This window comes from Papio anubis, chromosome 6 (assembly GCF_008728515.1).
Source record: "Papio anubis isolate 15944 chromosome 6, Panubis1.0, whole genome shotgun sequence".
NCBI lineage: Eukaryota > Metazoa > Chordata > Mammalia > Primates > Cercopithecidae > Papio > Papio anubis.
Window position 1 is genome coordinate 154,050,396 of NC_044981.1, and position 70,651 is coordinate 154,121,046.

At 44.5% G+C, this 70,651-nt stretch overlaps 2 protein-coding genes, 1 non-coding gene and 1 pseudogene across 14 annotated transcripts in view; 2 read left to right on the top strand and 2 right to left on the bottom strand.

Annotated features, from left to right (window-relative positions):
* Nucleotides 1-2,204: 2,204 nt before the first annotated feature.
* LOC110743191 (coiled-coil domain-containing protein 162-like) lies at nt 2,205-28,525 on the top strand. Its single transcript, XM_021938022.2, has 8 exons — nt 2,205-3,166; nt 4,566-4,615; nt 4,934-5,110; nt 14,894-15,008; nt 16,078-16,243; nt 20,766-20,904; nt 25,926-26,079; nt 27,942-28,525. The coding sequence occupies exons 1-8, from the start codon at nt 3,107-3,109 to the stop codon at nt 28,044-28,046; spliced, it is 966 nt and encodes a 321-aa protein (XP_021793714.1). The 5' UTR covers nt 2,205-3,106; the 3' UTR covers nt 28,047-28,525.
* LOC116275598 lies at nt 11,984-12,087 on the bottom strand. Its single transcript, XR_004184713.1, has one exon. It is a non-coding gene; the product is annotated as a small nucleolar RNA U13 (small nucleolar RNA).
* Nucleotides 28,526-36,237: 7,712 nt separating the features above from the next.
* Nucleotides 36,238-70,651, top strand: part of LOC101018786 (coiled-coil domain-containing protein 162) — a 36,022-nt gene continuing 1,608 nt past the window's right edge. Inside the window, exons 1-12 of one of the 12 annotated variants that reach the window (XR_002521833.2) lie at nt 36,238-36,804; nt 48,852-48,961; nt 52,182-52,331; nt 53,209-53,262; nt 54,285-54,452; nt 57,089-57,241; nt 57,486-57,620; nt 58,587-58,739; nt 60,225-60,434; nt 64,706-64,826; nt 69,740-69,815; nt 70,097-70,222. Coding sequence is in view for 7 of the 12 variants with exons in the window: in XM_021938016.2 (XP_021793708.2) it covers nt 36,720-36,804; nt 48,852-48,961; nt 52,182-52,331; nt 53,209-53,262; nt 54,285-54,452; nt 57,089-57,241; nt 57,486-57,620; nt 58,587-58,739; nt 60,225-60,434; nt 64,706-64,826; nt 69,688-69,815 (1,467 nt within the window). In the remaining 5 variants the exon portion in view is untranslated. Of the gene's footprint in view, nt 36,805-42,295; nt 45,043-45,062; nt 45,641-46,402; nt 46,521-48,851; nt 48,962-52,181; nt 52,332-53,208; nt 53,263-54,284; nt 54,453-57,088; nt 57,242-57,485; nt 57,621-58,586; nt 58,740-60,224; nt 60,435-64,705; nt 64,827-69,687; nt 69,816-70,096; nt 70,223-70,651 lie in introns of those variants that run through there. The other 11 variants (XR_002521834.2, XR_002521830.2, XR_002521831.2 and 8 more) reach the window with 11 other exon arrangements.
* LOC108585637 lies at nt 47,037-47,877 on the bottom strand (annotated as a pseudogene).

Consider the following 70,651-nt stretch of genomic DNA (forward strand, 5'->3'; position numbering starts at 1 on the left):
CAGGGAGTTAATGACTTAATTCAGCAGCTTCTGTGGCCCAGGCAGGCAGGAAGCTAGGCGATAGAAATAGGTGGACTCGTCGAGTCCTCTCACAGCCCCATGTGATTGATGGGGGGGTGGTGTTACCTTCTTTTTCTGGGTGAGGAAACAGGTTTTGAGAGGTTAAGAAAAAGAGACAAGATGAGCAGCTCAGTGTCAGCATCAGGATCTGATTGCAGAGCGTGTGCTTTCTTCCCTCTCCCTTCACTCATGACCTTATAAGACCTCCCTGATCCCCTGAACTACAGATGCTCGTATTTCCAAGAGACTGGGATACCTCAAGGGTCTTCAGAAAAAAATCTGGTTGAAAACTTTAGATTTTTTTTACCTAGGATCTTTTTTCTTTTTCTCCTTATGTCTCCTGTGGTAATTCTGCTATGGGTAACTCCTTGTGTCTTTCATTGAAGAATGATCTTTGCTTCAAAGCTTTAACCTTTTTCTTTTAGTTAGTAGTTTAGAAAAATATAAATGAGTTCCATCCATCATGCCCTGCAGCTCCATAGCCAATGGAGCTGGAGTATTGGAAGACATGAATTTCCCTTTTATTTCCCCATTCCTCATTCCTTTCTTCCTCCTTCTCCTCTTTTTCTCCCTCTCCCTTCTCCCTCCCTTCTTTGTCATTATGTTGTGCATGGCAGCATATACAACACCCCTCCCTCTGCCTAGGTGCCCTGTGGGAAATTTTCAAATCTTATAGCCATGAAAACTATTATTGGTATTCCTTGAAAGACCTCTGTACACAGAGCACACTAGCCACTTTGTAGAATGGAGATTTTTTTCTCAGAGCATTTTAGACAACTGCACTCTCTTCTGAAAATAATCACACTTAACGCCTCACCTCTTATTTGTGCAAAATGTTATCTCTCCTCCTCTACTCCACTCTTTTCCCTTTCGTCTCCTCTCCTCCTCTTCTCTTCTTTCTACTCCCCTGTCACATGTACCCAGGTCTTTCCTTGCACTGGGGATCAGTTGTGGCTGTGAGATCATTTTACAGCAGTACTTCAGGACTTATTTTATTATTTATTTACTGCCCAACAAATTTTATACTTATTTTTTACTTATACAAATTTTTTACTTATTTACTGCCCAACACATTTTATTGACTTTGTTTTAAAATATTTTAGGAAATAAGTTCAAATCTGAGAAATCATGGTGGAATGGGCCCAACTAGAAGAAGACAGTCCAGAATTGTAAATGGTATAGACGGCTCACTGATAGCCCCAACTCCAAAAGTCCCAGCTACTCTCACTCATTCTCCAGAAAGATTTCAGGCTACCAAAAGGTACTGTACCTGGTGAGATGGAAGGAGGGATACTGCTTAGAATAACAAAAGTGTCCTCTTTTAAGTCAATTAATAAACAGTATTGGGGGGATTGAAGAAGTCTAAACTCTCGGAGTGACTAGCATCTTATATAAAGACCTTGTACAAATACTGAGAGGGCTCAACTCCTTCCAATATACTCCGGTCAATAAAGGGCAGTGAACAGCTCCTCAATTTAACCTCTTCTCTTTTTCCTCCCCCTTCTCTTTTCTCTTTCACTTCCATTCTTCTCTCTCTGTATATTTTTCAGACTCCAAAGAGTGTATATCACAAGGAAGGCCTTTCCAAATTCTCCAAATCTATTTAAATTGAGAAGCACAGAACTGTCCTCACTTTTTTGTTTGTTTGTTTTGGAGTCTCGCTCTGTTGCCAGGCTGGAGTGTGCAGTGGCGTGTTCTCGGCTCACTGCAACCTGCACCTCCCGGGTTCAAGTGATTCTCCTGCCTCAGCCTCCCAAGTAGCTGGGATAATAGGCAAGCACCACCGCGCCCAGCTAAATTTTTTGTATTTTTATTAGAGATGGGGTTTCACCATGTTGGCCAGGATGGTCTCATTCTCCTGACCTCATGATCCGCCAGCCTAGGCCTCCCAAAGTGCTGGGATTATGGGTATGAGCCACCACACCTGGCCTTTTTTTTTTTTTTAAGATGGAGTCTTGCTCTGTCACCCAGGCTGGAAGGCTGGAGTGCAGTGGCCTGATCTCAGTGCACTGCATCCTCCGCCTCCCGTGTTCAAACAATTCTCCTGCCTCAGCCTCCCGAGTAGCTGGGACTACAGGCATGCACCATCACACCTGGCTAATTTTTGTATTTTTAGTAGAGATGGCATTTCACCATCTTGGCCAGGCTGGTCTTGAACTCCTGACCTCAAGTAATCTGCCTGCCTCAGCCTCCCAAAGGGCTGGGATTACAGGCATGAGCCACTGTGCCCAGCCTGTCCTCACTGTTCTAACAAAGATTCTAACATTGCTTAGAATAATAGGATGGTGAATTATTGTCAGAGAAGCATGGCCTCTCCAGAGACATGTCTACAAATCAGAGATGCCCTATTCTGTGTGGATCTCTTTTCACCATGACAGAGAAAGAGAGACATTCATACTCTATAGTATGAATTACTTTGTAATACTCTGTATGATACTCTGTCCGAATATTCTGTAAATCATACTCCGTAGTATGATTAGTCTGAGTATTTTATCGGGGCCTACCAATGACACTCTAATTGAATTCTGGCAAATTTAGAATAAAAAATAATAACAGGCAAAGCAACTCTGCTACTCAAGATGCTGTTAGTCTGACACATGGCCAGAGTTCAAGTGTATTAAAGTCCACATTTCCAATGTGTAGATGGAAGATTTAAGACCAATATATCAAGTCAAGAGGACCTTGGGAGTTCACTTCAATCTAAATATTCCTACAGTCAAGGCTAGGAGAATGCAAAGGGAGACGGGTAGTACAAACACTGGGCTTAGGACTGAAAAAGGACTGCTGAAGCACGCTTCAGGCACATGGGGTCCCCAAGCAGGATGTGACACATCCGCATCCCTGGTGAATAATCAGAAACACCTGAAGCAGGCAAGAACCATGGAGACACAGCCACCTGCCCTCCTGCTGCAATGCCCGTTATACACATTGTCTTTCTGATTCATATCCACATACCTCCTGCCTTGGGCTCCCATGTTTCTGTTCACTTGTCAGGGCTCCAGAGGCCTTTGTGTCTATTCAACTGGAAAAGGTGGGGCTGCGGGACATGATGCTGAATGCCTTCCTCCTGAGGAAACAAACCATGGCTGACAGAATGAAGAGCCCTGTGAGTGTGTAGTGACAAATGCTGCCTAAAGCTCTGGTCCTCTTTTGTATTTAAGCAAATGAAAATTCTTCACTTGGAATCTGTTGATCTGATGCTTTCAACCTATTTGACTAGGACCATTAAAAATATATTGTAAAGAAGTGAAAAGGGAAGTTGAATAAGAAGTAGAAAGGAATCAGTTCCAGTGGATTACAGTCATGCTTTAAAAATGTATGCATTTTCCCAATGCTGCATTTTGTTTTGTCACTTTCTAAATGAACTAGTTTCAGCACCTGCACTGGAACGTTCGCCTACTCTTGAGTGACCCACAGGGGTTCGGGGATCAGACAAGGTAAACAATGGCTCTTACCCATCCGGTCACCTGGTAACCATCTGGCTATCTTGGTTTTTCAGACACTACCACAATGTTTGTGTTTAAAGGTTTTTATATGAGCCTAATCTGTTGAAAAATACTAAAACTAAAAACTTTAATCAGTAAAAAGTCTTCCTTCATTTTGCAAATATCATTTCATTATTAATTTTTTGATGAGAAAATCATTATGGTAATACATAGTTATTTAGGAGGAAAATGACAAGATTTATAATTCTAGGCTTTCTTCCCTACTTGTGACTTTAAAGGAAAGACTTAAATTTACCTAATCTAGTTCTACAGATGGGATATGATGAGGGCCAGCAATTACTGCTCAGCCATAATAGAAGCAAAGGGTCCCTTCTAATAAGCAATTCTCAAAAAATATTGACCAAGTGGAAAAAATATAATCATTCATGAACTGACCTTCAGGATTATTCAACACCTATCAGATCAGAAAGAGCTCAGGCAATATAATTACCTGTATTAATTGTGTCAGGGTCTGGGGACTACTTACTGGCTAATAAGTTAACCTGTTACTGTTCCATGGATGCTGACAGAAGGCACACAAGACTCTTTTGTCAGAGACAAAGAATTTTATTATGCACAGCAGAGTAGGCAATATGATCTTCATGTTTGTGTCAGTCCCACGGGGACAGTGTGGAGGAGCCTACGTGCAGGTAGTGGCTTGTGTCACAGTGAAAATCAGTGAGCTTGGGGAACCTACCGCTTTTATAATAAGCCTGCTCTTTTTCCTGGAGGGAGACATTACCTTATCGCTCAAGACTGCTCTCTGCAAACACAACCCTGAGAAATGGTTGTGAGGTAAAGTGTGATCAGAGCCTTGCATCCTTGGCATACTCAGCAAGATGGGTAGGAGCGGGAGAGAGACACAGAGGAGTGCCTCCCAACAAGCTTAACCTAGAAAGAATGTCTCAGCTCTGTAGCCTTTTCCTGCTTGAAATTTGCTTTAAGTTTGTACACATGTACTAGGGTGGGGAGTTCTTATAGCCAACTGTCTACTAAAAATATCATTCTCCTTTATCACAGGATGAAATTGGAAAAGTCAAGAGAGATGTTATAGTTGAATATTGTCAGAAGTAAGTATAGTACATGTGAATAACACATGCTGATTTCTCTGACTCTGAATGTAATAACTAGCAGTTTTATTGGGTAAAATCAAGTTAAACTGTCCTTTGACATGCATAAAAGCATCGGAAGTGAAGGATAGGGGTCGTTATGAAGGGGTTCATGCCTCTGCCTTCAGGCCATAGCCACCTGACCCAAATGGAAATTTCTTCTTGATAGAAGTACTCTTTCTCTTTGAAAAGTCCTCCAGGGATGTAGATCCTGGAGCTTCTGTGAGAGGTGGAAGAATTTGGATTCTCCTTCTGGACATCCTGTCTTCTGACTTTCAGGTTTAACCACCGCATGTCTCACTATGCTCTTCGGGGTCAGATCATGGCATACTGCAATAGCCTGAGAAATCTTCTGGAAGATTTTCCTACCATCAGGGACACCTTTTTCATGGTAGGGCAACCACAAGAGAAGAAGGGGTTGAGAGACTCCAAGGAGGGCCTCAAGGCTGACCCCAGGTGCGTAATTTCCTTCAGTGTTTATTACTCTCCTTCCCTGGCCCTACTTCTCCCTGGCGAGAGGCATGTTAAGTTTAATATTAAACCTTTCCTCCCTTTACTGCACTTGACCTTGATCTTCTTGTACAAAAGGGTAAAAGGAAGAGTTAATACTCCAAGAATAAGAGTATCTTTGTATTTGAACCCAGAAGGGGTTCCTTGTATATGGGCTGTTTGACTGCTTTTTCAATCTATGCAGTTTTGTTTTCCCTGGGGAGCCCAGAAATTTTTAATCAGTCACAACCCTTTACATAGCCAGCATCTAAAATAATCAAACAAATAAGTAAACTTGATCTTGAGCTGTCCTGGCTTCAAATATTCTGCTCAATGGAGTAGAAGAAATATTGAGAAAAAAAAAAATGATATACCAGTGCCTTGGATAAATCAGTGTCCTTCTGTTTATAATGTGTGTGTGTATATATATATATACACACACACATTATATTAGTGATATTAAGTGATAAGAGCAGAGCTGCTTCCATACATACCATGCATTATCCAGTTTTCCAAATTTTCTTAACTCAGCCTACCTAGAGTTCACCTACCTGGATGGAGGAGTTAGCGTATCTGTGCAGTCAGTAACCACACTTTCTTAAAAAAAAAAAAAGGAGCTGCTATATGGTTATGTAGCCTCCAAACAGAAGCAAAAACACCCTGTAGGGTGAGCTTACCTCATTCCTCACTCTTCCCCTTGTAGCATGGAACTTGAGTAACAGTAATACTTAATACATACGATCATAAACTGGATAGATGGAAGGGAATTGAAAGATCATTTGTATCAGACCACTTTCCCCCATTCATTCATGCAGGTTTTACTCAACCATCATTTATTCAATGCCTACTTAGCATTAGGCACTTTGCTATGTGCTAGATTTACAAAGGTAAATAAGTCATTGACTCTGGAAATAAATTCAGTCTAGTGGGGGAAAGCTCTATAAACAAACACGTAACTTCAAGAATAACATGTAAGAGGTATGCGAAGAGGTCTGTGAGGACACAAAAGAGGCAGTGTTTTATTCTACCCCAGGGTTACAGAGAGGAATTTAAAGACAAAGTGATAGGAAAGTTGGAGTTCACCAGGAAAATGGGGCTGATAGAACAGGTTAGAGAATGCAAGAAGTCCTTACGCCCTTGACTGACTGATGGCTAACTACCAAAATAGTGGCCAGTCCCACCTTGATACTTATGAGATGCCAAGTTTATGGATACCAGTGATTGGTTTCATGAGCTCAGCCATGCTTTCACTTGGGTAGATGTCAGTATTTGCCGAATGGAAAAATGCATCTGAGAGAAGAGTGGAGGCAAAGGTACTTCAGTAGACTATTTTGCTGAAGGGCTTGACTGGACACCTGTTGCCCAGTGAGGCCATAGTGTATCCTCTCATCACAGGAGAATCCTCTAAGACTTCTTAGTGCCATTTTGTCACCCATCCTCTAGCCAAGTTAACTATTTATTAGCCCAGTCTACAGTTCAGATTGAACTTTAAAAATAGTTTAGCCAGGTGCTGGAGCGCATTCCTGTGGTCCCACCTAGTTGGGAGGCTGAGGTGGGAGGATCAGTTGAGCCCAGAAATTCAGGGCTGTACCGCACTATGATCATGCCTGTGAATTGTGACTGCAGTCTAGCCTGGGCAACATAGGAGACACCATCTCTAAAAAATTCAATAAATAAGTTTTTAAAATTAAAAATAGTTTCCAGAAGTCTAACCATGAACTTGCCAACATTTGTGTTTTGGATAAAATGTATTCAGGGAGTCCATTTTTATTTCTGATCTGTTTCATTTGCAGCAACCAAGTAAGTTGATCCGGATATGGAGAGGAGGGAAAAATCTAACTTACAGGTCTTGCTCTATTCCTTTATTATTTCTTGTAGATGCTGTGTGTTTTCTAAAGATTAAGGGAAACAGTGAAGCCTAGACCCCTCAATCATCTTGTCAGTTAATGTGTGATAACTTCAGGGTAGGGTCTTGGGCCAGTAAAGTATGAGCAAAGTGAGTGCCCACTCAGAGCCTGAGTCACACAGTCAGCCAGCAGATGAGCTGCAACTGATATAGGCTCAGTGTTTCTCTCCTACACCCATCTCCTGCTTCCTAAACTCTCTAGATGTTAACATAACCCTTTTAATACACTCATGTAAAAGGGAGTGTAGAGAAAGGAAATTCTGTCTTATGTGAAAGTTTGGAAAAGTACTGTATAGGACTCTTCTAACTCCAAAGTCAGTGGTTCCATGCACTGAGGAACGACTAATGAAAATTAAATATCAGCCACAAGAGGATGTGGTGGAGAGAGACATGGACTGGGAGTCAGAATATTTGGACTTTGCCCAGCTCAGTCATATGTTGCCCTGAGGTCTTGGGCAAATCACTTGTCTTCAATTTCTGGGCCTCAATCTCTTCATCTGATGACTGAGGAAACTGAAGAAGCAGCTCTCTGAAGTTAAACATGTTATGATTCTTGGTGGTAAGTTATCTAGAGCATGATTCCAAGGAATAGGACTGCTGAAGAAATGCTTTATGGAAAGGGACCATTTTTAAGACTGCTGAGGACATGGCAAATAGGAATCTTCCCAAGCCAGAGTTAACTAGAGATGAAGGGACAGAGTTGAGGAGTGAGGACCATAGAGGAAAGAGGTCCTCATCTGATTCATAAAATAAGGGGTTGAGTTAGAATGAGGATAAGAAATAAGGTTTATTCTAAATGTCAGTTCAAACAATGCATTAATGGCCCTGCTAAGGATTCTGAGGCATCTCAAGTTTGTGAGAGTAATTGTAATTGATTGGCAATGTCTGCCATGCTCAAGGAAAGGCAGAAAAGTAATTTCCATGCTATGGGTTTGCCATCCTTGACTAGAAGAGCCCTACTTAATTCTGCAAAGGCCGTAATGTACTGTGTTTGGTTTAGCAAAGACACCCCTGTCCCGGTAGAAGAGGAGCCAAGGGGAGCCCTCTTCCTAAGCAGGAAGTCCCTTGAGGGTTCCATTCCCTTCATGGCCCTAGAGGAGACTGGAGTCTGGAGCCTAGGATGACACTCCAATCCACTCCAGGAGCAGCTGCATTTGCTGATGAACAGAGAGAGGATGCTAACATTAATTGAGCCCTTACTTTGTGACAAGTAGAGCCACTGTCATCTCATATAGTTACTTTGTGCAAATTAGAAGGCAGCACCCCTTCATCTGGGCAGCTGTAGTCTCATACCAGGGAAAAGCATCTAGTAAGTAAAGTACAGGTTGGATCTTGGCCATCGCTTGTTGCCTCAGGGTACAACCTGAACAACAGTATATGGCAGCCTTGGTATCAAGTGCTGGTCCTTCCCCAGCAACGGGAAATAGGTAATTACAGTAGACTGTGATAAAGAATAAAGTAAAATAAATGTTTAATGAAAGCACCCACCAAGAAATAGTATTATCTGAAGGATTGGGTTGATGGGAATGGGGAGCAAAAAAGGCTCCAGGGAAGAGGGGATGCTTAACCTGGGTCTTGAATGACAACTAGTGCTCCAGGGAGACAGGGAAAAGAAATTCAGCTCAAGCTGGGACAATTGCATGTATAAAGGAACAGAGGTGTGAGACAGCATGTGGACTTGTGTGGGACTCATATCCGGAGTTTGTGAGGGCAGCAATGGGAAGTAGAATGTATTGAGGGTTGAGGAAAGAGCCAGAAGTCTGTGTTTGTCCTTCAGGTCATTGGGAAAAGTGGAGCAAGATGATTGTCAGTGACATTATGTAGGAAGCTACTAAAATTGTAGAGACAAGAGATGTTTAGAAGGTGAAATCAGCTAGACCAGATGGCGGATATAATATGAAGCTGAGGGAGACGGAGGAATCTAAGATGTCACTCAGAATCTCTGGCTTGGGTGAATGAGAAGACAGCAGTGCCCTTATTGTTAATGGACACAGACTTTCAGTTTTAGAAGACGAAAAAAGTTCTGGAGATGGATGGTAGTGATAGTTGCACAACACTGTGAATGCACTCAGTTCCATGGAACTATACACTTAAAAATGGCTAAATGACTGAGAGGTGGGCCCTGGGGTGGCCAGCTGGGCTCGGAGCCGAGCAGGGTCAGGATGGACGAGGACGTGCAGACCACCCTGAAGATCCTCATCATTGGCGAGAGTGGGGTGGGCCAGTTAGCCTCCTCTTGAGGCTCACAGATGATACTTTCGATCCAGAACTTGCAGCAACAATAATATGATTAGCCAACAGTATGATTAGAACGTATGCCAAGTGAAACAAAGGGATCATTGTCACAGAAGTTGCCTCAAATTCCAGTTGTCTGGAAAGCAATGTAAAGTGGACCACCTGCCACAAAAAATATACTCAGTGAGCTACAAGCAAGTTTTGGGGACTTCCCAAAACCAGTGAAAACTTCAACTAAAAGTAGAATTTCAAAGTACTGTAATTTGGTTGGAAACCAACCCTCCAAATCAAACATGAACATCAATGTTTATACTGAACAGCCTCATGTGGTAGACACAAGATTTGTGTTATCGACTTGAATGTTACCAAGGGTTCACGATTTCCGGCATCCGTTGGTGTTCTTTCTTTCTCTTCCTTTCTTCCTTCCTTTCTTTCTCTCTCTCTCTCTCTCTCTCTCTCTCTCTCTTTACTTTGAGATGTAGTTTTGCTCTTGTTCCCAAGCTGGAGTGCAATGGTGTGATCTCGGCTCACTGCAACATATACCTCCTGGGTTCAAGCAATTCTTCTGCCTCAGCCTCCGGAATAGCTGAGATTACAGGCATGCACCACCATGCCTGGCTAATTTTTTTTTAATTTTTAGTAGAAACAGGGTTTCACCATGTTAGCCAGGCTGGTCTCGAACTCCTGACCTCAGATGATGCACCTGCCTCGGCCTCCCAAGGTGCTGGGACTACAGGTGTGAGGTACCATGCCCGGCCCCAATAGTGTTAATTTAAGGAAGTTCGATTGGCCAGGTGTGGTGACTCATGCCTGTAATCTCAACACGTTGGGAGGCCAAGGCAGGTGGATCACCTGAGGTCAGGAGTTCGAGACCAGCCTGGTCAACATGGTGAAACTCTGTCTCTACTAAAAATGCAAAATTAGCTGGGTGTGGTTGTGGGCACCTGTAATCCCAGCTGCCGAGATCATGCCACTGCACTGCAGCCTAGGTGACAGAGCAAAACTTGCCTTAAAAAAAAAAAAAAGAGAAAAGAAAGAAAGAAAGAAAAAAGAGAGTCGGATTAAGTAGAGCAAACCCAGCTGTGAGGCAAGGACCCGGTCAAGTAATCATGCAGTGCTTTTGTTTGGGTTCTCAGAGCAAGTCTTCCTCATCCCTCCCACTTTCTCCTGACCTCCCTGTAAACCTGAACTACCAGATACCTCAATTTTCTTCAAGGCCAGAGTGTTCTTAATGTTGCTAAATTGGTTGAGGAAGTGGGTTGAGCCACTCTTGCTCTGCATGTTTTCCTCAGGGTGCTCTTCAGGCAGTTCAGCAGCCACATGGCTTTGGCCTGCAGGAGTAACTGGCCCATTACCTAGGCCAGTTACATTTCAAGATATGTCCTCCAAAGAAGCCGATCAGACATAGTGGTTGTAACTCAGGTCGAATGTTTTGTCCACTTGCCAGGCATCCAGGAACGGGTTGGGGGACACACAGAGCCTCTTGTACCTCACGCACACCTACTCGAACTGGATCTGGCTTCCGTTTCCCTGTGTCACACGTAGATCCTGCTCCGCGCTGTCCAATTTACTGACCTCGCAAAGATGTCCGGTTCTGGCAGTGGGTTGCTGTGGGAGCCCACCAGAATCCAGGTGAAACTGGCCTGGGTGCGCCTCCTGGAGGCGGAGAGGTGGTAGGAATTGTTGGTGGTGAAACAGCCCCTGCACAAAGTGTCTCTCCGCCTTGGCCCGGCTCCCCACCGGTGCACTGCTCCTCCAGATCTTCCCCTTCGTCCTTGGGCAGGTGAAGGAAGCCGGTGCCCAGCGCGGCCATCAGCATCATGGGCGCCAGCAGGACGATCCAGTGGTGCGCATCCACCTGCCACCCTGGCCACTGGAAGAAGAGCGGTGCCTCCAGGCAGTCAGTGTGGCAGTGGCGCCTGCAGACCGGATCCCCGGGGATTCCACCTCTGGCAGAGGAGCGTCGTCCCCTCCAACACCGGGGATGGCTACGGCCCCTGCCCCTGCCCTATCGACGGTCGCCGCTCCGAGGGCTGCCCTGAAGCCCCGCCCGGCAGCAATTCCGGTTCCTGATCCGACTCCGGGACCTCCCCGGCCCCGAACCTTGTGGCGTCAAGCTACGCTCTGTCTGGGACCCCTGCGGCCTCTTGGAGCCTGGCCCCGGCCTCCCCTCTGACTCGGACCCCGGTTTCGGCTCTAACCTTGGCCAGACCCCAGCCTTGTTGCCCAGTCCCGCTTCCTGGGCGGCGACTCAGTCTCGGAGTCCAGCTGCGCCACGGCCTTAGAGGAGCTGAAGCCTGTTTCCGGGAAGCACAGGCGGCGCTCTCACTCGGCACAGCGGGTGAAGCAGCAGCTGCCGGCGGAGCTGCCACCTCTGCCCTACCCAACGGCTTCCTGGAGAAATTCTAGGGGAGCCTGTGTGAGTGCCCCTGGAGCGCAGGCGGCGTGGGGAGCAGGTGGTTGGCCCCGTTGCCCAACTAATCTGAAATGTATTGGTGGCGTGCCTGGCCTCTCAGGAGGTTCAGCAAATACAACGAACACTTCTTCAAGGCCATCAAATGCGTGCCTGTCCTAGGAGACTTGCAATGTATTGGGAGAATTTGGGTGTTTCTCCCCCCAACACATAAACGGCACAGAAATTCCACGTGTCCTGAGCTACAGATTTTACCTTTCTTGGAGTTCACCCAGTAGCAGTTTGAGGTCAGACAGGTAGTGTGATGACGTTGTACCAAGGTTCGAGAGTAGCACATCTCACACACATGTGTGAACACCCAATTGTCAGGCTCATGAACTACAAAAGAATTCTAAAGTCTTTTAAATAAACTTCCACTCCTGCTCTGAAAAAACAAACAAACAAACAAAGGCTAAAATGGTAAATTTTGTGTTATGTATATTTTACCACAATTTTTTTAATGGAGGGGAAAAGATGATTATATCATTAGGACAAAGAGATGTGGAGGGAGATGAGAAATCACAGCTCAGAAGCCTCAGCTGTGTCCACCAGCCTCTCAACAGGCTCAGGTGCTTCTTGTTGGGCATCCTCTGCACTATGGTACACTTCCATTAGCCATGCTGCTACCACAGTGTCATGGTTCCCAGCTGCCTCTGGAAGGTAAGAGCATGGAGGGCAGAGGATGTCTTCATTTTGTATCCCCGGTGTGCACCTCTGACTTTGACACTGGTTGAAAGGGAGGGTGTATGTGTATTAGGGGTGAGGGTTGGGGAAATAGGCCATCAGGAAGGAGAGGGAGTTCCAGCAGTGGCCTTTAATTTGATCATGAAATAGCAGACCGTGTCATCATCTGCTGGCAGGAATTTGGTATGGGGGCCTTAAAGAAGGCTTGAAATCATGAAACAAGAAAATGGGCACTAGAGCTGATCAAAGGAAAGGAAAGGAAAGGAAAGGAAAGGAAAAGGATTGTTCCGGGGTGACATAGCTCAGGCTGGAAACCATTTCCATCAGTAGAATTAGCAGTGTGATTTCCTCCAGCTGTGCTCAGCGGCATGCCGTCAGAAACAGCAAGCTGAGCAGTTGGAAGGACCCAGAACTGGGGCTTTGATAGGTAGATGGGTTGTGAGTGCAAAGCAGCAGAGAATTGAAGGTGCTGGGGAGAGAGTGCTTCGTGTGCTTGACTGTGAGATCCAGTCTGGGTAGGGAAGGGAGTGAGGTCAGAAAGGAGCTGACAGATGGAAAGGGAGACCAGAGGACTGGATGATGTCAAGGAACCTATTTTGGAATAAAGGAAGGGAAGTTTAGTGAGAGTGGATGACTCAGAAAACTGTAGGAATAAAATATGGGACTGGGAAAGTTAAGACTTTGGAGGTGATATGGTTTCAGAGGATAATGAAGTCTTGGGTGTGGCCCAGAAGTGGTCAGCTGAAGGGGAATGAAAGGGGACAGTGTTGAACAGGTTGGGGAACTGCCAGGCCAGATAATTGGCAGGCCATCCACAAGGGGCAGGGCAAGTCTCCTTGTGGGGCTGAGAACCAGGCTATGCTTCATGTACTGAGCACCTAAAGCTTTCTGCAGTCATCTCTGCTCTTCTCAGACGATGGCTGCTCACTGCAGGAAGGACTGGAAATGGCAGGAAATAACAGGTAAGAAGTAAAGGATAGCACTTGGTAGAGGGCCCAGTGGCTCCAAGGACACATGTGCTTCTCAGAGGCTAAGGAAGGAGATGCAGACCCTGCAACTTTTTAGTTTTGATATTCATTGTTACCTCTAGGCAGGAATGAGCACGGTGAACTGAATAATAGAGATGAGACTGGATTACGCTGGCTTTGGTCTGTTTCAGGACAGGAATTGTTTGACTTTGTGGTTGCTAAAAGACAGGCAATTCTCCAAACTAAGACCATACTTTATTCCTGAGCTGAGAATTAACTGATTAAAATCCTGAGACTTATGTTTATTGTAGCACTATTCACAACAACCAAGATATGGAATCAACCTAATAACCCACAAATCAGTCACTTGCAGCAGCACGGATGCACCAAGGATTTTCCATCAGAAAAAACAAGGCATTGATTGATGTAAAATTCAGGATGGAGGTTCATCTGGGGGCCACCAGGGAAGTGCATATCAGGCTTCAACATTCCTTTTCTCAGGCCGGGTGGTGGGTACCTGGGCTTGTGTGAATCCTTAAACCAGACATATATGGACAATATGTTTATATATAAACCTGCAACAAAGAGCCGACTAAACGAAGAGATGACTAACCTTATTAAGAAATAATAAGGTATTTGGAGGAGGAGGAGAAAGGAGGAAAATAACACCAGAAGCTGGAGAACCTGGCAAGAAATGTGGTGGCAAGGCAAGAGAAACAGAGCCTGGTTTTGGAGCCCAGATTCTACAGCTGGACAGATAGATGTGCATTTGAATTCTCTCTTTTTTTCTGAGACGGAGTCTCACTCTGTCGCCCAGGCCGGAGTGCAGTGGTGCGATCTCTGCTCACTGCAAGCTCCACCTCCCAGGTTCAGGTTCATGCTGTTCTCCTGCCTCAGCCTCCCAAGTAGCTGGGACTACAGGTGCCCGCCGCTGCGCCTGGCTAATTTTTTGTATTTTTAGTAGAGATGGGGTTTCACCATGTTAGTCAGGATGGTCTCGATCTCCTGACCTCATGATCCACCTCCTCAGCCTCCCAAAGAGATGTGCATTTGAATTCTAACTTCATCTTTTAGGAGCTGGGTAGATCTCCATAACTTCTCAGGGCATCAATTTCCTCAGCTGTGAAAGAGGAACAAAAATAGATCCATCCTGAGGTTGCCAGATGAATTAAGTGACATAAAATATGTACCACCTAGTGTGGTGCTGGCCATCTAATTCATGGTCTTCCTGTCTTTTCTCACCACGCCTTTCCCTCCCTCCATCCCCACTCCTTCCCCCACGCAGCTCTGGCTAAAATCAGCCTAACTGCTCTTCTTCCTGTTGAGTTATTTATGAACTGGCCACCTGGGAGCGACATGAAAAGGGCTGCTGCCCTGGGGTGTGGATGCTGGGCCTGTGGTGACAGGCCTGTGTGACAGAGGGCGGTGATCCAACAGGGTCATTCATGACGCCTCTTGTTTAGAGGGAAATGCGTGCTATGGATCCTTTTTTCTAACCCTTGCAGATTTCAGCCCCGGCCACGATGTTTGCTGTCAGCGGATGGAAAAGTCTTCCTCAATTTATGGTTCATACCCCATTCTTTTGAAGTGCTGATTATGTTCAAAACTCTGCCAGAAAAGGTTTGTATTTTTTTGTATGTGTGCCAGAATGGAAACTGGCTGGGTTTTGTCTCACAGTTAAACGTATCAATTCCAGAGAACATGCCTTGTTTTATTCAGACATCTAACTACAGAAATCTTTTTCACAGAAGCCTTTTCTGCTTTATCATAATCTGTCTTGGGCCTCACTATGCTATGATTTATCTCTCTCACTGGTCACTAATGAACCCTAATTCAAGCCTCTGACATTTCTTATTAATCTTCAGTTTCCTTCCAACCCTTCCAAAAAACCCCACTGATGCTCTGAAGCGAATGAGAGGTTGAGATCACACCTTGTAACTCAGGGTTAGTGTTTTCTGAGGGGTGCTCTGTGTACCTCACTTACTGATCAAGGGCAATGTTGGTAACAATTTTTTAAAAAAGAAAACATAGAAACACATAAAACATAAGTATTTGCTAAAGAAATAAATTGCAATGTTGAAAATGGCATTTGGGGAATATTCTGATTTTTCTTTGTAAGTGAAATCCTGTTTAGCAACCTTGGTTTCTTACCCCTACTTTCATTGAAGAAGTTTCAGGTTTTTATTTTTAAAAATATGGAAATACTACCTTCTGCAGTTAGATCATAATTTTTCACTTTTCCTCCACTTGGACATGGATATATAAGATCCATGGGTTAATTTTCAGTCATGTGTTGGTTTAAACAATGTTGATAAATATCTATACCTTGCTTACAGGTATTCCCTCAAGATAATGTTGTCTGAATATGAGTCCCTTCTATGAATTGATTTGTGACCCTTGTAATTCATTGATGGCCATACAAACATTTTGTTGTGTTCATGGCCTTCAGTGACTTTAAACAAACACGTTGCTTTAACCCCTCATAGGCGCTCCGTTGTCCAAGGGCATGTAACCCTGGTTCATGAATAGGTTTATTGTTCCTTTTCTGATATTATCCTGTATATACTGTGCCAATGTTTATTGAAATATTCTTGTTTAAAGATATCGTCCCCATTCAGTGTTCATATGTCTTTATATGCCTCTTAGAAACGTCCTATAATGTATTTCCTTGTATTGATTTTATCCACAGGCAGCTTTTAAAGCCTTAAAGCGAACTCTACAGCTGATAGCTCCTCTGCATGATATCGTGGCCTACCTTGTCAGTTTTGCTAAGCTTGGCAATTGTGCAGCATGTTTTGAATTTCCTCTAAATCCCAACCCTTTGAGAGGAGACTGGGGAGGAACTGAGGGCATTGGTGAGTGATTAAAGGTGATTCAAATCACCTTCAGTATTCACTGGAAGTTCTATGAAGCTCTTAATACTCGGAAAGACAGAACTACAATATAGTCTCATAAATGACAGCAATCAGAAGGGCAAAGGAAGAGTCCGAACTGTCTTATAGACTGTCTCCACACTGCACAGCTATCTGCTTGATTCCGCATTCACGGGCTATACCACAAAGTGCACCAAGTCAGGAGTCGGGAGGCCTGGGTCTTACTCTGCCTCTGCCACTTGGTTACTGAAAGCTGGGTACTTTACTCTCTGGGTCTCTGCTTGTCCATCTATAAAATGGGGTGATAGTATCTGTCTCATACAGATGTTCTGTGGATTGAAATTTATGTCAAAATTCTAGGATATATAAGCCCCCATTAAATATTAGTTTTCTTTTGTTCCCATTTCCTTCCTGGCCTTCATAAACTCACATGGCAAGGTCAGAGCCAATCACTCCCTATTAAGAAGCTTGTAAACAGCCCTTGGTTAGCTATCAATGACCTAAAAGTCTTTGTGGTAAGAATGATTGAGGCTTTAGTTTTATACGCCCAGTGCTCATCAGCACAGGTTATATTATAAGATAAACACATGAGGTGAATTAAAAACACTGAAATGTTTACTAAGCTATGTTTATCAGAATCAGGGAAAGTAATCTTGCCTTAATAATGTGACTACCATCCAAATAATGTCACTGGTCACGTAAATATCAATTAATAGCAAAATACTATAGTAGCCGGGGATTTAAAAGAACAAGAAGAGCCTAAGAAATGAGGCAACATGCCTGTTTAAACCTAATGCTCTTAAAACAAATGTCAGAGAATCTGAGGATATTCCCCTGTGGCTGGTTGGTGCATAAAGGAAACACATTTGTAGGAGACCTTGGAGCTGGTGGCAGGTATATTTGCGTTGTGCTAAGGAACACTGAAGGGCTCTGTAAACATTTAGATGTGGACACAGGGAAGGGCATGCATGCTGATCTGGGAGGAGGATAATGCCTGTGTCTAGGAGCAGCAGGATAAAGACAGAGTGGTAGTGGTGCCACCTCAGCAGAAGGCACAGAATTGTTGCAGAGTAATGAGCTGTCAGAGTGACTCACAAGTCTTCAACATAAGCATCCGATTAGAGAAGCTCCAAGCACTCTTAGGTCCTTTCCTTTGACTAGTTTGGGGACTGTTGTAAGTGGGGCTTACTCAGAAAATAAGCTAAGACACTCTTAGCGGGGCTGTTGGATGTCGGGAGGGTGTGGGGGCTGAGCTTTAGCTAAGGCACAGGAAGAAGGAGTGTGGCCAAGAGAAATGTTCTGCCTGCCCTTGAGATGGGGAGGCAGTTGTTACATGGAGATGAGATAGAAACCGGGAGAGCCAGAGCCATATTTCCTGGTGAAGTCACTACACAGGCAGTCCTATAGCAGCTGGGAGTAAAGGGTGCCCCCGGGCAAAACCTCCCCAGATCAGGGAGGTGATCTAGGGTGCTTCCCAGACTGGAGAGGAGCGGACTTGGATCAGTGTAGAAAATAGGAGGGACAGTCCTAGCAACATAAGAAAAGGACACTGGCAAAAGCAGCAGGCAGAACTGCACGTGGCCAGTCCAGAGAAGTGAACCTGCCCATGAACGAACCCATGAGTATGGCTCCGAGGAATCACGGGAAATGAGGCCCAAGTTGAGGACCTGGAATTCAGGAAGAAGGGAATTGTTTTCTTGCCATTTCTGCACTGTGAACCCAGAAACCATTGAGATATGTGGGGCCCAGGCTTTCTGAAGCATGCGGAGAGGCATGCATTGTCATGTTGCACATTTATGCTCCAGGGAGAATGTACAGTTTTACATGCTCTGCTTTGCTCAAAATAAAGAGCAAACTTAAAAAAAAAAAAAAAATCCCCTCCAAGATAATCATCTTTTTAAAAAGACTAGGCTGCTTAGTTCTTGGCCTGTTTCCCAGAGGAGGCAAGAAGAACTAAGGGGAAAGATGAAATGAGAGTCTGTTCCTTTAAGCCATCTCAGAACAATTTAGAGTTAGTTCTAAATTGTTAGTTCTAATTGTTAGTTCAAATTACTTTTGTGGACTTATATGCTTTAAAGTATTTTTAAAACAAATCTTGAGGGAAATTCAAGATTTCAGCTTTTGGTCCTCCCCTTGACTGAAGAAAACAGCTCTTAGATACTGTGGACCAGGTCTGTGGATGCAGCCAAATTCTCTTCTTCCCCGAAAGCCAGTAACTCCCTTTGAAGTCCCCCGTGAAGCAGAGGATGTAATCAGAATGTGAAGGTTTACATTGTGACTTCCTTTGTAAAGGATAAGTAGGCCAATTAAAGCCCAAATACTTCACACTGAACTCAGGGAAATCAGGAATGAAGTGTACGATCTCTGAGTCTTCATGCAGAGACGGGGCCACTGTGACTCCTCTCTCTCTCCCTCTCTCTCTGGCTGTCTGTCTGTCTGTCTTCTCTGATTTCCCAAACAGGACCCTCCTGGGAAAGGCATGAGCAAAGGCTCCTTTCCTGATGTTTCCTGGCACAGGGTTCACCCCAGCCTCACCACCATCGCTGCCTGCAACAACCCTCTGCCCTGTCCCCACCGCCAGGCTGCCTGTCCTGCCACCTTCCCTCCCACCAAGCCTCTTGACTCCATAAAGGAAGGAAAGTCAGAACGAGGATTTAAAGATCAGTAAAATAACAAAGGAAAGGCAGTCCTGCCTCCACATCTGTATTTTAATGATAATACTACATATCAACATACAACAATTTTGCTGGGAAGCGATCACATGCCAAGTGCACAACCAGTAGTATATAAACGATGGAAATGACAGAAAAAAAATCACCTGTAAGCCAGCCACTCTAACAAGTGAAATAATTTTATTTATCTTTACTCCCTTCTAGCCCCTGCCCAAATATATTCCATATTTATATTTTACAGAGCTTTAACCACAGGGTATGTGTAATTTTATATTCTCCTTTTTTCATTGTCATTGCAGAGGATTAGGAAATTTTCCTCTGGTTACAGCATAGCCTGATATTGCTTGTAGACCGAACACACTAGGCCTTGAACAAATGAGGCTCCCTGACCACCTCTCCTCCCTCCAATCACCACAAAAGTTCTTGTATAATTCATTCTAATATGACTCTTCTTCTGGTGAACTCTTCAGCCCAGTAGGACTATCAGATTTAGAGGAGTCATAAAAAGTTTGCTGATTGGACTCAATTATTTGGGGCTGGAAACAAAAATAAAACAAATTTTGTATTGTATAAAACAGCAAATGGATATGAAATCTGGACTGCTCATCTGTTCTTAAAGCCAAGAGCACATATTACACATGTTAGTAACCATTCTCAGCCCTGGATCTGCCTGATCAAGCTCTCATGGACAGCTTCCCCCTCCCACAACTCTCTGCTTTCTCACTCAGTAGATGCTGGAGCCCAGTACTGGGCTAGGGAGGAAAGAAGGCTGCTTGCATGTGGACCAGCTGTCAAGATAGAGCATCTCCAGAAATGCCCTGTGGGCTTCCTGTCTCACTCCTGCCTTGGACTGTATCAGTTTTCACAATCCTTCTTCTAATAACAGAGATGTCCTCTCAGGGTAGAAAACTATCACTATGTTCACAGGGATATTTCAGACCAGCTGACATTCTGGTAGCCGTGTAAGTGTGAGCCCAAGCATGTTCCCCAAGGGCTCATCACTTTCCACTGTGCTATCCTGTTCTGACTAGCTCCTTCTCTATGCCAATAACTAGGATATATATACCTAGATGCTAGGATGGTCATCCAGACTCAGGCTGGGTTCCACATCCTGGCACTGAGTGCCCCACAAGGCCCCTAAGTTAAATTTTCACCCAAAATGAATATGAATCTATGTATACATAGCCTACTCTTACAGTAAGGATCTAAGAAATAAAGCAAATATGGATCCTCCACATTTGCTCCTAAAATGACTAGAATCTCCTAGAAGGATATGTATGCATATGTATACACATATGTGTATGTATACATATGTTGCATATCTTTATATATACATATATGCACATGTGCTTTTTACTTGCTTTAGATGGTCTTGAATCTTCTTTAATCCATGAGCCAGTGACAGGCAGGGCTGATTTGGATATAGCATGCCAATAAGAGATGAGTGCTGATTCATAATCTCTGATCTCTTCAAGTACCTAACAGATATACTGAGGACTAGATTTTCCTATTCCTTGTCATTTCTCCTTTTTGTTCTATTTCAAGACCATAACCTTATAAATTTTAAAACTTTCTTTCCTGGCCTGTTCTTATTGTACTGAAAAGCAAAGCAAATTTTTATCTTCCTGAGGAAGAAAGGAGACATAAATCAGACCTTTAATTCTAGAGCATAAGGCTTTGCTGGTCTTGCAAAACATATAATTAGTATACCCACAAACAAAACACGGGAAGTCTGATTAGGTGATAAGTATGGGACAAAATGTTGGTTTACTGGTTTAGCTATAGTAGCCTATATTTCACATTGTCAGACTAAAATATTGTCCATCTTCTAGGGTCTGAGCTTCAAGAGCTGCAGAACATGATTGACAGCCTCCAGAGCCCCCAAGACCCTACCCGGGTGGCCCAGGCACTTCTCCTCTGGAGGGAGGTTATGTTTTTGCAGTTTGACGCTGCAGTGAGGCGTCTCATCCGGTAAGGGCTGGAGCACTAATCCTGTCTAGGAAATTCTGCTGTGGAGGTGTTTGCTGAGTGACCATCTAGGGAGGCCACTCTTGGCAAGGTTAGATAATGAGCTTAAAATAGTCATGGGCACAAGCAGATCCAGAACGCCATGGCTACCAAACATGACCTGTCACAAAGGCTGTCTGTGAGAATATGTTCTTATTGGCGAATAACAATCTTGATTTTAGCAAATGTAATTTCAGAACAGTTCATATAATGATTGCTGCTTTCAATGTACACGGGGGTTCTGCTGGAAATAACGTTTTTATACTTCTAAAGATGATTATTTCTAGGGTTTTTTTTTTTTTCAACGTTTGTTTACCTTTCAAAAAGACAGAAGTTTTACTGAACTTCTCAAGCTAACAGAATTGGCTACCAGCGTTAAATTTATAAATAAATCAATCTACCTCTAGCCTTGTAGGTACCATTGTATTAAGTACTCCACATGCAAAAGAAATGTTTTATTTGGGTAATTAATCACGATGCTGATGGGAAAATTAGCTTGGATTAAGATTCATAATGTTTCCAGTATAAATAAGTTTTGTATGAGAGGGAAAGAGGGTTAGCCCTGAAGATCTCTGCTGACTTTTTAATTGTCAAAATTAACTTTTTTAGGTTAGTTCCCCATGTGAGTATTTAGCCACTGAGAGGGCCTCAGAGGGCTGTGCTCTGACCTGTAGGTTGCAGTTGCTTTCCACTGCACTTGCAGGCATCCATGGAGAATGAAAAGGTCGGGGTTGCACTGAACTGTCTTGTTCTTTTTCTACTGTCAATCTTCTTTACTCTGACATCAGAGGACTCTTGGATTTAGAATGTAAATTCAGCAGGACAAAAATCAGGCTAATTTGTTTTCTTTATATTGACAGATAGCTTCCTAAGCTGTAGCTTAGTCAAGCAGGTAAGATGTAAAGCCTCAGACAATTGTCAGGATGGCCATTTGTTAGTCCTCTGGGCTCTGAAAGCCCAAGGTCAGAATTTGCAAGGATTTCACATACTGGTGAAGAAACAGAAATATCCCCCAGAAGTCCTTTTAGGATTTCAGCTACGAAGGATTCCGTTTGGTACTGCTCTCCCAGGGAAACCACTCTGCTTCCAGGAAACCCCCTGGAATTGCCGGGACTTTCTTCGTCCTCACACTCCATCTGCAGGAATGGAGGGCATTGTGTCCTATTTCTGGTTTTATATGTTTTTCCGTGACCCTCTGGAGAGAATCACCCAGACGGTTCACCCCACTGTGTCCTCCACTGGTTACATTTCCCCAGCCTTTTTTCTTCAGAGCTGTTCAGGTTGTGTGTGTTTGGAATTACACAGCTGGTAAGTGGCAGACCAGATTTAGAGCCTAGGCGTGTTTCACTCCAAAACCCAAGAGCTGTTATGGAGACCAAGTGGCAGCGTGGACAGAGAAGAGGATGCTGAAGAGAAGGCAAGATCATCTTGGGTACTGGCTATGTGCATGCTTCTAGGCACAAAACATTTCACCCTGCCCCTCTCAACCCCCCTCTACTAGCCAAAGGGTTGATGGAAATTGGTAGCTGTCCTCCGATGGGTTGGATCACACTGACCAGGGCCCAGCATTCATCTCTGGACATGTCCACCAACTTGCAGGAGTTATTGATCAGCCAATTCAAGAAATGCCTGAGGATTAAGCTTATCTTTAATGCCAGGTGAATTAATCATGTGCATTGAAGGTAAACGCTTGGGCGACAAAGCAGTTCTATCCAATCTCATCTATTTAAGTCAGGAGTTGGCAAACTACTGCTGGAGGTCTCTGCCGATTTTTGTATGGCCTGTGCACTAAGGATGGCCTTCCTATCTTTAAATGGTTGGGAAAAAAAATGTATAGAAGAATAGTATGTCTCTGCCGATTTTTGTATGGCCTGTGGGGTAAGGATGGCCTTCCTATCTTTAAATGGATGGAAAAAAAAAATGTATAGAAGAATAGTATTTTGTGACCCATGAAAATGATATGGAGTTCATATTTCCACGTCCATAAATGAAACATTGTTGGAACACAGTCATGCCCATTCACCTAGGGATTGTCACCCCTTTCACACTACAACCCCGGAGCTGAACAGTTGCCACAGAGTCCGTAGGGTCTGCAAAGATGAAAACATTTACTGTCTGGTCCTTTATGAAAAAGTTCAGTTTTTCACCCCCTGATTTAAAGAATAGAATTCCTTTGCACTTTAGGTTTGGAAGGAAGCAAAGAAGTCCCTCCAAGGTACTCTATAGCACAGTATAAAATATAGCACATGAAAAGTGCCTCTAGTCTGAATGTATTGTTGATGTTCAGGGTGATTAGGGTAAAAAGGAGAAAGCTGAGGAGATATCTTGGCGATACAACCCTTCCTGCAGCAAGCCTGCCTTAGGAGTACATCAAGGAATTTCTAAAGAAAGCAACTCCAGCCTCTCATTCCTTGAATGTTTGTTGGTTTTCTCTTCATTTTTGTTCTTGAGACAAAGTCTCACTCTGTCTCCCAGGCTGGAGTGCAGTGGCATGACCTCAGCTCACTGCAACCTCTGCCTCCCAGGTTTAAGTGACTCTCGTGCCTCAGCCTCCCAAGTTGCTGGGATTACAGATGTTTACAACCACACCCAGCTAATTTTTGCATTTTTCGTAGAGACAGGGTTTCACCATGTCGGCCAGGCTAGTGTCGAACTCCTGACCTCAAGAGATCTGAGTGCTGGGAGTATAGGTGTGAGCCACTGCACCTGGCGTTCTGTTCATTTTTGAATGTATTTTTATTTTCATGATCACCTACTTAACTCTCTCTAAACATGCAGCTATTTAAGTGTGCTTTGACAGCTGGGTGTGGTGGCTCACTCCTTTCATCCCAGCACTTTGGGAGGCCTATGTGGGAGGATCCCCTGAGCCCAGGAATTTGAGACTTGTGAGCTATGGTTGCGCTGCTGCACTCCAGCCTGGGCAACAGGGATCCTGTCTCTAAAAACAAAAAGAAATAAAAATTTAAAAATAAAGTGTGCTTTGGGTTGTCTGGGGATTCCTGGGAGACACATAGGAGCCTGGGCCCTCACATGAGCAGTGCTGAATGAGGCCACGGCCCTTGTTTTTGGCATCTGAGAAGCAAAGAGCTTTTGCCTGGCCTCCTCTGGGCCACTTTGCAGGTTTCATTAAGTTCTTACCTGGAGGAAAACTCTAGCATGTGCCCTGTGAGTTCCCTGTGGTTCAAAATAGCTTTTACCGATGGCAAGAAGATTAAACTTTCTAATGCCACATTACTGAATCACACTTGGAGTTTAAAAGTGATCCATTTGAGATTTAAAATCAGTTAATGCAAGATTCTCCCTCTTCCCCTTTGTTTTAATCACCTCCTCTTCACTTGCTGGAGAGGGAAGGGTCCTGCCCTAGGGTCATGGGGATGGCCAAACACCCTACCCTGGACAGATGGGGTGAATGACAGATGGGGCGAGTGGTAATTTATTACTCACAGACACAATCCAGAGGAAGAGGACACTGTCCCCCCATACAGGGCCACTTGGGAACAGAGTGAACAAGCAAGGGCTGTGGGAGGCAGGTTTGTAATATCAGGAGAGAGTGATGTTCCGTGCTTCACACAGGAAGGGGTGACTGATTTGAATAATGCTGTGGTCTGGCAGGGAACTGAAACCGCTACTGAAGGATAAGCAGGAATTGCACCTGGTTCCTTTGATAAGGAAGGTCGTTAAACCTGGAGACCTTATCTGTGGGAACAGAGTGGGGAGTGGGGGACCTTGTGGCTAAGCTATTTGAGGCCTCCTGGTTTTGCCAGAAGTCAAGGCAGCACAAATTTTGGACCTTAAGTTTAGGCCTCACACAACACTCTTCTCATTCTACCATCCTCTCAGAGGTGATCTAAGTTTCTGTCAGTGCTTTCAAATCTTCCTGGCAGCTGGGAAGACACAGCCACTTCCTTTATCTCTGCTGTGGGTGAGCTGGCTCACCCCAGGCCTCTTCTGTTTAGCCTGCTGTTCAGCATTCCTCTGGATACCCACGTGTGAGGGTCTTTCTCCCCACTTTGAGGGGCTGCTAGTCTTCCTGGGAGGCCACCTCACAGAGAATCCAAGCAAAACGACCTTCTGCTCTGGGATACCCTCCTCCAACTTATCCAGCATCTTTCCTTAGGCATCCACTAGAACTCAGCTCTAGTAGTCTTTCCTTGTTTAACTCTTATTTCCTTTTAGGCAAGAAAAATCATTCTAATTTATCATGCATACTTCCTTCTCTCTGACTTATGGTATAAATTTCATGCTCCAGTCTTCAGGGTTTGTGGTTCTTGGTATACAAAGCCAAGTTTTGTTTAAAACCAAACAAGAACTTTTCTCCCCCAAACCCCAAGGAGGCTTAAAACTTTAAATTTAGTTTTTATAAAGAAGTGTTGTCTCAGCTTTTGGTCTTAAAATAATTCATTCAATAAACAATTGATAGCTTTTTTCTAGAGCTACAGCTGCACTATTCAGTAGCCACATGTGGCTATTTAATTTAATTAAAATTATTATTAATTTAAATGAAAGAAAATTAAAAATTTGGGCTGGTCTGAGTGCAGTTGTGTTTACAACTAATTGATTACAACCAGTTACAGATTGCTTTATTCTTTCTCCACTCACACTGCTTCGCTTGACTAGCCTTTAAAAAAAGAAAAAGAAGAAAAAGAAAATTAAAAATTCATTCCCTCAGTCACAGTAGTCACCTTTCAAGTGTACAACTGCCACACATGGCCAGAGGCTACTCTATTGGATAGTGCAAATATAGGACATTTCCACCATTGCAGACTGTTCTGCTAGACAGTGCTAGTCGAGAGGATGCCAACCCTCCCCATGAGGGCTATGAACTGTGAAAGTCAAGGGTAATGGGCACGGGGGTTGATGTGGCTGAAGAAGGAACCTGTTAATATCTCGAAATGTTTTCTTGTAACTTTGAGGAAAGTTTTGAACTTTAGAAATGTAAGTAACTGCTTTTAATGAAATGCCCCCCCGACCCCATGTTTTGGTAGAAGAACGTTTTTGGCAGCTGGAAATGTTCCTGCCTACCAGTCTGTCACAGACGGCATGTCCCATGGGCTACCAGCATTGAGCAACTGTCTCAGGAAGAGCATTTTTGCCTCGCAGCTCAGCCTGCCCCAGCCACTGGATCCACGGAGCCTCCAGGTGTGTTTCTGACGTATTTTTATACTGTAAATGGTGTGCTGTGTGTAGGGAATTTAGGCTGTTTGTTTCCATTTGGTTTAGATTCTGCAGGGGCTTTCAAGACTTTAATGCCCTCTGTCTTCACTGGCTCAGCTTCACTTGCACAGTGGAACAGTCCGGGCCCCAGGGCCAGCTGTGATTCCCAGTCAGGGTCTTGGCCTCCAAACACTCAACAGGCTGATCGGGGCAACAGCTTGTCTGTTCACAGTTGATAGCAAAACAAACACTTAATCTTCTCCATGTAATAAATAGTCATGATAGCAATTGCAATGCATAAATGAAGTCAGCAGCTGGGTTTTCAATAGCCCTGGTTATAGCCCCTGTTGTTGAAGGCAAGCCTGGCAACTATTGTTGCTCCTAGGCAGGAACAATATTACCCACCTTCTACAACCAAAGAGTTCAAGATTCAGGAAGGCCAGAGATCGGACTATTCCAGAGTCACGGCAGCACCAGGTTGCAAGCTGTATTAGTTACTTATTGCTGCATAATGATTTACCCTAAAGTTTGGCAGATTAAAGTAATAGACATTCATTATCTCACATAGTTTCTGAGGATCAGGAATCTGGGAGCAGCTTAGGTGGGCAGTTCTGGCTCAGGGTCTCTCATGAGTCAAGATGTTGGCCAGGGCTGTAATCATCTCAAGGCTTGACTGGAGGACAACCTGCCTCCAAGCCCACTCCTATGGTTGCTGGTGGGCACCAGAAGATCCACTTCCAGGCTTATTCACATATGCTTCTCCACCGAGCTTCCTTGCAACACAGTAGATGGCTTCCCCCAGCACAAACAGTCCAAGAGAGAACCTAAGATGGAAGTCACAGTGTTTTTATTACCAGATTTCAGAAGTGACTCTCATCACTTCTGTCATATTCTTTTCACTGGAAGTGAGTCACTAAGTCCAGCACACATTCAAGTAGGGGGGATGGTGCGGAATTAAGCTCCACCTCTTTACAGGAGGAGTATCAAGGAACTAGTGGATATCTCTTTCAAACGACCTCACAATCCCTGGTCTTTCGACTCCAACATTTCCAACTTAATATTCTGATCTTATAGTGCTAAGCCAAGGGACACCAACATTTCTACCTGCAGTGGCTGCAAGACAGTGACTTTGGGCCCAAGCCTTGGCCCTCATTTAGACCCAGAAGACAGGGCTGGACCGTGACCACTGGATCTGCTCTTGCTACCTTTGGGTGTTGCCTGGGATTAGGTGGATACAAGAGTCCTGGCTTCTTGCTGTCAGAATCAACTGCAACTCCAGGACTTGACTAAAACCAGAACCAGGTCTGGAAGTGTAGAATGGGGTCAGATAGGCAGGCTCACTGGTTCCAGGGCTGCACATGGTATCACAAGGGACAGAGGATGCCTTAGCTATTGGTTAGTGATACGGAGGAGACAGAGACTCACATGTAATAATTTGTGGCGCTGGTCTTGAGTTGTTACCTAGAACTGGAGCACAATAGTGATGAAGGACAACTTTTTAAGGTTCCTGATATTGAGAGCATTTGAGTAAATTTATTTTTATTGATTTTAAATGTGTCCCATTGGTGTTACACTGCTCTGGAACTTCTGAACACTGGTGCTGATTAATTACACTGAAATCTTAAGTACTCTTCTGTGTTTCACCATCTGCTGAGAAAACTATTTTAAAAATAGATTATTACTCTCTCCTGTATCACTAGGAGGTTTCAAGAAATACTTCCATGTAATAAATAAGTCATCCAAAATTGTTTTGGGGTGCAGACACAGATATCCTATTCATATACAGATATCTATTAATTTTGAACACAAAGTACAGCATTATCATGTTTATTATTTTGTTCTCTTAGGCATTTGAGCTGTTTCCTTGGAGAGCATTTCTGGAAGATGGAGGACTATTCCCAGCTATGAGTAGCAGCCCAGATACCCTAGAATATAATATGCAGGTAGGATAGGTCTTCTCCATTGTTACAGAGAGAACTGAGTGCAGACTGCAAAGATGGTTGCCATTGGGTCCACAGGTCAGATCCTCCTACTCTCACCCATGATGAAAAATGTGTGAGATAAGCAGGGTGTTTGATTTTGAAGCTGTAAACCTGGGACCACGAGGTGAGTCACATTTTCTTATGATAGAAGAGAAGCATGCTCTCAACTGGCGTGGGCCTGGGTTGTAGACTCAACTGCAGTTCTCGTAACAGTAGTGATCTGGGAGAATGGCCAATCATCTCCAGTCATGGGCTGGGCCTCCTAGAGAAACTCCCAGGCTGGAGGCTCAGAGATGTGTGACTCCTGACCTGTCCATAAACAGTGGTGGGAAGGGAACTTTTTAAAGCAGGACTGGTCAGGAGAATTTCTTTTCATTGTTTTCTTTTCCGCCGTTAACTTCTTTTAAATTGTTAGATTCTTTTCATTATTAAATGTTTCCCCCTGATTATTTAAGTAAATATTGTTTTTATTTAAAAAATAGAAAGCATAGAAAAGTATTAAGAACAACATGAAAATCAACCATAAATACGCTTCAAAACCATATGGAGGTGGGGGAGTGGGTGGATGGGGTGGGACTGGCCACGGGTTAATGGTTCTTGGGGCTGTGTGATAGGAACTTTTCTGTTTGATTTCTATATATTCAAAATTATCTATAAGTAGAACAGGTTTTTTAAGTAAAATAGTAAAAATGGTCTTAAAAAATTTACCATATGGCTGGGTGTGGCTCACACCTGTAATCCCAGCACTTTGGGAGGCCAAGGTGGGCAGATCACTTGAGCTCAGGAGTTCAAGACTGGCCTGGGCAACAAGGTGAAAGCCCGTCTCTACTGAAAATACAAAAATTATCTGGGTGTGATGGCACACGCCTATAGTCCCAGCTACTCAGGAGGCTGAAGCATGAGAATCACTTGAAGCCAGGAGATGGAGGTTGCAGTGAGCTGAGATCGTACCACTGCACTCCAGCCTGGTGACAGTGTGAGACTCTTAAAAAATAAAATAAAATAAAATAAAATAAAATGGTAAAATAAAATTAAAAATCAACCATTGTCCCACAACTAAGAGACAATTACAGTTCACATTTTATTTCCCTGGTATTTTCTCTCTGCGTATGTGTGTTTATATCTGTACTTTTAAGGAAAAATTGATATCACACTATACATTCACCATGTCAGATCTGCTGTAAGGGCTGGAAACTTGGCATTTTCATACAGAGCCAAAAGTTTGATGTGCTCAAAGAAAACTTTAAGTTAGAAATGTTACTCTGGTTTTTATGAATTTTCTAGCAGTTGAGAGGATGGGTTCTTGTAAATACAGTTACTCCTAGTTTTCTTCCTAAAAACCATATGTAAAATATATATATATGGTCTTCAAATGGAAGGTTTTTTTGTTTTTTTAGCTGTGCCTCTGTGGGTTGAGTGACCGTGACCACAAGGTGGCTCATGGAGAACTGGTGGGTGTGCAACTGCTACTGGAAGATGTTCTGAGTAGCTATCATGTGACCATGGAGGCCCCCCCAAGATAGCTAGCCACACTGGGCAAAAATGCACAGGTATTCTTCGGGAATCGTTTCCATATTGACCAGTACTGTATTGGGCTGAAGGACTTCTCTGCTGGGGAGATGGTCCAGGGAGCCACATGTTCCCATAGCCTCTCTCAGTAGGTCCCAGGACTGTGCCAACACCACCTGGGAGCAACAGTGGAGCAGGGGTAGCCACTGCAAAGCATTTTCTAAGTTCCATGATTATGGTCTATCCAACTATTTTAATTTTTAAAATGGGACAAAAGTTGTAGGAGGTCTATTGAAACAAATGAAACAAAAACACCAACTGAATGCTTTCTTTGTGAGTCACACATCTAGGACTGGAGTTGGAAGGGCCAGAGGGGTCTGATAGAAGCCCCAGGTGGACATCTCAGGCCTGGGCTCTTGTCCTCACACTCACCTACTGGCCTATGGCCTCCTGGGCAGGCACTGCCTCCTCTGGGTTTATCACTCTGAAGCTCTAAGGTGCAAGAGCCACTAGCCCTCCTAGTATCATGACTTTAAACAATTTTGCATGTATCTGGGAACTAGGCAGAGACATGTTTGGATGCCAGACAAACTAGCTGGTGCCCCTACTTGAAGACCTTTTCTGTCTGAGCCAAACTTTCTGAGCAATGCCTAAATCCGTCATCTTCATTTTCTTACCTTCCTGCTACTCCTTGCAGCACTACAGTCTGTCTTCCCAATCTTGCTACTGAAACGTGTCTCATCAAGAGATGGTCCTTGTCACTAAATCCCCTGGGTACTTTCAGTCACCTTCCTACCTAACCCCTTGGCAGCATTTAACAGAGTCCTTCTCAAAGCCTTTCTGCCCTTGGCTTCCACAGCATGAGTCTCTCCTACCTTTCCTCTGACATTGCTGAGCCCTCCTTCTCAGACCCTTCTGTAGGGTCCTCTACCTCTGCCAACCCTAAAATGTTTTTTATAATCTATCCCACCACTGCTACCAGGGCCACATTTTGACTTCCACAGGCCCTAACACTTTTACCTTTGTGGGCTCCTCCCTCTGCCATGAAAAACCTTTAAAAGTTATATTTTAACATTGTGCTAGTACAAAGAAAAAGATATTAAAATCATATATTAAGACATTTTCTTTAGCCTAAAAGGTCTTTTTTTCTGATTAAAAAAAAATAAGGCATTTTGTGAGCCCTAGGCACTGTGCCTCCTCTGCCCAAGCCATTAAGTCAGCCCTGAATGCTACTAATACCACTACTATTATTGCCTCCAAGTTGAGGTCTGTTCAGATTGCTTTTGATGTATTCATTTATTTAGTCCTCACAATAATTCCATGAGATAGGTTGTTTCATTGTTCTCATTTTATAGTTAAGAATACTAAGGCTTAAAAAGGTTAAGTAACATGGCCAAAGTCACATGGGTAATGAGGAGACAAGCTCAGACTCCAACCCAACGTTCTGGTCCTGGAGCTCCCTCATCCTCTTCTCTACTAGGTTGCTCCATTCCTCACCCTCTCCCTAGGAAAACCCATCCACTTTTATAACTTTGATGACATTCACATGCCATGATCCAAATCTATATGTCTAGCCCAAATATCAATCCTATCAGACTCACATGTTCAATTGCCTGCTGGATATCTCCACTTATTCCATCTCAGAGACAGCGTGTCCTAAGCTAAGGTCATCTTACTCCCTAAATCTTGCCCCTCCCCCGTAGTCTCTGTCAGATGGTCAAGCCAAAAACTCTGGGCACCATCTTTGACTTCTGTCCCACACCCCACAACCAGTCACCAAGTTTTACTATCAATTATTTTAATATCTTTCAAGTTTGTCTTCTTTCTCCGTTCCCCCACAGTACCCACTTCTACGAGTCCAAACCATCATCATCCCTGATCACTAGGCTATGATCGTGACCTCCAATTGGATTCCGTACACTTACTCTCACCTCTTTCCAATCCATTCACCAGGGTAATATTTTAAAATGCAAGCCTGATTATGTCACTTCCTTCACTACAACTCTTCAATGGATTCCAGATGCCCTGAGAAAAGTCCAAATGCTTTCATCAGCCCCTCGTGACTTGACTCCTGCCAATATTTCTACCCTCAATGTCTTTCGATTTGTCAAGTGCACCATGCTCTCCTCTGTACTTCTCCCAAGCTGGTCCCTCTAGTGGAAAACTTCCCTCTCCTTCCTTTTTCTGCTGCATCACCTAATTAACTCTTATCCTTACTTAGTTATCCTTCAGATTTCCACTTCAAAACCACTCTCTTTAGGAAGATTTTTCTGATCATCCACCCTTACCCCCGATGCTTCTCTGTGCCAATTAGAGTGCTTCTGGTGCAAGTAACAGGTTGTCCCATTAGCTATAACTTAAATTAGGGAAGCATATTAATCCTCCATAATAAGAAGTCTAGAAGGAGGCAGTTCAGGTTGGTGTAGCCCCTCAACAGTGGCTTCAAGGACTCAAGGTCTGCCATGTAGCTGTGTCGGCAAACATCTCCCTCATTTTTGTAAGATAAAAACAGGAGCAAAAAAGCTTTCTCCTTGGAGATCTCTCTTTTTATCAAGGAGGGGAATATTTTGTAGAAGCCCCCCAGTATGATCATTTGCAAAGCTGGATATAGATCAAATTGTGCCAAGATCAAAAAACATGCTGGGCCCTCAGGTCCTTCTGTTTGCCATTTTTTGGCCCTGTCTGTGATGGATTACCATCTTTTTCTGACATTCCCCACCATCCTCCACCTTGTTATTTATCTTGGCTCCTGTTCCTTCTTTTGTCTTTTAAATTAAAGCACGTAGGTAGAAAAGACTTCTCATCATATGAACATATAAACAAACAAATTTGCTTTAAAATTATTATTTAATTAATTTGATTTCATGTGTTTTTATTTAGGAGTATTTAGCTACTCACAGACGATAGAAAGCAGCAGAATTTATACTGCCCTGAGAGTCAGGACTCCTGAGTTCCTGCCCCGGTTATGCCACAAGTTTTTTGATCTCACTAGGCCTCAGTCTCCAAAGCTCCAAAGTAAAGGTGATGAATTGGCTCAGGGCTTTTAAAATTGTGGTCCAAGGAGCCCTGGGGTTCCTAAGAGACACCTTGGGGCTTCTTGAGCTGGGGGTGGCGTGCAATTACATGGCCTCCAGGCTATCCCCTTCATGTCACCATGCTTGTCCTTGGTTTGTTGAATATTTGGGCCAGTGCATAAGAATTCATTTAATGAAAGAGCTCTGAGGATAAAATGAAATCTGGAAATCCATGCACTAGCTGATTGTTGGGGAGGCAGGCTACAAGACTGAGGAGTTACCAGCAATCTATAGAACTCACTCTCCCCTGGGTCTTGCTTATCAATTCTTCCTTGGACAATTTGACCAACGCTCTTCCTGGCAGGCAGGCTTTTCCTTATGTATGTTAATACCACTGCTCTAGGAAACTTGAGTGTCTCAGGTGCTGTCACCTAAATGCTCTTTAAGCCTCTTTTTATCATGACATCATGGGATTTGCCATCCTGGTCTGCCAAGAAGAGCTCCTTTTTCTGTGACTGAGACACTGTGGACAGGCAGTGGGCCTGAATCTGGTCCTCATTTTGTTCCTCACTCTGGGTGACCTTGGCCCTCAGACTGCTGGCTGCAGGACAGCAGGACAAACAAGGACCTGAATACCTTGTTTCCTCTACGTCCTGCAGGGTTCATAGCAGCCCCTCCACAATTATTTACTTAAGGAAAGCACCAATGAATAAATGAAGAAATCATAATTTTAAAGTAATCTTTCTTATTGAATGATAAATTCTAATTAAGAGAAATGTTTCCTGCCTAACTTCTAAAAGATGAGAAGAAACAGGAGGTAGGATAAACTTAAATTTCCATTTCTTTACCCATAAGATGGGTAAAATCCTCAAAGGAAAGTTACTTCATGGCTCCACCATGATGGGAACTTTAATCTCAGGTGTATTGAAGAGTACTTTCCAGAATGCAGAGGGAAAACACAAAAGGCTCAGTTTTTCAAAGGCGGATAAAACGTTAGTATGCAAGTAAGAGAGTTTTCAAAATGAATGCTTCCAGACCCAAGCAGAAAGCTGCAGTTGATACATTCCTATCCTTTCCATAAACTGTTCATGAAGAATGGTCAACCTCCCTCAACTCTACATGTGCTGTAGGCCTGTGAACCATTCCTCCTGGGGAAAAAGTTAATTCTCCAAAGACTTTGTTTTACACAAGCTGCATGTAAAAGGTTAGCCTGTGTTGGTTCATGATCAGTAAAGAAGGATTTCCATAATGCTTTCAGCCAGATTGGTCCAAAGTGCCAGGATTCAGAAGTCAGTCCCGAAACAGCCCCAAAGCCTCCAAGTTGCTGGAGGGCCCGTGCGATGCGGTGATGTCCCTTGCTTTGCTGAGATCATTTCTGATACTGTGGAAGCAGCTGGAAGTGCTAAAGGAGCACTGGGGCCGACTCAAGCTGCAAGGCCAGGATATCAACTCTGTCTCTCTCCACAAACAGTTTTCAGAGCTCTACTAGTGAGTGTTGCTGAGGCTGAAATTCATGGCCATGACTAGAACCTTGGGGATGGCAGCTTCCTGCCCCTTTATCTGAGGGCGAGATTTGGTCCATGAATCCTAACATGACCCATTAGACCCATGGGCTGAGTCTCTGAGTGCTTGTGGCACTGCAGCCAGAGATATACAGATGGCACATGGGGCACAGGTCTGGGGAATGGGAGGCATGCTAGCAGCTGCAGGCCCTGGCTCGAATGACGTAGCTGGCTGGGAAGGCGTGTTGCTTCTGCCATGTGTCTGTTAACAAACATTTACTAAGCACCCCCATACACTCTGGGCTTTACCAAGCTTAAGAATGTTTGCTTTAGGCCGGCGTGATGGCTCACGGCTGTAATCCCAGCACTTTGGGAGGTTGAGGTGGGTGGATTACCTGAGGTCAGAAGTTTGAGACCAGCCTGGCCAACATGGTGAAACCCTGTCTCTACTAAAAATACAAAAAATTAGCCGGATGTGATGGTGGGTACCTGTAATCCCAGCTACTCGGGAGGCTGAGGCAGGAGAATGGTTTGAACCCAGGAGGCAGAGGTTGCAGTGAGCTGAGATCACACCATTGCATTCCAGCCTGGGCAACAAGAGTGAAACTCTCTCTCAAAAAACAAAAACAAACAACAATAACAACAGAAAGTTGGTATAGCCAGATTGTTTATCTTGTGAAATTATTATAGTCAGTGTCCCTGATAACTAGGAAATGTGAAGACTTGTCAATATTTTGAAGAGTGAGGACTGAGATTATATGCACCCAATGGGAAAAAGCCTCACAATTTCACGTGGCTAAGAAATGATAACTGTGGTGAATTTAGATGTTGATATATCTGTGAATGGGTTAGGATACTGATGATAGGAAAGATAAAAAGAATGAAAATAATTATCAGAGAATTAAAATGAGAAAAAATATGTTTGCTAATTTCTGTCTTTCTTCTTTAATAGAACTGACATTCTCTACCCCAGCATGAAAGCTATAGCTAGGCAGATGGGGAAAGAAGATGAATTTGAAGGATTTATAGTAAATAATCAGTCTGTTCTTCCCCCCAGTGGAGCCTCAGAAATTGAAATAAAAACTCACCAGGTATGCAGGATATATTTTAAATTTGCCTTTGAAAACGTCCTTTATGGCATTAGCATGTAAAACTACAGACATACCAAAATGGTATTTTTTCTAAGAAGCTAAGTGTAAATTGCAGGGTTGCAAATCATTGAATGGGCTGGGAGGGAGGGCAGGACTAAGTATTTAAAGGTGTGTGGGGCTTTGATGAAGCAAATTACTTCCCTTAATGTCCCTGTTCTATAAGTTTGGATTTTTATCATTTTGATTTTCCTCAAATTGATGTGTACCTTCATAAGAATGATGATAGAAAACATAACCACTATCTTAAGCATAAAATTTAGCATGCAGGTAGCCACATGGAAATAAAATATTTTTAAAAGCTCCCTGTAATTGTTTTTCTGAGAATAAGAAAATGCCCACTCGATATGTGTAAGATGATCTCTGTGGAGAAGTTGTTTTCCCGAGTCTTTGTTCAGCTTGGTCCTGGGACTCAAGCTTTCTGTGGCTGGGCTTATTGTACCAGGCAAGCAAAGCCTCAGCTGTTTGGTTGTCAATGCAGAGATGCCCATCTGCTGAGCAACAAGGAGAAGTCAGCCCCTGTCAGGCCCCAGTGCCAAGCTCACTGCTTACCCTTCTAAGCCCTATTCCTTTCCAGCACCTGGGGGCCTTCAACAGGGAGAAACATGCGCTCTGCAAGCGTAATAGATTGAGTAAGGCTCACAGTTTTTGGAAGACTTTTCTGTTGGTCCTACATGGAGTTTTAAATCTTATAAAATCTTCCTTGGTATCTAAATCAAGTTTTATACCTGAGGGCTTCTTCTTCTTCTTCTTCTTCTTTTTTTTTTTTTTTTTTTTGAGATGGAGTCCTGCTCTGTTGCTCAGGCTAGAGTGCAGTGGCACGATCTCGGCTCACTGCAACCTCCGCCTCTCAGGTTCAAGCAATTCTCCTGCCTCAGCCTCCCAAGTAGCTGGGATTACAGGTGCCCAGCTAATTTTTTTATTTTTAGTGGAGATGGGGTTTCACCATCTTGGCTAGGCTGGTCTTGAATTCCTGACCTTGTGATCCACCCACCTCGGCCTCCCAAACTCCTGACCTCGTGATCTAACCGCCTTGGCCTCCCAAAGTGCTGGGATTACAGGCGTGAGCCATCGCACCCAGCTGAGAGCTTCTCTTATAATGAGAACTCACAAAATCCTAGCCACATTTAGAGACTCCAAAAGACATGAGGTCACCCCAGGTATTGAACACTTTGCAATTTAGCAAAACTTGGTTTGAAAAAAAGATTATATTTTATCAATGAGGATGTGAACCAGGAAGAACAGGTGTTGTTCTCCAGAGAGGTACATCTGTGCCCCCAGAAGCACTTGGGAGACCTAGAAGGGAAGTGTTCCTTCTTTCTCGGGAGAGTAGCTGAGGGGCAGGCCCTAGCTCAAAGCCCTTTTGCAGGAATATGACACGGGACCCAAAATATAAGCTGAATGTAGAGAGTGACCCTCAACCTATACTTACTCTAGCTTCAAAAACTTCTGGAAAATTTTGAAATTCATATGATCCAAGAGGTACTAAGAAAAGTTAACAGAGAGATGACACTGCTTTTATCAGAAAAGTCCAAGGAGTGTTCTCTCCCTACAGGTAAAGTACCTTTATTTTGTTACTTCACAAAATAATTTCCTAATTACGAAAGCAATTCATGTATCGACATTTGTTGTAAAAACAAGCAAAAACCAAAAAATCAGTGCAATGCCCAGAAAATGATATAAAAATGACTTTTTACACCTTGACCCTGTGCAATGAAAGGGCGAGCCTCTCCCCAGCTGGGCGTCTCTAACTGCCACCCGAGAGCTGAGAGTGGCTGAGCTCTAGTTATAGAACTTGCAACAAGACACAAAGCACTTTGGTATATTTCTTTCCCTGTACAAAGGCTTTTTTTAAAAAAAATAGAAAACATAGTTTCAACTCTACTGATTAACTCATAACTGAAATAGAGTTGAAATGAAGGGAAAACCTAAAGCCTTTCTTATTTGTAACGTACATAAGTTATGATGTGTCAAATTCGTAAATGTAGGGTGTGAAGGCAATCAAAATGGTTTCCTTCCATCTGAGGCCCAAACTTGAGGCCACTTCATGGGCATGTGACGCGCAGGATGCAGAGGGGCACTTGGGGTTTCATGTTCTGTGGTCACCATCCTGAAACTTTTAATGGTTTAACTTTGAATTTGTTCAAAGTTACAATTCCAGGTACCTAAGGTGGGCAGGAGGCTTGTCCTCACTGAGCTACCCGTTGAACACATGGTGTTGCTACCAGCCTGGGACCCCTGAGATGCTGCTGGGTGCACACGCCTGACCTTGACCCTCCCCGCACCCAGAGGGGAGGGGAACCTTGGCACAGGGAGGGTCAAGGTCAGGCCTGTGCACCCAGCAGCATCTCAGGGGTCTTAGGCTGGCAGCACTGCCATGTGTTCGATGGGTAGCTCGGTGAGGGCAAGCCTCCTGCCCACCTTGGGTACCTAGAATCTCCCAGGACAGAGGTTTCAGTACTCTTGGGGGTTGCCTTTCCACGGTGGATTGGGGTGGTGGGAAGGGGAGATGCCTGACTCAACTTCTCATCCCCAGGCAGGGCCTGGTACCTCAGTCTGGTGACTGGTGGGTCATGCATATTCACACACTGAGTCACAGGTGGGGCCACTGGATGCTTATGGGGGTCTCACTTGCCCTGCACGTATTCCCATGACCAAGAGAGTGCAACGTTAAAAGCGAATAAAAACACCATGACAGGTCAAGAGAGAGACTGCAGAAGAAAGGGAAAAGGTTTATCTTTTAATACCTGTGTGACACTTTTTCCTGCTTTTTGAACAAGAGGTCCTACATTTTTATTTTGCACCAGGCCCCTGCGTTATGTAGCTAGTCCTGTCTGAACTATAATATCTATTCCTAACTTTGAATATTCTGTAGGAAATTCATAACCTTTGAGCTAGGGAGGAGTTGTCTGACTACGAACTTAAATTAGGTTTTCCTTTTGAGACAAAGTCCACAGACATTGTAATGTTAATTAATAACCTCTGTCCTCACCTAAGACATAGTCATTTTATTAGTGCTTCAAGTAACTGAATTCTGTAAACAGAGCCCTGTGCAATGAAAGTGCGGGCCCCTCCCCAGCTGGGTGTCTCTAATGCCACCAGAGAGCCGAGTGTGGTTGAGCTCTAGTTACAGAACATTCAACAAGACACAAAGTGCCTGTTGTTTGTGCTGTGTTTGCTGCATCCAGGCGGCTCCCTTCCGATTCCTTGGAGAAAATCCACAAGCCTGCAGCAGGTGCAACCATCTGCACATGTTGGGGCCGTGGTTCCTATGAGACACCCGGGGTGAGGGGCTGTGGGGAAGCATCTTTGCTTTGTGGTTGTGCTGCTGTGTGCAGGGTGCCTGTCAGCTGTGCTTGCAAAGGGCCTTCAATGCAGGGGGGGGCAGGCAGAGGGGAGGGGTAGAGTTATTTTTAACAGTGGCAAGGTTGATATTACAAAGCCTCACCTTGGATGGAGTGTGCTGGCCAATTCTAAACTCTTGTTTGATTCTATACTTATAAGACTTTTAAACTCCACGCCAATATCGAAGGGAAAGGGTTGTTGTTTCTGGTTCCATTTTGTTTTGTTCTTTGGTCTGTCAGGCATGACTTGGTGTGGAGACCTGGATCTCCACCTCTACTGAGTTCTCCTAATTCAAGCGATTGGGTCCTCACTGTGTGCCAAGGTGCTTTGGTATACACTTCTTCAGTGTCATCTTCCTGAGACCACTGTGGGCTTGGTGCCTTCAAAGAAGGCAATAACATATTGGAATCCCCACCTACCTATGGTTTATCTTGGCAGCAAGAAGTAGCCATAGTGAACAGGGCTTCCAAGCAGGGGCTGCCTCTTCATGCAGAGATCACCCTTTGTGGCCAAGGTTAGCTTGGGACTGGAGGTTTCTCCAGAGGAAGTTAGGAATGGAGAGTATTGAGAACCAGGGGGACAGCAAAAGCCTTTATCCTTTTCCTCAGGGTCTTCTCCTTCCCTATGGGCTGACTGACTGTAGTGTTGACATTTATATCTGCCAAAAAGAAACCCTGAGCCAGGTATGGTGGCACACTCCTGGAGCCCAGAAGCACCTGGGAGGCTGAGGCAGGTGGATCACTTGAGTTCAGGAATTTGAGACCAGCCTGAGCAACATGGTAAAACCCTGACTCTACAAAAAGTGAAAAAAATTTAGCTGGGTGTGGCGGTGCACAACTGTAGTCCCAGCTACTCAGGATGCTGAGGTGGGAGGATTGCTTGAGCCTGGGATGTTGAGGCTGCAGTGAGCCAAGATCGTGCCACTATACTCCAGCCTGAGTGACAGAGCAAGACTCTGTACAAAAAAAAAAAAAAAAAAAAGGAACCCTGGAATACTTCTCTCCCTCTCCCTCCTTCCTTCCCCCTCACCTTGTTTTGGAGCTTGATCATACAGCTTCTGAATGAGTTTCCGGTTTGTCATTGAGCCTCTGAGGATGTGGCATCCAGACCTGGCCCTGGTGCTAGGTCTCGGTAGCTGAACTAGTAGCCCCCTGAAAACTATCTAAAGTAGCTCCAGACATCTTTGTTCAACCCCCGGGGCTTATCTTAGCCGAGATGGCCCCATTGGTTCACAAAGATTCTGCCATCCCTCATCTTTGATGTTTTGGCATTGAAGTGATTTTTAGTTGATTTTCTAATTTTCTCTGAGCAGTTATAAGGCCAGCAGTCTCCAAAGTAGAATGCATATATCACAGGGATGTGGGAAGAAAATATTAGAACTTCTAAATAGATTAGAGCCATATGTAAGGAGTCACATGCACACTCTACATTGAGGTGTCCTGAAGTGACCGTGGGCAGGCAATCCACAAGTAATGAGAAAATAGTAGAGGTCACACTTCTAATCCTAGTGCATGCTTATCCTCAGCCACATTATGAGGTCAGAAAAGATAATCTAATCATATCTGATAAGAAGATAGACAATAAATTTTTCTTTTTTTTTGAGACAGTATCTCACGCTGCCACCCAGGCTGGAGTTCAGTGGTGCCACCATAGCTCACTGCAGCCTTGAACTCCTGGGCTCAAACAATCCTCCTACCTCAGCCTTCCAAGTTGCTGGGCACACCACCATGCCCAACTAATTTTTTAAAATTTTTTGTAGAGCCATCCTCTTGCTGTGTTGCCCAGGCTGGTCTTGAACTCTTTGAGTGATCTTCCCACCTCTGCCTCCCAAAGTGCTGAGATTATAGGTGTAAGCCACCTGCCTGGCAGACAAAAAAAATTGTAAAAAGTCAAGGAAACTATTGGAAATGTGGATTGAGATCCATTCTCATTGTTGAAGAATCCTACCCTAAGTATATCATGCTTTGTGACATTCACTATTGGTAGTATTGTAGGTAGTTATAAATACACATAAATAAAATAAAATATAAAATATATGAAAATAATAGTATAGGATAATAAAGATAATCAAAATGTAAGTATACATATATTATTAAAGGTGAGATATCAACAATGTTTTGCTTCAAGAGAGCATAATCAAAACAGTTCTTAGAAGAGCATCGTGTCAGCCAGCATTTCCCCAGCAGTGCCATGGAACACAAGTTCCTCAAGACATTAAAGCAGTAGTTCTCCCAGCCCTTCTTTGCTAACAGGCTTCTGGGTGACCTGACGCTTTCCATTCTCCTGGTAACATGAGCCAGCAAAGTGCTCACTAATCACAGTTTTTGGGTTGCATGTGTTTTACCTAGCATCACGAATCATTGTTTGCTCCAAACCTGTTTGTGCCTGTTTTAACTGTCATTGTGTTGAGATAATTTAATTAAAAACTATGTAAACCAGTGTAATAGGAATACAAAAAGAAAGAGATCCGTTGATTGTAGAAAAACTAAATTGAAATTGATCATCTGTAGCACATCTAGTCAGTGAAACATTATCAAGCATTAAAAAGAAATGAGCTGTCAAGCCATGAAAAGACATAGAAGAGGCTTAAATGCATATTACTAAGTGAAAGAAGCCAATTTGAAAAGGCAACATATTGTATGATTACAAATATGACATTCTGGAAAAGGTGAAACTATGGAGAGAGTAAAAAGATCAGTGCCTGCCACCATTTAGGAGGGTAGGAAGGAGGAATAGGCAGAGCACAGAGGATTTGGGGGCAGTGAAACTATTCTGTATGATACTAACATGGTGTATGCATGTCATTATACATTGTCCAAGCCCATAGGATGTAGGACACTAGGAGTAAACCATAATGCAAACTATAGGCTTTGGATGATAATGACATGTCAATGTAGGTTCACTGATGGTAACAAATGCACCCTCTGGGGCAGGACATTGATGGTAGAGAATGTGTGTGAGGACTGGGAGCTTATGGGCCCTCTCAATACATTCCCTCCTTTTTGCTATGAACCTAAAATTGCTCTTAAAAATTTAAATGTATTTGAAAAAGAAAATAAAGTAAAATGCCCAGGCGTGGTGGCTCACACCTGTGATCCCAGCACTTTGTCTTGGCCAGCATGGTGAAACTCTGTCTCTACTCAAAATACAAAAATTAGCCAGGCGTGGTGGTGGGCACCTGTAATCCCAGCTATTCAAGAGGCTGAGGCAGTGGGCCGAGACTGTGCCGTTGTACTCCAGCCTGGGCAACAAGAGCAAAACTCCGTCTCAAAAAAAAAAAAAAAAAAAAAGAAAAAGAAAAGAAAGTAAAAAAAAAAATTATGTTGAAAGGATCTGGAAAACCTCAATAAAAGGCTAGTTGTGTAGAAAAAAGAGAAGTTATCAAATTGGTTATGAGACAGATGACTGAAAAGACTAGGTAAAATTGTGAAATTGTGTAAAATGATGTGTTTGGATTTCCATGGTCTTTAAGTTTTCTCTCTCTAAAATCAAACAAACAAAACTAGAAACTATCAACCAAGGTTTTTAGAAGAAAGATGGTGCAGAACTTCAGTCAGTGGGTACTTACAATGAAGAGGCCTAGGATGTATGTTAGATGACTGGCAGATGTTTGTAAATTTACGTATTTTTTAGTTAAATAAAATGTTTTAGATAGTACATGTTATGTGTAAAGCATTCTCTGCTTTAACTGACTTTTTTTTTTTTTTTTTACTAACCAACTAACGCTTAGTCTTGATTGCATTGGATAGGAGGATTTCTACCATGTTTTTCAGGGTTGGTGGAGAAGAGTTTTGTTCATTTGTCTTTTGTTCAAAATAATTTTGGGAAACTCAGGGTAAATAATGCTAAACAGTTTCCTCTACTCTAGAGCCTTTACTGTCCAACTATGCACTGTGTATCTCCAAAGGAGAGAGAATATGCAATGTTTTTAATTTTTTATTTTATTTACTTCTTTATTTATTTGACCACAAAACCTTTTTCTCTCCTTGGAAACATTTGTTATCAACGCAAAGAATTAGTGCTCTGGGGAGCAGTTTGAAAACCACAGGAGTATAAGATGCATACATACACTGCAATAAGGCTTTCAACCTACCCACTTATTGGGGCACCCCAGCTGGTTGGGAGAACAGCCTTGATTGGCAGTTGTATGCCTTCAAGTTTCAGTTCTGCCTTGGTTTGGGACCCAGGAACCACTGAAGCACCAAAGGCTGGTGGTTGTAGGCACCTAAGGTTAGGGAAGTAGAATGTTACCCAGCCAAGATGTCCTTCCTAGAGGGAGGAGGCTGGGGGTGGTGTGCAGAGAGGGAGAGAGGGGAAGTGGTTTGGCTAACAGGAAGTCAAAGTTTCCTCTAGTCAAATGACCTGAACAGAGTGAGAGGAGAAAATGGAGTCCTAATTCAACCTCCAGTGTGCTGTCTCCTTCCTACTTCCATGCTTCTGTCAAAAACTGCTGCCTCCTCTTAAAGAAGCCATGACCAAACACACAGTGAAAATGAGACCCATTTGGAGACAGCCGACTCCTCTTTGCCAGGAATTGTTTCTTTTGGATGGATTCTGCTTTCCCTGGCTCCCTGACTTCTGCCTGGAGATGCAAATGCATGTCTGAACCTGAATTCACAAGCAAGGAGAGAGTGCGGCCCAGCGCTCTGTTAAGTTTTCCCTTCAGCTGAGTGCAGAGCTAAACCCCAAACCAGCTCACTGGGGGTTTGCCAGGTGAGGGTCCCCAAACTAGAAGTGTGCAACAGATGTGGTCTCTCACCAGGCTTATCTGTGAGCTGGAGACCTGCCACAACAGCACCCTGGAAAGATATCCAACTTCTCATCTGAAATACACATGAGCCCTGTCTTGTCATAGCTTAGACTTTTAAAAAGTCTTAAACATCTTAAGAAGTGTCAATTGCTGGGCACATTAACTCTTGGATTTTGCATTTCATCTGTACCGGGACAGTGGCGATATGTCTGCTGGCCTTTATTTCCTAAAGGAAAAGCAAAAACAGATTTATATGTTTATTATGGAAAGTAGTCAGTTGTTGAAGAAACGTAGAATCCCATTTTCAAAACCAGGACTTGGCCGTAAATAGTATAGGTACAAATACCAAAGCTTCTGACTCTGTTGTGCCCACATTTCTGGGTGGACTGTGCTAGGTGTTTCGTCTTGGGGGCACTGAGCCTCCTGTCAGTCAATTGAGTGTGCAGGTAGGAAGTCTTATCTGAAATTAGAAACAGCTAGGGTGGGAGCAGGCTGGCAGGTATCCTGCTGATGACCAGCACCCCCCATTAACAGAAAATAGAACAAGGTGGAGCGTGGCTCCTAAGTCCAACTCCACAGATCTCTTCCTTTCAGTATCCCCCAGGACCACCACGAGGAGGTAGGCCCTATCCAGCCAGTTCTTACCAATATAATTACCATGTACATGTGCTTTTGCTCTTCCATGTGAATGGAAGTCAAACAGTGCTGACATTCTCACATCGTTCCACCACTGTAATGTTATTTTTAAATATCTTATTTTTAACAGATAATATATGCACATGGTTCCAAACTCAAAATGATGAAAAATATACATTTAGAGTCTTGTTGTCACCATGAACCCCCTTGCACCCTAGTCTGCTGCCTGTATGTAACCACTTTCGTTAGTTTTCTATATGTCCTTTCAGTGCTGCTTTGTGCATATATTCATTCTTTCATTCAATGACTATTCAATAAATATTTACATTCTTTCATTATAGGAACTATTCCATGTCCTAGGCTACTATATTTTAGGAAATATTTTAGGAATATATTCTTCCTTTCATTAAGCAAAAATTCTTACTTTCATTGAGTTTATAATCTAGGAAGGGGTAGACAACAAGCGATAACATAAGAAAGAAGAAAATAATGGAGTAAGGAAGGGTGGTGTTGCGGAGGTTTGAAGGGGGCCCATTGCAATTTTAAATAGGGTGATTAGGGTAGACCTCACTGAGTGATGTTTTGAGCAAAAGTTTGTAATAAGGTGAGGAATTGAGCTATGAGGGTATCTAAAGGAAGAGCATTTCAGACAGAAGGAACAAGCTATACAAAGGCCCTATGCAGGGCATGCCTATTATATTCAAGAAATAGCAAGGACCTAAGTGTGGCTGGAGTGGTGACCATGAGGGAGAGAAAGTAGTAAGCGTTGAAGTCAGAGAGGGAGGGGGAAGGAGGCAGACCATGCAAGACCTTTTGAGGCTTTTGTGTTTACTCCAAATGCAGTGGGGACACAGTCTCAGATTTTGAACATCATAATCTGGCTTATATTTTGACAGAATGTCTCTGGCTAAGGTGTGGAGAATAGGCTGTGAAGGAAGAAAGGGTGAAAGAAGAAAGAAGCTGGTGTGGAGGTTATTGCAATTACTGAAGAAAGGAGTGATGGTGGTTCAAAGTTGGGAGCAATGGAAACACTGAGTGGTCGGACTCTGGGCTTATTGTGAAGTAGGCACTAATAGGTTGAGTATTATTAAGTGTGTGAGAAAGAGAAGAGCCAGTTATGACTCCAGTGTTTTCAATTGGGAAGATAGAATTTCTATCAACTGAGAGGAAAACTGTGAAACAAGTTAGGGAGGGAAGATTGGGAATTTGATTATGCACAAATTAAGTTTTAAATGCCTTTTAGACATCCAAGGAGACATGCCAAGTGAGTATTGGATCTAAATTTGTGAGTTGTCAGGATATGAATGCTATTTAGCTGTGAGACGAGATGAGAACAGCAAGGAAATGAATATATATAGAAGTGAGGAGGTGGACCACGGCTGAAACCTGGGACACTCTAATGTTAACAGCTGGGGGTGGCAGGAGAGGAGAAATAGCAAAAGACATCTAGAAGGAATAGAAGGAACAAACAGTGAGTTAGGAAAACTAGGGCACCGCAGTGTCCCAATGCCTAGTGAAGGAGATTTCTCAAGCAGGAGGAAGTGACAAATTGTGTGAAATGCTGTTGGTAGTTGAATAAAACCACTAGCTTTAGCCACATGAAGATCACTGGTGTTTGTGACAAAATCAATTTCAGTAAAGTGGTGGAAGTGAAAACCAGGTAAGTGGGGTTAAGAGGGAATTGGTAAGACATCAAGGGCAGTTTAAGTGTAGACTTCTCTTTCTGGGAGTTTTGCTACAAAAGGATACAAAGAAATGAGGCAATAGCTGATGGGTGAAGTGGGGTCAAGAGAAAGGTTTTTGTGAGATGGGAGAAATAAGCTGTACTCTTGTGAGTGATCCAGGAAAGAGGGGAGAAATGATGATAGAGAAGAAAGGGGAGTTTCCAGAGTAGTAATCCTAGTAGGTTTGAGGGAATATCCTCCCCTTTTATTATCATCGTAGTTATCTTTCTTATAAAATGTGTTGCTTTATGGCCACTGTTCTGCACCTTGCCTTTTTCATTTAACAATCTGTGCTTCTTTTCATAACAGTATATGGAGAATTTTTCTTTTTTTCACAACTGCATACTATTTCATTGGAAGGGTAGGCCATAGTTTAAATAACTACGCCCTGAAGGGTGGACACTTGTGTGTTTCCAAGCTTTTGCTGCCATAACCAATGTTCCTCTGAATAACTGGTTATTTTCTTTAACTTTTTAATTTTATTTTAATTTTATTTAATTTATTATTATTATTTGCAGAGACAAGTGAACATTTATTTTTGTGAGTTTCTTCCTATGTGTATTTCAAGTCTTTTTCAAAACAAGGCCCCAGGAATCTCCAGAGTCCATTATGTGTCTGGGCTTGGTCGACTGCTGTGGGAGTCTTAGGGAGCCTTGTACAGATGCTAGAGTTACTCATCTACCAACATTAAATCCTAGGATAGAAGATGCAGCAAAGCAGGACTCCTTCCTCCTTGGAATCTGCTGATTTCAGATGGGGCAGCAGCCAATGCAGAAAACACTAAAATTTTTTCTTGGAGCTCGATCGTGATGAGAGGTGCTTGCCATGAACATAAGCTACTGTCTTTTGTTTTTTGGGTTGTTTTTGTTGTTGTTGTTGTTGTTGTTTTGTTTTTCTGAGATGGAGTTTCCCTCTTATTGCCAAGGCTGGAGTGCAGTGGTGCGATGTTGACTCACAGCAACCTCCGCCTCCCGGGTTCGAGTGATTCTCCTGCCTCAGCCTCCCGGGTAGCTGGGATTATAGGTATGCGCCATCATGCCCAGCTAATTTTCGTGTTTTTAATAGAGACAGGGTTTCTTCATGTTGGTCAGGCTGATGTTGAACTCCCGACCTCAGGTGATCTGCCTGCCTCAGTCTCCCAAATTGTTGGAATTACAGGCGTGAGCCACCATGCCCGGCCAGCTACTATCTTTTCTTTGGCGCTTCCTTTCCAGTTTTGAAGATAAAGCAGGAAATAATCTTATCTGAAGATACTTGATAAAAATTCCCAAAAAACAAAAACACATGCTCCCACTTCATTGACAAAAATGTACTGCAGTTTGACACCTGGGTCTAGTTCAGCTGGCAGATGAGCTGATTGATGTGTTCATCTCAATAGCCAGGTGTGCCCATCTCCTTGAGGAAGCCCACTCTATTTTAGGTAGCATTACAGGCCACAGAGAGGTGGAAAGGGTGCAAGAACCATGAGATCTCCTGGAAATGCTTCTCTAGGAAGGCAATTTCATGAATGGGGTCTTCCAAGCAAATGATGCCAACCTTCCCCAGGTGCTCCTCAATCACTGTGTTGCCTGTCAGAGGGATGGTCTTATTCTTGACCTCAGATTGTCCATGTTTCAAAATGAGTTCCCAGACAGACTTCAGATTTGAAACCCCCGGGTCACATAAGGTTCCACTATACACAGTATTTTTAGGTTCTGGGAGGTTACTTTTACAAAGACACCACTGAAAATTTTCTTAGGTGAAGTATTGCAATGGTTCTCTGTACCAGTAAACTCACACCATTAATCCTTTCGATGCATTCAACAAAGGCCAAGAAATGTTTATCTGGCAATTCCAAGGCGTGAAGTTTCACTTCTAGTTGTCTGAGATGCACCTTGTCACGTTTCTGCCGCCAGGAATCATGTAGGAATGATTCCAGTCATTTAAACCCGAGCCCTTTTCCTTTCCTCTGCTCCTTCTTTGCCAAAAGTACCTGCTTTGACTGGGTGGCTTTGAGGGCTTGATAAGCCTTCCTCTTTTTCAGGAGATTTTCTGGAACCAAAGGGGTTTTTCTTTGCTCTTGTTCTGCCATCTTTCTAGTGTTGCAGCTACTGATCACATGCAACCCCTTTAAATTTTTCTTTTACAGCAAGGGTCTCAACCTGTTTCCCAGGCTGGAGTGCAGTGATGTAATCATGGTTCACTGTAGCCTTGACCTCCTGGGCTCAAGGGATTCTCCCACCTCAGCTTCCCAAGTAGCTAGAACTACAGGCATGCACCACCTCGCCTGTCCATTTTAAATGTTTTGTGGAGATGGAGTCTCACTATGTTGCCCTGGCTGAACTCCTGGCCTCAGGGGAGCTTTGTACGTGCCTCATCCCATCTGGGTCAGCCATATTGCTGCTTCAATCTTGGAGCTAAAGTTCAGTCTGTCAACATTTCTAATCTGTAACTCTATCTTCTCTCTTCTAAAAAAGGAGAATTTTCTCTCCTTTTTTATTACTATATATTCAAGTTAATTTTGCCCTCTAGCATTAGGAACTTAAGCAGATAAACAGCTCTTCATTTATTTCTGATCATTGTTTTAGACCAAAATAATTGGCAGATACATAGAAGGCCTTAGTAAAAGTAGACATCATGTAGGATTAATACTAACATTTGATTTGGGGTTTTTAGTTATGGTAATGGAATATTGTTCCCTGGATTTCATAGGTGCTTTTCCAAATCTTTGCATTAGGAGTCAGGTGAGAGATCTTCCTAGTTCCCATGTTCCAGAGGGTCCCAGTTACCCAACCCCCATTAGTTTTTACATACAGTTGACCTTTGAACAACATGGTTTGAACTGTGCAGGTCCACTGATACACAGATTTTTTTCGAACAGACAAGGATAGAAAATACAGCGTTCGGGATGTGAAAACCATGTGTGCAGAGGGCAGATATTTGTATCCACGAGTTCCCCAGGGCTGACGGCAGGACTTGAATATGCATGGATTCAGGATCCGAGGGTGTTCCTGGAAACAATTCCCAGGCCCCTGCATGTATCAAGGGGCAGCTGAGTTTGGAAACAGCTTATTGTGTCCCGTGTTCTGTCTCAGAGTCGCCATTTTACAGCCATCAATGACAGCACAATGTTTTGTGATACTAGTGCCGGCATGTTTTTCCCCCTAGATCTCTGGAAACACGAAGTCATGAAAGAAAACTTTTCAGTCTCAAGACCACAAATAGTTGAAAAATTTAGACAGAGATTAATGCAGAATTATCAGGATGATGGAGTAGAGGTATGTATTGAGAATTAGTCATTCTGTTGGTTTTTATAACATCATCCCAAACAAGGAAAACTTTCTCATTTAACTGCTCTCCGAATGCTTCCCTTATTCCCTAAGAATGATTATATGAATACTGAGGCTAAGCCCAAAACAGAGCAATTGTCAGTTGTTTGGTTTTTTCCTTTATTTATTTATTTATTTATTTTTGAGACAGAGTCTTCCAGTCTTGAGTATACTGGCACGATCTCGGCTCACTGCAACCTCTGCCTCCCAGGTTCAAGCGATTCTCCTGCCTCAGCCTCCTGAGTAGCTGGGACCACAGGCGTGTGCCACCACACCCTGCTAATTTTTGTGTGTTTTTACTAGAGACGGGGTTTCACCAAGTTGGCCAGACTGGTCTCGAACTCCTGACCTCAGATGATCCACCTGCCTTGGCCTACTAAAGTGCTGGGATTACAGGTGTAAGCCACCATGCCCAGCTATAATCACTAGTTTTTAATTTTGGGAAAAAATTGATTTCTAGTAAAGATCTGAGTCATTAGAATATATATGTTGGCAAATTTCAAATTTGGTCAATTTTTTAAAGTAACCTTAGAGTTTATGAATGAGTTGATTTTTAGCAACATATTCTGTTGTTGATTTGTTAGTATGAAAAGCCTAAGTGAGGAGAACCAAAATAGCCTGTAATGCTGTTACCTAGAAAACATTAAAATGTAGCATATGAAAAAAAGCCAATAGCACAGAAAGGTATCATTTTCACCCATCCCCATGCCACCATCTCCAGCTTCCTCTCTGCAAAGGAAGCCAGCTTCAGCAATCTGTGTGTGTCCTTCCAGAAAAAATATTCGAATCCATAACAACTCCATATATTATATTAAATAATAATATACATTTAATACATGCACACACACATATACACAGTCCTTGCGTTTTGAAACATGTTTATTCTTGTCAGGAAGTGCCTTGCTAAATCAAATCAACCCACTGAAAAGACAGGATAAGAGAGTAGACATGGATATTTGACTGTAACAGAGTTTTGAGGAGTGTTAACAAGTGCTTTTAGGTAACTGTGAATCCAGTTTCCTGTGAAACTCAACCATTTGAAGAAATTTGACTTGACAAAACGTACTTCATTTTTTAAAATGCCTTCTCCAAACTTACATTTTTCCAAGTTCTTCAGATGTTCTCCATTATTTTCTAATACACATCTCAGTTCTTATGAGGTAGAGAATTCACAAGCTTGGTTGGGGATACATTTTTCCTCAGAACTTGATGACTTACATGTATTAGTTTAAGCTTTCAATCATAAACAAACATGATACTGGATACTCTGAGTGAGTGAAGTAGTTTCCCATCCTTGAGACAAGGAAGTGGTTAGGGTGGGACATATCAGAAAAAAGGATGGAAAAAATTTGTGACTCACCTTACAAAGAAAGGAAATTCTGGCCGGATGCGATGGCTCACGCCTTGGGAGGCCAAGGTGGGCAGGTCACTTGAGGCCAGGAGTTCAAGACCAGCCTGGCCAACATGGTGAAACCCGTCTCTACTAAAAATGCAAAAATTAGCCGGGTGTGGTGGCACATGCCTGTAGTCCCAGGGAGGCAGGGTAAGTTGCAGAGCAGGTTTTAGGAAATAAATTGCCCTGAGAGCCCAGAGAAGCCTGAGCCCACGGAAGCCACAACGGCTGCTTCATGTGCTGCTTCCAGAAGGCCGAGTGCACAGGGCTGGCATCAATGGCAGATGGCCAGGGAGCAGGAGCTGGCCTGACCCCAGAAGTGTCACAGATAAAATTCACGTTAGAGTGTAGGCTGGGTCCTAGACTTGGCCCCATAAACTTTCTCACCCCCCATCCCTGCAGATAGATACACACACAGAGACACACTCACGGATGCACAGAGGGACAAACACACTCGCATAGATATGCAGGTCCTAGTTGGGTAAGTCTGTCCTACCTTCCAAATATTAGCTCCCATTTCTCTCCAGAACCTAAATCTAAGCCTGCCTTGGAAAGTTGGGCTGTTCCTTAATTGCCAACTCTTCAAAAAGCAGGCCCAACCTCCTGGAGAAAGGGAGTGAGTGGAATTGCCTAGAGAATGAGCTGTGTGGCCCTTAGACTAGAGCAAGAGAAGCCCCTGCCAGATACCCCATATAGCAGAGGGCCCCTCTCTGGCCTTTCTCCAGCTATGACCTTCCTCACAAGGTAAGAAATCCCCTGGGCCACAGGGACATGTCCGCTCAGAGCCCTCACCTTCATTTTAGACCATGCTCCAAGTACCTGGGACCTGGAATTCCCTGAGTCCATGGCCTGAATGGGCATCTTCCCTGGATCACCTTCCCCAGAGTGAGAATGGACCTCATCACTAGCGTGCACACTCCTGGCCTGGAAGTGACCAAGGAGCAACTGGGAGTGTGGATGGAGTTTGGACATGCGGGTTAGGACGTCCGCTTACAGGCATGTGAAGACCCCACAGCATGACGTGAGGCGAGAGCTGGGAAGAGAAGGGGGCCACACAGTAAACTATAGGTTGGGGACCAGCTCTCGCCATGTGTCCCTACTTCAGCACAGAACTGAGAGTAGTCGACTGGGCGCAGTGGCTCACACCTATAATCCCAGCATTTTGGGAGGCCGAGGTGGGTGGATCACCTGGGGTCAGGAGTTTGAGACCGGCCTGGCCAACATGGTGAAACCCCGTCTCTACTAAAAATACAAAAATTAGCTGGGCATGGTGGTGGGCACCCCTATAATCCCAGCTACTTGGAAGGCTAAGGTGGGAGAATTGCTTGAACTTGGGAGGCCAAGTCTGCAGTGAGCTGAGATCGCGCCACTGCCCTCCAGCCTGGGCGACAGAGCAAGACCCCATCTAAAAAACAAACAAACAAACAAACAAACAGTAGTCCAGGAATAATAAATTCAAATTTGGCTTTCCAGGTCAGTTTTCAGGTCTGTTTTTCAAGGTAGGAGAATTAAACATTTCATCTGATAGTTTGTTAGTTTGATTTATAACCTTTCAGTGTTTCACCACATGTTATGTGGGCTTCCATTGTCCTCGTGTCCCTGCAAATGTTCAAAGCCGACCTGAAAGAGAGGCTTGCAAGGCTATAGCCCATGGTTGGATACAGAGGAGAAACAAAAGTGGGTCTGTGAGCCAAGGCAAAGAGTGCCTGGGGCCCTGGCATGGTGAGGCTGCCCTGCTGGAGTGGCTGTGAATAATGAATGCCTCTTTCCTTTCAGATCACTTTCAGGAAAGATCACCTTGAGGCCTGCCTCCTTTCCCTGGGTTGTGATGTGATGGCAAGAGAACACAGCAACTTTGAGACCTACTCCACGTGCTATGAGCATGTGTTGCATCACGCTAGGCAGAGGCTCAGCCAGAAAGAGCAAGTAGGCTCCCAGAGAGACGAGAACTGCAGTGGGGAATGGACGTGGGCTAGAAGGCTCAGGAGGCACTCAGAAGAGAAAAGTAAAACTGAGAGGGTTGGGGTGCATCTAGTGGTTCTTATGCCAGAATTGAGGGTGAATGGTACCCTCAAATCTCTCTTCTCATTGGCTCATTCCCTTGGGCTCTGGTATTCTCAGTTGCCCACACTAGGTTATGTGCTTTGGAGGTGTCCAGCGGGGAAATACAAAAGGTGAGCAACAAAGGGGCTGGCCCTGCAGGGGAAGGTGCATAGCTGACCTTTCCACCCTTGGCAAACACAAGGCGGGGTGTGCTGTTCCTGGTCTGGGAAAGAAGCCAGGATCCTTAAGTAAACTCTCCCTTCAGGATGGATGTCATGGGTCAGTCTCACTGGGAGACTTCCTTAACATATGAGCCCACTGGTGGGATGGAAGAGTCAGTCCACCTGCCCTGGGCTGCCCACTATTGTGAAGGTAGATGGCATCAGAGGTTTAGTGTGATTTTACTTTATACCTTCGAAAAGTTCGGAAGTCTAAAAGACTAGCCAAAACACCAGATGAAGTATTAAAATGTCAAATAATGAGCCTTGGAGCCACCCTCATTTTGGCCTATCCCCATTACTCAGTTCTTGGCATCAGTGTGGGTACCTGGAAGTCGGTGTTGTCTTCTGAGGCTGTGTTAAGCATCCTGAAGTATAGTGGAGCAACACATACAGTCTCAGCTCCAGGCACAGCCTAAGGTTCTCAAAATGGGGCTCCATTAACACAAATAGGAAGTGTCTGGAACGCGCTGTGCTGACCTGAGCTGTGGTTGGAAGACGAAATGTCTGAGTTTGGTTGTGTACCGCTTTCTCCTGCTCAGGAATTAGATGCTGCACGAAGAGGCCAGGGTCCGCCTGAAGACAGTGCTGGCCAGGTAGGTCATTTCCTGTTAAAAAGGTTCTCTTCTCCATTTCTCACATCCACACTCTCAGGGTTAGCCAGCTGTGGGACACCTGAGTGTCATTTGCTTGTGTCACCTGTGGAAGTCCCGTCAGTGAAGGTCCACTGCAGGAACACCAAGGAGTGTGCTTTCACTTTTGGCAAGCAACCCTCCTTAGGGTGCATTTTTTTCCCCTTGAGTTTTTTGGTCACTTTTGTTATTTTGTACTGGCTTTGTTTTGTTTGTTTTGTTCTGTTTTTGTTGTTACTTTGGGGAGTTTTGTTGTTGTTGTTTGTTTTCTTTTGATGCCACTTAAGGTGCATTCCAGGCCGGGCGCGGCGACTCATGCCTATAATCCCAGCACTTTGGGAGGCCGAGGCGGGTAAATCACCTGAGGTCAGAAGTTCAAGACCAACCTGACCAACATGGAGAAACCCCATCTCTACTAAAAATACAAAATTAGCCAGGTGTGCTGGTGCATGCCTGTAATCCCAGCTACTCAGGAGGCTGAGGCAGGAGCATCGCTTGAGCCCGGGAGGTGGAGGTTGCGGTGAGCCAAGATCACGCCACTGCACTCCAGCCTGGGCAACAAGGGCAAAACTCCATCTCATAAATAAATAAATAAATAAATAAATAAATAGAATAAAGTGCCTTCCAAAAAAGAAAAAGGATGTTTGGGCTGAGGTGTCAAGGGGAGGCCAGTTTGGAGATGGAGGCCAAGACAGTTGAAGTATTTTTCTCTAACTGAAAAGGGCCTACATACTAGCTTTTCTGGGGTCACTTCTTCACCAACCAGTGTCTGGCACTGTTCTGGGACCTTTGAGTTGTCCTTAAATTCTTCTGCCCACATTTATGCAGCAGAATGTTCACTCGCTTCATTAGGTTTAAAATAGAAGTGAGATTCAATACTGATCTATAAGAAACTATTTTGTAGGAGCAGTTTGAAACTCCTAAATTGTTTCTCTGTCACACACACACACACACACACACACACACACATTTTCTCTTGCTTCTAGGTTGCAGAGCTCAGTCATGATATGATCATGGAAATCACCGCTCTGAGAGCCCAACTCACAGACTTGGAAGAGGTGAATCTGAATCTCAAGAAGCAGATGAGAAAAGAAGTCCAAGAAGAATATGAGGCATCAGTCCGAGCTTTGTTTCAGACCTGTTTACACATGAAAGTAAGTGTCCTGTGTCGAACATCTGGGCCACCCATTGGGGAGCCGAGTGTAACGGATTCCCACGGTGGCTGCACACCCAGGGATCGATGACAGAATAATGGGCTTTGTGGGAACAAGAGATTCTTAGGCCCTAAGAATTTTCTAGCTCTAAGCTTTCACTGCAGAAAGAGAGTCAGCAATGGGTTGTCATTAACCATGATAGACACTGAATTTGGGGATAATAGAGAAGTCTCTCTTTTCCCCTCTATTGACGGTCGCCACTGGCACTGTCTGATTGCTGTTGGGAGGAGAAAGTGTTCTGCTGCTCCAAATTCCCCACCTCCCCAGTTTCTACCACCATTTTATCTGTTAGTGTGACTTTCCAGAGTACAGTGCCTGGGCCAGGCCAGACCTTATGTAGGTAGCAGCAGGTGCCTCTGGAGAACTCCCTGGGCACATTCAGAATTTGAATCAGCTTCCAGAATTTTTTCAAACCCTCAAAATGCCTGCCAGCTTTACTCTCACATTCAATGTCAGCAAGCTGCTGACCTGTCAGCAAAGATCCATGGCAGAAGAGAAGTGATGGGGTGCGCGTGCACCCGCAGCATTGTGGAAGCCAATCGCTTTCATCTGATGTTTGCGCAGCCGTAAGATAGATGCCCCACGCCTAAAATGGGCCATCAGGGAGACTGGTCCAGCTGACTCGCCGGTGTGAATTTCAGTACAACCTACCACCTGCAAGTCCACAGCTTCCCCCAAACCTGTCCCCTTCCCTGCTATCGGATACACCCCAAAGCCAGCCCCATTTGGGTCCTTGCATCTCTCCCCAGGGATTGCAGAGTGGCCCCCAGGGTTATTAGGTTAACAGGAGCTTCCACCGGTGCTCACCTTGGCCTGGTCATTCCAGCGAGAATTTCTTCTTTTTTTTTTTTTTTTTTTTTTTTTTTTTTTTTTTTTTTTTTTTTTTTGAGACGGAGTCTCGCTCTGTCGCCCAGGCTGGAGTGCAGTGGCCGGATCTCAGCTCACTGCAAGCTCCGCCTCCCGGGTTCACGCCATTCTCCGGCCTCAGCCTCCCGAGTAGCTGGGACTACAGGCGCCCGCCACCTCGCCCGGCTAGTTTTTTTTTTGTATTTTTTTAGTAGAAACGGGGTTTCACCATGTTAGCCAGGATGGTCTCGATCTCCTGACCTCGTGATCCGCCTGTCTCGGCCTCCCAAAGTGCTGGGATTACAGGCTTGAGCCACCGCGCCCGGCCTGAGAATTTCTTCTTACCTGCAGTGTAAATGATTACACGTATTAAAGGATCAAACCCAAAATGTATTGGGTCTGGTGTTGCAAGAGAGGAATGGGCAGACAGTGACAGCTGGAGTTTGCTAAGCCATCTTTCAGGTGTGAGATTGTTGAGAAATGTCCTAAGTTCCTTTTAGCTTCTGCCAAATTCCTAGTTAAAAAGTGGATTCTCTCTGTTTCCCAGGCTGAAGTGGTTCCACCAAGCCTCCTACAGTAGGGAATCCCTGTTATATTCCAGCATCCCATGAAGTTGCTAAAGCTTCTGCTGTGTGGCCAGAGCCAGGCTTCCTTCCATGGCTCCCAGCTGGGCACCCTCCTCCTGCCTTCCTCTCTAGGGAAGTGGTTTAGAAGTTGGAGGACACCCCTACCCTACCTCTCACCCCAAAGACACTGGGTGTCTTAGTCTGCTCAGGCTGCCATAACAAAATATGATAGGCTGCACAGCTTAAACAACAGAAAGTCTATTTCTCACAGTTCTGGAAGCCGGAAGTCTGAGATCAGGGCGCCAGTGTAGTCTGCTTCTGGCTGAGGGCCTGCTTCCTGGCTCGCAGGTGGCTGCCTTCTCACTGTGCCCTCACATGGCAGAGATGGAGAAAAAGAAAGGTCTCTCTCCCTCTTCCTATAAGGCCACAGTCTTATTGCAATAGGGCCTCCCCCTTATGTCCTCAGTTTAATCTTAATTACCTCCTAAAGATCCTGTCTCTAGATACTGTCACAGTGCTGGTTAGGGTTTCAACATATGAATCTGGGGAAGACACAATTCAGTCCCTAGCACTGGGTCTTCAGTTGTACTTACCATTGATCAAGCTGTTTCCTCACAAGGCATTTAGCTGTAAGCCATTCAGAACAGAATATTTCCTAATGAGGTTTCTGTTAGATCCTAAATAGGAAGGCAGTCGGCTGGACTCCCTCCTCCACTTTATCTATATTTAACAGAGCTCCTCAGGAGTGGCTCAACTACAGTGTCTTGTCTGGTCACATTCTGCCGTGAGTCAACATAGCAGCAAAAATCTTTGGTTCAGCTTCCCAAGTAACTCTTACCAGGGGCAGTTTGCTCAGCAGGTTTTCTACCTGTGAGCCTCCACTGTCCTCCTGGCTCAGCCTGCCTTGGTGTTGACAAGGAAGGCACAGTCTAAGATGTGCTGGTGTCCCGATGATGAAGCCCTGTGGATAAAAGACAGCACTCAGGGGGCCGCTACTGTGACTTCCTTATAGTACATGTCAGAATAATTGTCTGAGTAGGTGACATCTTAATGTGAAATTACTTACAAAAGTTAAGTTGTAGAAGGCAGAATGGCTTTTCTTCAACTGCCCTTCACACTACCCAAATCCATTTTACTTCCTTGACTTGAGTCTGCAATTTGCAGGAGAAGCTGGATGAGAATCAGCTTAATTTGATCCAGAAAGTGTGTGAGCTCATCGGTGAAGTGAGAACAGAAGGGATTGACAATATGAAGGACCTAAAGAAAAAATGGGGCTCTGCCAGCCCTGATGAAGGAATGAAAGAAAACCCAGCCAAAGTATGTGATTTCATTTAGCAATGGGCTATCAGTGTTTCATTCTAACATCTGACCCCACCATTCACCCCATTAGCATTCCAGCCTGATTTCCCTGAGAAAGCATTGCATCAGGCATTTTAAAGGGGACACGAGGACGCACTACACAATTGTGTCATCTTCTGGAAGGCATGTTTCTGATGTTAGGGTTTGTGCCCTTCCTATGAAAATGTTGGGGGCAGACTTTTCTGAAAATGAGCCTTCTTAGCAGGAACAGCTATGGGCCTTGGAGCAGGACAACTGCAGCCTGGCCACACTGGTGTGCAAAGTGAGGAGCCTGGGCCACTGGAGGCTGGCTGTGCAGCAGGCGCGCTTCCAGGCCCAGCTGAGCAGGGCAGAGAAGGTGAGCTCTGGTGGGGGAGGTCCAGACAGTCCCCAGGATGGCTGATCCCAAGCCTCTATGGCTGCAGCTGCCATGGTGTCACTGTAGCTATGAGTGGCAGTGGTGTCAGGTGGCAGGGTCAGCCATCCTGAAGGATCTGACAGTTGGCGATTTTTCCTGGGAACAGGCCGTGTGAGAACTTCAGGAGAAATAGAAAGGGGGCAGAAGCAAAGGGGGCAAGAAAGAACAGATCAGAGAATTTAGCATAAGGGAAGGGTGTGAAAAGATGGAGGAAAGGCTTCACCAAGGGCTTGAGGCTGCTTTGTCAAAAGACTGCGTATCTTTGGGTTTCATACATGATTATCTGAGGAAAATGAAGTCACAAAATAATAAGTGAGAAATCTGCTTTAAGGCAAATTGAATCCAAAGTGCATATTGATGGCTATTTGGAAACTTTCACATCCTGTTTCTGAAAGTATTTACTCTGATATGTTACCCTCTTCTGAATTAAAATCATGGAAGTGGGCTGGGCATGGTGGCTCATGCCTATAATCCCAGCACCTTGAGAGACCAAGGTGGGTGGATCACCTGAGGTCAGGAGTTTGAGAGCAGCCTGGCCAACATGATGAAACCCAATCTCTACTAAAAATACAAAAAAAATTAGCTGGGTGTGGTGGCAGGCACCTGTAGTCTCAGCTACTCAGGAGGCTGAGGCAGGAGAATTGCTTGAACCTGGGAGGTAGAGGTTGCAGTGAGCCAAGATTGTACCACTGTACTCCAGGCTGGGTTGACAGAGCAAGACTCCATCTCTAAACAAATAAATAATAAAATAAAATAAAATCGTGGAAGCAGTGACTAGCAGGAGCTCCTTTCTACCAGAAGTTTGAAAGAAGAATGGATGGGAAAGTGGTTTAGATACTGCTTTTGAAACTAAAAATCTGGAAAGGAAACCTATTTCCTATCTTACTGTGTTTGGGATGTTTACAGGAATCTATTCAAAGTAAAAAAGAGTGTTTGCGCATCAAGCTGATGGCAGAGCGAGAAGTGAGTTTATTTCGTCAGCAGATCCTGGCTCTCAGGCAGGCCCTGGCCAGGGCTCAGGCCGACAGTGCGAGGATGTGGAAGCAGCAGGACAGCCAGGTATCCGAGCCTCAGAGCCTCTTCCTAGTTCCCTTGGCAGTTCACTCTGCAAAGCTGAACATGGCCACCAGACTTGGTGCTGTGGCTGCCAGGAGCAGTCACCAGAGCACCACAGCCTGAAGCCACACAGATGGTACAACCAGGAAAAGAGAGCCTGGACCTGGGCTTCCCTTCTCCTCCCTCCTCTCCAGCCCAGAAACCAAGGGCGGTGGCCAAAAGGCTATTGTTCTTACTCGTATGTGGCTAAGATGAGAAAATACTACTCATAAGCAAGATCATTATCACATACGTGTGTGTGTGTGTGTGTGTGTGTGTGTCCATTTCTCTGAGGATCTTTTTGCTAGAGGCTGTCCTGGGATCCTGTGATCTCAGCCTCTGCCTTGAACACAGGCTTTCATGGGGCAAGCACGCTTCCACTTGACAACAATCCTCCGCAAGCAGAGTGTGGTCCAGCCTGCAGTGTCATCCCCGCACGAGACTCTGTCCCGTCCCAGTGATCCATACCATGTCTCACTTTCAGAAGTTACTGCTGCGCGACAGGGGCTGGCACCAAAATAAAGGCACTCTAAGCCTAAGCATGTCCTAACTGTGCCAACCCTCTGGGCATGAATGAAGCAGGGGGACTGTAGGTTTAGAGTGAGAACAGTTGAGTTGAAGTTACAGCCTGGGAAAGCTAGGCATATTTAAAGCATGAAATTTAATTTGTTCATCTTAGACCCTAATTCTTCCATGATTCTGCATCAGATGAGTTAATTATGGTAACTCATATGAGTTATCATGAGCTGCATGATAAACTGTAACGTCATCATACAGATATGAACAATAATATTATGATTAAGGATTGATCCTTATGATTAAGGATTGACCATCTAGTACTTAGGATAATACTTATTAGAAAAACTTTGGAACAGAACCAAATTATTTCTACACTAATCCTCCTTTAACCATCTAGAATCTGACTTCCCCAGATTTTTGGAAGTGAAAACAGAGCCTAAATCAGAACCTCCTTTCCTCACCCATTGCGTGTATGGCATGGCCCCGTCTCTTTGGTGTTAAACGCTTCCACGGCTACCTCCTGACAAAGGCTCCACAACAATGTAAATGTTGTTTGTGCTAGATATGATTATCTGGTTAGTAAGCTAACATACATATTATCAAATCTGGGTATTAAAAGACCAAATTGTTTGCCCTGGCACTGCTGTACAGTGGCGTGATCGTGTGCCTGGCTTTTGGTGTCTGTTCTGCTTCCCTCTGTCACTGCAGGGCTCACAGTGTAAATGCCAGGCTAGGGTAGATCCTGGTGCTCTTGCTAGCGCAGGACTGAATCACTGGGCCACGTTTTCTAGAGTCCAGGAATACACCATGTAGTTGTGTCCCTGAGCCCCAAAGGAGGGGATGGTTATCATGCTGTCCAACGTCTCCCCACTTCTGCTGGGAAGAAAGGCTCCCTGCCTCCTCCTTTCTTTTGGCGTTTTCCTGCCACAGGCTCAACTGCTGAAGGAGTTAGAACATAGAGTGACCCAGGAAGCTCTCACCCAGGAGCAGCTGCACTTCATGAAAACATCCAGGATGGAGAAGCTCTTGGAAGATGTGGGGCAGAAAGAACAGCAATTGCAGCTCCTTAGTAAAGAGGCTGAGAGGGCTTCTAAGCTGGGCCAGCTGCAGCAGAAAAAAATGAAGAGAGACCTCCACCAGGTAAACCTCAGTAAGAGGGGGTGTCCACCCAGAGTGCACCTGGTGCCCCAGCGAGGGCTGCTGCATCCTTCCCCTGTGTGCCCATGCCTCTCTCCTGTCCCCCACAGCAGTGTTTCTCAACCTCTGTGACTTATAGGCAGCCCAGGAGAATGGTAGCGTCTCTCCCCACAGTGTCTCCCGACACCACGAAGATTGCTGGGCAGGCCATGGTAGCTTGGCTGCCTCAGGGCTTGGAATCTCAACATCCCTGTAACCTACTGGAAAAATCTGTTTTTACTCAGCTCTCATCTTTGAACTAGGAATCTTTTAGAAAATTCCAAGAAGTAACCTGGAAAAGCAGCAAGTGTTAATGGAGGCTATGACAAGAAGATTTTATTCAAGTGTTTCAGGAACTGCAGAGACAAAAATGAAAGGCAAAAGTGGTTTGCAGAGCCAATGTATTTTGTTGACTATACCCAACAACAAAGAAATAGAATAGAATACTAGAATGTAGATGTGGATTAATACAAGTTTCAACAAAGCAGAAAACAATGTAATTCAATAAAAAACGAAAAAGTAACTTCCAAAGCAGGCACCTCACACATATCCATTGAATGAGCAGATCGCTGAATTCATTCATCAGAGATAGAAGGAGATGGAAATTGAAAGGCAAATTATTGGTCAAGTGGTTTTTTTTGTTTTTTGTTTTCTCTTTTTTTGAGACGGAGTCTCACTCTGTCACCCAGACTGGAGTACAGTGGTGTAATCTTGGCTCACTGCAACCTCTGCCTCCCAGGTTCAAGTGATTCTCCCACCTCAGCCTCCTTTGTAGCTGGGGCTACAGGCACGAACCACTACACTCAGCTAATTTTTGTATTTTTAGTAGAGATGGGGTTTTTACCACGTTGGCCAGACTGGTCTCAAACTCCTGATCTCAGGTGATCCGCCCACCTCGGCCTCCCAAAGTGCTGGATTACAGGCGTGAGCCACCGTGCCCGGCCCCTGGTCAAGTGTTTTAAGTGCTCAAGGAAGAGATCAATAAGGAGAATTCTATCTACAAAAATGACAAAAAAAAAAAAAAAAAGATTAAAATTTGAATTGAGGAAAAGCTAAAGAAAATATTTATATAAAAGTGGAGAGAGAAAATGAGTAGTTTTAGAATAAAAGAAAATTAGAATTTCATATTTATTGCATGAAAAGTAAACAAAAATATGACCGAACCTATAAGAAAACTTTGGCATCCTGATTTTGTGTTACAAATTATGCTTTTCTAAATGCCACCACAGAAATAGAGAAGTTCGTAGATTCGTTTCTTCAAGGTTTTCTCTAGTTAATTATTTGTTTCATGGCAGAGATTCTAGAAGTGATCAAAACAAATATTTTAAGGTTTCTCTCAACAAATGTGCACTTTACCATATGTATGTATAAGCCATTGGCCCTTTGTAGAGTACAGCTCCAGCTCTCCTGACAGCTCAAGTGTCCCTATGCCTACCTACTCTAAACAGCAATCCTCAGCCAGCAAGACCCGAGCCCCCCACCCACACCCCCGGCCCCTTCCAGCCAGAAGTGGCTTCTTTAATCTATCCCCGGCCTCCGACTCCATGGGCAGATATTCACTGTCTGACCTCGGACAGCCTCAGTGTCCTGGCCTGTTGCCTGCGCCTGGTTGAGGTCACTTATAGAAGGGGTTCCCAACCCCCCGGATGTGGGCCAGTAGGGGTCCATAGCCTGTGAAACTGGGCTGCACAGCAGGGGATGAGCAGCTGACAGTATAACCGCCTGAGCTCCGCCTCCTGTCAGACCAACCGAGGCGTTCGATTCTCATAGGAGCACCAACCCTACTGTGAACTGCACACGTGAGGGATCTAGGTTGCCCGCTCCTTATGAGATTCTAGCTAATGACTGATGATCTGAGGTAGAACAGCTTCATCCTGAAACCATTTGCCCCCACCCCGTGGAAGAATTGTCTTCCATGAAACCGGTACCTGGTGCCAAAAAGTTGGGGACCAGTGATTTAGAGCACAGGCCCTGGAGTGGAACTGACTGGTTCATACCGCCGGCCCTCCAGCGGTGTGGCTTTGGGCAAGGTCTGTGGCCAATCTGTGCTTTGGTTTCTTCATCATTACAATGGAAACAATGTACTCACTTCACTAAATTTGGGAGGGGGTGATTAAATTAAGAAATTAAGTAATTCAAATAAAGCCCTTAAAACCGGGCCTAAAACAGGCATGACTGTAGTCCCAGCTACTTGGGAGGCTGAAGCAGGAGGATCGTTTGAGCCCAGGAGTTCAAGGCTGCAGTAAACTAAGATTATGCCACTGTAATCCAGCCTGGGTGAAAGAGTAAGACCCTGTCTCTAAAAAATAAAAATTAAAAAATTAAAAAGTAAAAAGTTAACAAAAATAAACAGGCCAGGTGTGGTGGCTCACTCCTGTAATCCCAGCACTTTGGGAGGCCAAGGTGGGAGGATTGCTTGGGCAACATGGTGAAACTCTGTTTCTACAAAAAATATAAACATCAGCCAGGGCTGGGGGTGTGCATCTGTGGTCCCAGCTACTCAGAGGGCTGAGGTGGGAAGATCACTTGAACCTGGTTGCAGTGAGCCAAGATTGCGCCAATGCACTCCAGCCTGGGTGACAGAGTGAGACTTCGTCTCAAAACAAACAACAGCAAAACCAGGGTGTGATACATAGCTCTCAGTAAATGTTGGCTGTTTATATTTTTGTTGGGAATGTGAAGGTAGACAGCCTTGGAAACAGGTAGATAGACCTGGACTCAAATCCTGGCTGTGTGGCCTTGGGCAAGTCACTTCACTGGCATCTGTGACGTGGGGACGAGTGGCCTAACACAAGGAGGTCCTGAGGAAGCACGCTTCCTTGCTGGTATTTCTCAAGTTTCCTAGTGGCAGCCTGGCTCAGAAAATCTTGATATGTTTCCTTGGTACCAGCCCATAGGGAATAAGGATCCTACACAAATCCCTATAGTATGGAGAGGGACTTTGGACCTAGTTTATATTAGGATGTTTTCCTAACTCCGGAGCTCTGGTAATCTTCTGAAATTTAAACGATGCTTGGGGGCCCCCCGACATAAGGAAGAGCCCCCTTTAACGTTTAGGGCAAGACTCTGTGGGGCCTTCTGGCCAGGTCTGTGCAGGCAGAGTGGGATGTATAACTCACGCGCCTGAATGCTTGAGACTAGCACGTGTGTTCAATCCCTAAGGTTGCCTTACTAAATTATCACAAACTGAGTGGCTTAAGAGAATAAAAACATATTCCTTCACAGCTTGGGAGGCCGGAAGCCTGAAACTAATGTGCTGGCAAGGCTGGTTCCTTTGGAAGCTCTGAGGAAGAATCTGTTCCGTGTCTCTTCTTAGTCCCATTTTGGTCTCTGGCATTCCTCGGCTTGTAGCTACCTCACTCCAGTCCTGCCTCTGTCATCATGGAGCCTTCTTCCTATGTGCTCCTCTGAGTGTCTGTATCCTTATCCTGTCTTCTTTATAAGGACAACAGTCATTAGATTCAGGGCTCGCCCTAAATCCAGTATGACCTCATCCCAACAAGTCCATCTACAAAGACCCTATTTCCAAATAAGGTCACAGTCTGAGGTTCCAGGTAGACATGAAATTTGGGGGATGCTCTTCCAACCACTAGAGTATGTATTACTTTTCTACAAGTAAAAACAATTAGGAGATTATAAATTGAAAAAGCAAAACCACCTGTGATCTGGGCAGATGAGATACACTTTGGCCCCAGGCACTGTCTGGCTGGGGAGTGTGGGCTAGCTGTGCATGGGCAGAGCCACACAAGTCAATACAAAGGTTGCTTCTGGAAATGGGCTTCTGTCAGACCAGGGCATTCCTGGCAGATGCTGAACTGAGAGCAGAGATCTAGGAGAGAGATCAAGTCTCTCCTCTGTTTGAAACCGTCCAGGGGCTCTGACAGGTCCTCAGTGTAGATGCAGTGGCTGGGCCTCCAAGGCCATGTGTGCACTGAGCCCTCACTCCCCTCTTCCTCTACCTGTCTGATGAAATAGACATGAAAGATATAACCTTGTGAATAAGCTCCTAGCTATTATAAGGTATAAGGGATTCCACGGACTGTTCCTTTTTGGTTAAGTTCCTGGTCTTCCTGAAGTTCTTGATTCTCAGAAGGCTGAGTTCAGCCTAATCAGGACTTTAAGAGCCAGTTCTCTTTGCAGGGTAGCCTGGGACACCCATTTTCCCTAGGAACCCCATGTGAACTGAGGAAACGAAAGTGAGCACAAAGCATCTCAGCTTCTCATTTTCCCCTCAGATGAGAAGCCGGCTTGCCCAGGAGCGCAGTGTGAAGCTGGATGCTCTCCAGCGTGTGGAGGAGCTGCAGAGTCAGCTTCACGATGCCCAGCAGTCAGCTGTCCCCACGGGCTCCTCAGGCGGTAAGGATACCCCTGCTCTGGCTAGAAAACCTCCCAGTCTCTGGGGTCTGAACTGAGGAGGTCTCAGGGACTCAGGTAGGACCCAGTCACTAAGTATCCAGTAGTTATTGAGTAGGTCCTCCACAATGTTTGTTGAATGACACATAAATGGATAAATCTTAATTCTGATTTACAGTCAAAACTTCCTACCTGAGCACCTTGGAGTACTGACATCCAAAACTAAAAGGTTTCAGTCATAAAAAACTGGTCTTGGCTGGGCACAGTGGCTCACGCCTGTAATCCCAGCACTTTGGGAGGCTGAGGCGGGCGGATCACGAGGTCAGGAGATTCAGACCATCCTGGCCAACATGGTGAAACCCCATCTCTACTAAAAATACAAAAATTAGGTGGGCGTGATGGCACGTGCCTGTAATTCCAGCTACTCGGGAGGCTGAGGCAGGAGAATTGCTTGAACCCAGGAGTTGGAGGTTGCAGTGAGCTGAGATGGTGCCATTGCACTCCAGCCTGGTAACAGAGCGAGACTCCATCACACACACACACACACACACACACACACACACACAAAAACCCAGTTCATTGGATTTTGAGACAACGCTTTGGGATACCAATGACCCCATTTCTCAGAGTTATTCATAAAGTACATTATGATTCTTGGGTGCTGGGGGCTTGGGGTGTCCTTGAAAATAACAATCAAAATAGCTCTCTGAGCAGTGCAGTCAGCAGGCAGCATGGAGCTGAGGCCAGACCCCAGGATGTCTCTAAACCACCTTCCTCCTCTGTAAGATGAGGACTAAATACATTCTAAATTATCTTCTAGATCTATCAGAAATATCACCAAATATCACTAGCCATGATTGGCCTGTTGTTATGATTGGCCATATCTCTTCTTTCCTTTTCTGTACATAGCCTAGTAGTTGAGTATGTGGGCTTTGGAGTGAAACAGCCAGAATTCAGGCCCTGGCTCTGTCACTGCTAGCTGCGTGACCTTAGACAGATCTTAATTAGCCTCTCCGTAAAATGGGAATACTCAGCTCAAAGGCTTGCTCTGAGATCAAATGAAAAAATCCCTGTCTGACACTTAGTATAGTGGCACTTAGTAATTGTGCAAGTGTTGGTTACTATACTTGCATACATGTGTTTAGCCCTTTATCTGTGTTTCCTTTTGGCTACTTTCCAGCGTGAATGAGCTGAGGAAACACAGCCTTTCGGGAGCACAAAGTCACAGATGAAGTTACTTTGGGTTTACTAACAGCAGAGCTGGGCTTGGCAGTAAAGCTCACAGGGCCCTCCTTCCCGCCTCTGGGTTGCTGCCTGGACCTGACATTGGGAGCTGGTGTCCCCCACCCCAGCCACTGGTTGTTGCTGCTGCCCCAGCCCCAACACAAAAGGCATCAAGAGCACCCAAGGGCCCTACCTTGACGCCTGACCCTACTTAGTTCTGTACCTTATACTGTCTTCTCCATGTGCCAGGGGAGTTTTTCCTTCTCTCCCTTTCCCCTCTGCCCGCAGCCTAGCCAGGCGTCTTTCTAATCCCTTCCTGGGATAATGCGTCCTAGTGAACTGCCATCCATGTCCTCCAACACCTGCCTATTGTGAAGGAGAACCAGAGTGAGGCACAAGGCAGGTGGGGGAGACCCTAATTCCCAGGACTGGGGCAGGAGCAGGAGTGGGAAGGAAGCTTCTTTCCAAGGAAGTAGAGGTAGAGGTTACTCCTGGGTCTCAGCCCCCTTCTGTTCCCCTGTGCAGGGAGAGGAGGGGTTCGAGGGCACAGCCAGCTATTACCCATACTGTTCATGCTAAGCAGTGAAAGTCAGCCATACTCCCACTCCTCCTTCCTTTGCTGTTGTCCAGCTGGAGTCTCCACGTGACCCAGGGGTCTTCCGCAGCAGCCCAGCCACGGCAGCATCCCTGCCTCCCACGTTGGAAGCACAGATGTGCTCAGAGTGCGAGCTCTCTTTCCTTGCCATTAACGTGATTCCCCTAGGATTTTGCAACACCTAAGAAACTATGATTTTTTTCTAAATCAATTATTTTAGAAATGCTTAAGCAAAAAATGAAATCACTTGGCTCATAAAACTGTAAAATGTTGAGAGGAGGCCTGGCTAAATGTAGCTTCACCTAGGTTTGAACTACTTCATCAGGACTGCTTTCACTCTCTCCATCTCTGGCTCTGAGGAGGCTGGGAGCAGAAAGGAAGCAAGGCTCTTTGGAAGCAAGATGGCAGCCACCTCTGTAGCTTCCAACTCTGTTCATGCTCAGCATGGCAGGAGCAGGGCGTGGAGATGGGACAGTTAAAAAGAATTGGGCTCTGCCTGGACTGACTTGTGTCTTGTTGCCGATTTTGAACAAATTGATGGAGCCACAGACTAAGACTCATGCCTGGATGGCTTAGACCCAGCTTACCTGCTCCTCCACTGGAGTAAGGGTCAGGTCAGCTCACTCTCGCCTCCTCTCTGCAGCAACTGTTTTAAATCTGCCTTGTCTCCTCAGACCTTCGTCCACTCTCCCCACCCCCTCATCCTTTCATCTCCCACTTCACAGAGAAATTAGAAACCCTCAGACAGGAATGCCATTTTCTCCCTGTCTCCCAGCCCACCTACATCTGTACTCTGCTGCTTCTCCTTCCCTCCCGTGAACATGGAAAGGGCGTCCCTTTTCTTCCCCAGGCCAATCCCTATGTAAAGGGCCCCATCTGCTGCTACCTTCTCAGGGGCCTTGAACTATCTGCTTCTTTCTACGTACTTGGATTTCCCGTCCATGCATCCCTCTAATACATACATACATGTATGTGCCAGGATCATAAAATCCACTGTAAAATAACGCCCTCTACCCCCGCTGCCTTGACGACATATTCCTTCCCCTGCCGCTGGTCTTTCTCTTCCCAGTCAGACTTCTTAAAAGAGCTGCCTATTGTGGGGAAAAGAAAGAGATCAGCCTGTTACTGTGTCTGTATAGAAAGAAGTAGACATAAGAGACTCCATTTTGTTCTGTATTTGAGATGCTGTTAATCTGTGACCCTACCCCCAACCTTGTCCTTGCAAGAGACAGGTGCTGTGGTAACTCAAGGTTTAATGGATTTGGGGCGTGCAGGGTGTCTTTGTTCCTAGAAAAGCTAGGTATTGTCCAAGGTTTATCCCCATGTGATAGGATGAAACAATGCTGCTAAAAGGTTTATCTCAAGGCACAGGATTTTCCTTTAAACTTATTCATGTCACAGAGATCCTTGTTCTTACGTCTTACTGCTGATTTCCTCCCTAAAAACGATCCTATTGTCCTGCCACTCCCTTATCTTTAAGATGGTAAAGATAATTATCTATAAATACTAAGGGAACTCAGAGACCGGTGCCGGCGTGGGTCCTCTGTAAGCTGAGCGCCGGTCCCCCGGGCCCCCGCTTTTCTCTCTCTATACTTTGTCTCTGTGTCTCATTTCTTTTCTCAAGTCTCTCGTTCCACCTAACGAGAAACACCAACAGGTGTGGAGGGGCAGGCCACCCCTTCAGCCTATACTCACTTTCGTGATTCACCTCACTTAATTTCTCTCAGGTTTTGCCATTTTCAACTTGTGGCTTCCAAATGTTGCTCACCACCTCATGGTCCGAGATGACTGCTTAAGCTTTCTGGCCAATAGGAAGGAGGAAGGCAACAAGAAGGGCCCACACCTCCCTTGAAGCTTGGAGAATGGTTCCTGGAAGTCACTTGTGACACTTTGGCATACATCCCATTGGCCAGCACTTAGCCCAAGACCACACAAAGGAGACTGGGAAATGTAGTTTTTATTCTAGGACGCTGTGTGAACATAAAATGTGAGGTCTATTTCCAAGAAGAGATGGGAGATTCGCAATTGGGGCCCAAGAATAGGTCTCTACCACACTGCCAGCAATCTGATTTTTCTCACCACCATTTCATTGCAGTTGCTCTTGCCAAGATCACCTTCACTTCTGTCTCCAAGTCCAAAGGACACTGCTGAGTTCTCACTGATTTCATGTCTCAGCAGCATTTGACACAGCTGACCACACCGTTCTCCTAATTGTTCCCCTGGCACCGCTCCTTGTGGTTTTTCTCTTCCTCTGGCTGCTTTTTCTGTCTTCGTTTCTAGTTCGTCCTACTGTATCCAACCTCTAAACACTGAAGTTGTTCAGGGATCTTTCTGGCCCCTTCTCCTCTCACCTCACATTGTCTCCAGATAATTGCATATTTCCCACAGCTTTAATCATTGTTTGCTAAGTCTGCATCTGCAGCTCAAAACTCTCCTCTGAGCTGTAAACCCATATATCCAATGACCCATATATCCAGTGAATAATGTCTACATTCATGTGTCTCAGGCTTACAAGTTCAACAAGAATGGAACCCGTCTTCCTATCCTCCTCCCTTCCTACTTTTGGGGTGGGGAAGATGCTGTTTCAGCAAATGGTAGTGCCAAATATCCAGTTGCTTAAGCCAGAAATTTGGGAGCTATTCTTTGTCACCCTGCAAATCTGGTTAATTCCCAACTTCGACTAATTTGAGTAGCTCTCAGTCTATCCTCTTCTACCTACTACAGTCCAAGTCTCTCATCACCTCTTTCACTTTTACTTGGTCATATGACTATCAGGCAAAAAACACCAAGTTTTGACATATTTGCTCAAAATTGATGAAGCCGAAACACAATTGATTAAGCTGAGTTAGATGCCAATTTTAAGCCCTAAATTTTATGAATTAAATCTAGATGCATAAATGTGAGGTGATAGTGAGCTATGATCATGCCACTGCACTCCAGCCTGGGCAACAGAGTGAGGCCCCCCTCTCAAAAAATAAAAAATCAAGATAATCTGGGTTTATCCATTGCAACCAGAGATACAATTTAACATTTCTAACTTTACAGACCTTATATCCCAGGCTCAATACTCCCCAACTTCTGCTTCCATATCATCCAGATACTCCCAGCAACGCTTTTTAAAGACTAATCTCAAAGGCAGTAAAATAACAAGATGGATTCCAAGGCCACAGACTGTAAGTAATGACAAGATTGATTACATGCATTAAACAACAAAGCTTTACAATTTGATTTTTTGGTTTTTGGGTCACTTCAGACTTACATTAGAAAAATGATGTATCAGGAGCTTATGTAGGTGCCTTGAATCTGGATAAGAAAATTCTGATGTTGAAATAATCCTATAATAGTACCTTCTAAATTACAAGTCAATAAATGGGTGTGGAATCAGTACCAACACCTTGCTGTGTTCCATCTCTGAATTTCTTTTTTCCCCCAATCATCTTCAACAATTAACTAGCAGCATCAGACTCCTTGAGTTCCCCAACAGAGCAGAAATAGTTTTGGAAGTCATTTTAAAACACGTGAGAAATCTACCCTCCAAGAAAACTGCTGGGATGCAGATTAGCACGTATTTGAAGAACTCGTAAGTTTCAGTTTTTAGTTTATGTAAAATAACATATACTTCCTCTTCCACTGTCTCCTCTCTACTGCTTTAGTAAGTATTTTGCTCTTTGCTCCATTTTCTTTCAGAATCCCTTCTAGAGATTCACATATCTAATCAACACATTTAAGAATTCCCGGCTGGGCATGGTGGCTCACGCCTGTAATCCCAGCACTTTGGGAGGCTGAGGCAGGCAGATCACCTGAGGTCAGGAGTTTGAGACCAGCCTGGCCAATATGGTGAAACCCTGTCTCTATGAAAAATACAGAAATTAGCCAGGTGTGGTGGCGGTCGCCTGTAATCCCAGCTACTTGGGAGGCCGAGGCAGGAGAATCACTTGAGCCTGGGAGGCAGAGGTTGCAGTGAGCTGAGATCACGCCATTGCAATTGCACTCCAGCCTGGGCAACAAG

Excerpts from the sequence above, each read along its gene's own strand:
- LOC110743191 (XM_021938022.2), top strand. The coding sequence starts at position 3,107 with ATGATGCTGAATGCCTTCCTCCTGAGGAAACAAACCATGGCTGACAGA. Across the intron at positions 3,167-4,565 it reads CTGACAGAATGAAGAGCCCT|GATGAAATTGGAAAAGTCAA; the intron begins GTGAGTGTGTAG and ends CCTTTATCACAG. Across the intron at positions 26,080-27,941 it reads TGGATCCACGGAGCCTCCAG|GCATTTGAGCTGTTTCCTTG; the intron begins GTGTGTTTCTGA and ends TTGTTCTCTTAG.